Here is a 72089-nt window from a genome sequence, read left to right as displayed (position 1 = left end):
TTCTTTACTGCAGATGATTCAGTGAAGCCTCAACATAGAATGCAGATCAAGGTGATTCACAGAACAAATGAAGCTTAATCAAGATTACTCAGAATTTAGAGTGAAACTCTTTAAAACCAAATTGATACTCTGGTTTCAAAATCCTCTAGTGGCTCAGTAGAAAAAAAGGACACATATTTCAGACAGTTTTCAAACTTAAACTGAATAGACGCCACTTGGTTATTCACAAAGTTTTTCTTTAAGATGGAACCTCATAATATTGCCAGAAGTTGTACTCATATGTGGAATATTGGAGAATAATTTTAGAAATGTTAGTGCAACCTCCAAATTAATTGCTAAAAATGGTTTGCTATGACATAGCCAACTGAACAGTGATTTTGATTATATTTGTGTGTGTATGTGACACTGAAAATATAGTTTTCATGAGTTAAATTCATAGTCAGGGGCCGAGGAATGAAGGTGCAGGCACCTATTGTAATTGACCTTTCGCTAAGCCCCTCCCTCGAACAGCCACTGTCCAATCCAACGTTAACAACCGTACCTAGGCACGGGAGGCCTGTCAAGCTTTCAGAACAAGGGAAACTGCCAAAATGGTGTGCATATGGAACTTGCAAATCCATCAGAAGATATCCTCAAAGTTTACGGTGCTTTGTTTACGCACATGTTTGTAATGAAGAGGTAGTTGTACGTAATGTTACTATGCTGGTTGAATGCATGTGTAGAGCATGACATCAAACCGCTCGGACAATGAATATTGTAACATTACAACTCTGTGTAATCTCACCAAATTGCCAAATACGTCTCTATGCACAGGCTTGACAATGATAACTATTCATGATGTTTCAGGTTGACAACGACTGTCGGTTCACTCGTATCACGGGTGCCCTCCAACAGTTGAATAGCTAATTTGGCTAACTTGACATTAGCTACTCAGGTATTAATTGTGACCACAATGCTTGTAGGTTTTAGTGATGTAAAAAGTTGGCTCTGACAGACACTCTGACAGACACTACTAGTAAATATCCTTAACTCGCTGGGTTAGTTCTATATATTTTGTTTTATTTTGTATTTGTGCATGTGCTTTGATCAATAGCTCATCCGGGGCCAAACCAGCTTTTCCCTCAGTTTTAATGTCCTCTTCATTCACTATACTCCACTGACAAATTATATTATGAATGTAGCTCTCAAATGCATACTGTAGTCCTTTCTAGCTACTTCTCTCTAAAATTTCAGAGCTATGATTCCAGAAATTTGCTATTATTTTGTTTGGAATATCTCTCACTGATATTTTTGAAAACGCTATAGATTGACATGCCATGTGTGACTTAGTGAAGGGTCAATTGTTAGAGTTCTCCACTATTAAAATTTCTGCCATGGGGGTATATGGCAGCCCATAGAACCGTATGATAAAAAGTTGTGAAATTGGGACATTGATAGAGGACAGTCCAAAATACCCAGGTATCAAATTTGGAGTCAATCCATCTATCTCTGTGGCTCCACCAACAGGCCAAATATCAAGGTATATTTTTGCTTATAAAGAGCTGTGATCTTTTTCCCTTGAATTCTTGGGTCATCTTGATTCAAATGCACCCATTGCATTTAATTTCCGCCATATTGGATTTTCCACTGTTTAGAATTTTTCAAAAAACCTACTTTTACGAACTAGTTCTACAACGTTGATTCTATCAAGGCTAAATTTGGAACGTATCATCTACAGAATCTTCTGACCAATGGTTATTAAAAAAATTTTGCTAGGGCAAACGATATGGCTGCTGTCGTCCAATGAAATTCAATGGCAAAGACACCAAAACAGGAACTGAGCCATAGTCACCAGTGCATGGTTGCAGTCACTCCAAACTTGGTAGAATTTATTGCAAGGGGGAATAATGGGTTTCCACCAAATTTCCTTAATTTTGGCCTCATGGGGGTGCTATACCAAAAAACAGAGAAAAAAATTCAAATGCCCATCACTTTGGAACCAAAGCAGATGTGTCAACCAAATTTCTTTTGCATCATCACAGTAAAGCACTCTAGCTGGAAAATTATGAACCCTCTGTGTCAGCCATTTTGTTTTTTGGCCTTCATGGTACCATTGTTTGTTCAGTGGTTTTCTATGGCAGGCCATAGATGCCCTTGATGGATTTTGGTGGAATCTGGCACTCTCATAGAGCACAGTCAAAGGTATCCAGGCACCAAATTTGGGGTCAATCCATCATTCCTTGCAGTGCTGCCAACAGGCCAGATTTCAGGGTACCTTTCTGCTTATAGCTTTTGAACTTTTTGTCCTAGAGTTGTGATCCTTATTTCCCCGGAATCCCTGGGTCACAATGAATTGAATAGACTCATCCACTGTACTGTATGTGTGTGTGTGTGTGTGTGTGTGTGTTGAATTTTTCAAAAATGCTTTTACAAACTAGTCCTAGACCGTCGACCAAATAACCATCAAATTTAGCATGAATCATCAAGAGAGGGTTCTGACATTGCGTGTAAATTTCTCTTTTCACTCTGTGATGCACTGGTGTCTTATTCAGGGGTTGTTCCGATTAGTCGTCTACCTGGTGGCCCTGTGGTGCTTGGCCCCTTAAATGCTTGCAGCTATATTTTTAATCTTGAGTCTGAAAAATTGAAATTATTATTCATTTTTATTTGTATCAATAAACTGAATTTTGGAACATGCTCGTGTGCAGTTTTTACATAGCGTTTTTGACATTGTAAGCAATGAATTTTAGTGCATATTTGTGATGCTTCAACACTACAGGCCAACTTTAATACTGTAAAATATAAACCTAGTTTCATGAAGCAGACTTCAAATTTGTACAAGATGAAACTTCAGTATTTTACCAGATTTTACAAGAAAGCATCTATATTTGACACTGATTCCTCCTAAACCTACTGTGGGCTGGTATTTCTCCCTTCTCAACTCTCTCTCTTTTTCATGATCTTTTGGATGCCTTTTTGTTAAAATGCTACAAAAGAAGATGGCATGAAAAAAAAAATCTGTTGGGTTAGGGGTTGGACTTTGAATTGTTTCTTTAATACTTTCCACGTGTGCTCTCTGGTGACATTTCACACAGTCATAAAACAGTCATGTATTGTAGGTAGTAAATTTACCTACACAAGCATACAACAAAATTTTAACAGTAGCTAAAAGAAATGTTTTTAGACTAGCAAAAGTGTTATTTAAACACTACAGTGTTTAGACTGTGACGGTTTGACACTCTCATTGTTTCATGCACTGGGGCATGTATGATTTCTTTCATTTTGTCAACTTTACACTTACTAAATTGAAACATATTTTGAGGCAACACACACTCTTTTAGCCCTTAGGTGTTTGTGGTATTTTAACAGTAACTGTTGCTTTTGCATTGTATTTGATAGCAGGACAGTACGTAAAATTGTGGAGGACTGTTTTTTTTTTTTTTTTTCTAAAATGACTTTTTCAAATGATAATTCCATGGCCAAGAGGCTCTTATACCATCAAGGTCTTCAGCCAGAATGTGCAAAGCATTCAGCAGCCAAATCCATGCAGTACTGGATTAAAACATTTAATGCTGAGTTATGACCAGAATGTAGATTTTATAGAGAAACTAAAGTCTCTGGCAGATATTTGAATATATCTGTTAAGGTACCAAGGATAGGGGAAAGTAAGTATCCTTTGTAGTAGCCTCTATATTTGTTCAAAAGCACTAGACAAGTATCTTTCAAAGGACTTTTACCAAGTAGAAAAAAAGTACATTTTTTTAATGATCATGTCTGGCAAGAAAGTGAGGATTTGACCACATTGCTATGAATAGCCAATCAGCTTCTTTTACAAGCAATTATTCTTTCTGAAACTCTTGAGATTCCTTCTAACCTCTCCCTTTCTCATTTCTGTTAAGCAGTATAGAGCCAACTTCTAAATGTGACACTGAAATGAAGTAATGAATGTTTTCCTGTCTTTTGTATAATATCCTGAGCAATAAAATGAATGTCATCTTGCCAGTACCTACAAAACGCTACCCATAAGATATGGCTTGAGTCAGTTAATCTGTGTAGAGCTCTGGACCATGCTTAACTCTTCACTGTCTTACTATAGAGCATGTGGGAGACGACCCCAGAATGAACAAGCTGGTGGACACCTTTTACCTCCTAGAAAAGTAATGAGGATCTAGAATAGATAAAGCATAGAATGTACAGAGTTACAGGGATAAAAAGGCATTTAATGAGATCAGATTCATTATTTTAAAAAGTTTAACAGATTAGCTGAAGTTACATTGAATTGCTTCTTTTAGGATGCTGTATAACCCTGGAAGTCATTTTGAAAAGGAAATATCTCACAATATTTACATCAGTGTCAACAGCTACAGTCTCAGGGTCAGAGGACTTCTTAGAAAGAAATACTAACTAATACAATGTTTAAGTCTTCACTGTCAGGTTTCATTAATACTTCATCGCAATGAAAACCCACTGCACCTTCTCAATGGTTACAGAATCCCCCATCCAGCTGTCAGTCTTACTGAAATAATTCGGTATGGGGTTGCTTATATATGCCTGTGAGTTGCACCATGATAAAAAAAAAAGAAATGTATTTCATTCCATACTCCCTGGATCTTCAATAAGTCCGAATAAACCTCCCAAAAACAGCTACTCAACCTGTTCATTGATTTTTCAAGTGAAACATGTGATTTGGGAACTCATTATGGTCTAAAGCTACTTGAGCTTCATTCTCCTAGCATGTTCTATGTTCTACACCTTAGACTATAATCTGAATTTAGACAGACAATCGTATTGTGTCGGCTTTGAGGACATGATGTACTTTTTAATAGAAAAAATATATGTAATTCAACATGTTCATCTGAGGGTTTGTTTAAGACTGTGCATTGAGCCTCACCAATGGATGAGAAAGCTGACGTTATGGGACCTAAGAAAGTTCCCTTGGCCCTGAGTACTAAAGTGCAATGCAAACTTAATCCTTGGCTGCTTATCAGGGCTAATTAAATGAGTTTCTCAGGGCAGGCTTTTGATGAGCATTCAGCTCTGCTCTCTGCAAGTGTAAAACTGCAGCATTAATGTGCTTTGCACTGCTGATACCGTCCCAGTGAATACTTTCTTGCATACTGTATATGGTCCAGTTATCAGCGGCAAGCCTGTCCTGGGTTTGTGCTGAACCTCATTCCAGCAGTGACTGTTCTTGACATTTCATCATGGGAATTGTTTGAAAGCAGGTGTAAACAGACTTTAGATTGAAAGAAAGGGGAAAAAGGTTTCAAAATAAGTCCTACTATGAAGTCAAACAAACCAAATTGACTTAAATCAACAGTTCATCTGACACATGGTACATTCTGAAGAATTTTATACTCGATTCTGCTGCAGAAGGAACTTAAGTGGAAAACAAGCTAGCCCACCACTGTGGAGACCCAGGTTTGCGTCCCAGTAGTGGTGCTACCAGTGAACACAACAGGCAGTTGACAACCGGTACAAGTGGGGGAACAGCAGGGGATAGTCTCCCTGTCACTGCCATAGTAGTCATTCACACCCTTCCCCACCAGTGTGGAAGTTCTGCAAGCAAAGGGGAAGAGAAATACAAGTAAATTTTAAAAAGAAAAAGAAAAAAACAATCTGTTTTAAAACAAATTTCCAATTGAAAAAACTGTCATTTAGGTGCCTATCTAAAACCAGAATTAACCCAAACCATAAAAATTCATTGAGTTTCTCTCACAGCATTTTTTTGTATTGTCATTCTTAACATTATTATTTTTTTTTTTATCTCTCTGTCATCTCCTCTCCATACAAAGTCGTTCTATGCATCATTTTTTATGGCCTGACAAATCTCCTCATTTTTTGAGCAACTCCTCCTCAACTCTTTGGACTCAAAATAGAAATGGCAGTGTGTCAGTTCAAAGCTCTCTGACAGTCAGGCTTTGTGGTATGCTACAGTTGTACTGAGAAAAGACAGCTGTCAGAGATGAGTTTTTTTTTTCTCTCTCCTTTCTTTCTCTTCTTTTTTTTTTTTTTTTGAATGAAGGACTGGTCTTGCTGTCTTCTCTTTGAAGGCCAATTGCTGTGAAAGTGAACCCTCCGGGACATGTCAGTGATTGACATATGACTCGACAAATCATCCCTAAAGTGGTGACAAGATGGGAACAATGAGATTACTTGAAAACACAGGCTTAGCTCCTCTGCAAAAGAAAATTTCACTTGAAAATTAGTTTTGTTCTTTTGGTTGAAATGCAAGTATTCTGACCTAAGAAGTCACTGTGTATATATAACTCCCAATTTTGCCTAACCAGTTACGGAAAAAGCTTGAGCCACAGGTATGAATCAAACTACAGGACATTAACCTGTAGTTTGTTCATGACCCTGTAGTTTATTGTGTAAGGTGATGGCTCAGTGCTAATATGTTGAATATGAAACTTTCTCACTTTTAACAGTCATTATTCAATTAGCTGTCTACTATTTCCATGGTTAAACCACAAAATCAGTCAAGATAGGAGTGCATTTTGCTCATGTGAATGTTATTATTACAGTCAAAAATTGTGTACTATCTTATAATCTTTTTTGTTGTTGTTGTTGTTGTTGTTTTTTAAAGGTTTTTAGGTTGTACACTTGACTGAGACAGTTTTCTTTCAAAGATCATAATCATCATGAATACCTGCCAAAACAAATCTTAACCCATTTTTTAACACTTGTTTCAGCGCAGGTTACATAAACACTGCTTCCTGATTCAGTTCAGTCCTTCTACATTTTTATGCATCTTTTACAATAATTGCTTCTCCAGACAGCTCTCTGTACCAGTGAGTGAAAACTCAGATCACTGCTTCCACTGAGAATGCTGACTCAGCAGTGAAAGCTTCACTAATATTGCAACACTAACAGCTGGTGGAGGATTTTGCAAAGGGTCAGCTGCATCAACTAATGCAGTACAGCAGAAAACATACCACATGAAAGGGATGCTAAGCATGCATCTCATTTTAATGTTGAATTTTGGTCACATTGTCTGGACTACACCTAAAATCGCTTTTGGAGAACTGACTATGTATCCCAGGATTCTAACACCCTTTATTCCAGTGATGCTGTGAGATATGGTCTATCATCTATCATAACAGCCCATCACTGTGATTCAGATTTCCCCAGCTGAGCTAAAAGAGGCCAGATAAAATGGACTGAAATGTTCTCTGGCACCTGGAACGATATGCCGGAATTTGCCTAGCGATTCACTGTCTCACTGTAACTCCATGCTCCTTTGCCAATCCAATTAGCAACCGCACCAACTTGCCTTCACTTCCATTTAATATGCTTGCTCAACTTTCAGAGGGATTACGAGAATGTGTTTCTTCTGTACAAGCTTGTATTCAGCTGTATTAGCTTCCTTGGGTGTCCTTATGTGACCTGGATATACTCAACTTCGCAAGCCAATGTTATTCAGACTGTACTGTAGCCCCACATCTGAGTAAGGTTTTGTATGCCCTTCGCTGAATGACAGATTCTAGGTCTAGTATTGCAATAAACAGTGGTTAGAGCTTCTTCATTTCTTTGTCAAATCTACTTGAGACTACTGATCACCACTGAGTTCAAAATAGCCTGTGGTTGCAGGCCTCCCGTAGTAAGAGAAAGTTGGTGAATGCAGTTAATTAGGAATGCATTTTTGTAATAATATGATGTTAATATAGCATATAACACACAGATTCTCGCTTTAGGCAAGGTCTGTCTCAATATTGATTTTACTTCTGTGTGCAGACTTATGGTTACGAATAAAGCCTGAGAATAACTAATTAGCCATTGCTGAACTGTTGCATGCTGTTATATTAAATTAACTTGCCCCCTACTGTAACCCCAGGCATGAGCCTTGGCAGGTTAAAATAGAAATCCAATAGGTGTAGTGTAAAACTTTTTAATTACACTATCAACAGCCTTGTAATGAATTAAAAGAAGAGTACGGGCATGACTTGGGTGTATGTTACCAGTCACTCCGGTCTTGGGTTTAATGTCACCCTCCGTGCTGCTGTGCAAGCAGAGAGCTCCAACTCTCAGTTGTGAGCTGGTGATGTCACGAGTTGTTCTCTTCAAGACCGGCAGTTTCATCAGTGCCACAGGATCTATTTTGTATATCCACATGTGAGTAGTTGTGAGGTATGGACGGCTGAGCTGAACTTGCTTGTGTACTCAGGGGGTTGGGGGGTGGGGGTAACAGGGGGGGCCTTGATTCTTCATGACATTGTCTCCCAGGAGGACAGACCCACTGCATCATATCAAATCCATCACCTCTTTTCAAAAGGGTCACGGCGTCACAGAGAGGTCCTGGCAGGTATAGAGGCATCTGTCAAGCACCGGAGAGCCTGTGAAAGGCGTGGTGACTGGCCAGGCTTTCCCAGCCGAGTAACTGAAAGTTCAATCTGTCAGAGGTATGGGGTGTGAGACAGCCACGTCCATTTCGCTTGTTGGCATAAGGTGTGATTTTCTTTGTCAGGTGGCAGAAATGCATTTGAAGCATGTGGCAGTTTGAACTACATCCAGACAGCATCTTTCTCTGAGTGAAAGTCATAAAAGACACAATGAAATGAGCTATCTTCCACTTCATGTCCTAAGCATAGATATAGATAGATACACACAGATATATAGATTTAACGATAAACATGGAGATATAATATGAAATCATATAACCATATAACATCATATATGCTTAATAATGGATGCTTTTGACATCAGAAGGATGATGCTTGGAGTTTCTTGAGGGAAATCTTTCTTAAATGTAATTAGGGTCACAAAAACAAGACCATCTAGCTGTAACCCTGTCTTGGGGCAAATGGACTAAATGTAACTACCAAACTGGACAATTTAATATATTACTCATTAGATATACTTTTTTGCCCTACTTTTAGTTTTAGTTGGAACTCGTGATATCTTTGTAAATAGACAGCCAGTTATCGTGTCTCTGGAAACAAACATGAGAAGATGTTTCTATGGCAACAAACACATGAGCTTGTCTGACTGAAACAAATATTAATATCAGGAAGTTAGGAAATAATTAAACTATTGATACCATAATTCTTCACAAGTCAGGATATATAAGTAGAACCAACTGTTTTGGGTTTTTTTTGGGGGGGGTGTAACACAAAACAGTTGGGTCGCTCTGACTCTGATCAGTTTCCCAGAGACTCAAAGACGGCTTAGTGAAAAGAAGATTAAAGCCAGAGAGACTGTGCTGTTGACTTCTGACAGAGAGGCAGTTGCAAATGACAAAAGATTTCTCTGTCAGACTAAATAACAACAAAATATTTTGGGATTATGCAGTATTTTTTTTTTACTTTACACACCAATTTAAGTCAATCTTTAGATCAAATTAAAACTGAATTCAGAATAGTGACTTTATTTAATAATTACAGTAATAATGATTTAAAAAAAAAAAGACGTGGACACAGACTGAACAAATATTTTACTCTGGACTTTTTCTTTTTAGGATGTTTTCTTGTCTTTCACAGTGTCCAAAAGCAGAAGAAGCAGTCAAACTAAACCACAGAGATGACTGCTTTCACTCAGACAAAACTTGAGTCGCATATGAATTTATTTCAGTCCAGTTTCAGCACATCTCAACTTCTTAAAGAGAAATTTCTCTCAATCTTCTGGATCCTTCTGGAACACAACAGCACCCAGACTTAAATCACTTAGGTCCATTCAGCATTCCCTGGATCCAGTGTTACCATTCTTCACTTTACTGGTAGTCAAAAGAAATCGTACGAAGTGCGATTTTCAGGGCATGGGCAGAGGTCATGGTTATTTACTGTGGAACTTTCAGCAATGATGTAGTTCACATTGCTGAATGTTAAAGTTTTCATCCACTTCATACCAGAGGTGGATTTTGAAACCTTTATCTCATCTCTGCATAGATGACTATACAGTCAGCATCTCTCGCCTCACACAAAACGAACTTGTAATTGCCAATTTCAGAATTCTTTATGATGACTGTAGTTACAGCATTCATTTTATAAGTGACATGTTGCTCTGGCTACAGTGACATCTGAGAGGAGACAAATCTTATCAAAAATCTAGCAATCGAGAAGTAAAACAAGTGCAAAGTTCAGTCCTTTGTGACTAAATAACAAGTCGTCCATAGATTTTTTGCGGTTGTGTGCTGGGTCAAGGTCGCTGTCTCGTGCTTGTTATTTCTCTTGTTATTTGAAACTGTCAGGGTTGTGTTATGTTGTCTTAAACGCTCAGACTCTTTTCTCATGGTAGTGGGAGAGGGATCATCGAAAAGAGGGTACTAACACACCTCTCCCATCCACCCAAACCCTGCCTCAAATCCCATTTCTCCCCAGCTGGGAATGAATGAGGAGTCCTGCAGAAGTTACTCATCGCAACCTGTGTTTACAAACACATCAGTCTGTTTGTTGTGAGCTGCTTGCTGTACTTTGGTGAAACAAAAGCTTGCATCAAAATATACAACTACTGAGACAAATGGTATCATCAGGAAAGTGCGTTGGGGGTTGGGGGGAGGGGGGGGGGGGGTCTGTTGAAGACGTTTTCAGAGATGTGTTTCTGTTGTTTAATAGGTGCATGAGGAGACATGGAGACAAATGCTTCTTTGTGTCTGTGTGTCTATGTACATGCCTGTGTTTATCTGTGTGTGTTCTTGTTTGTCCTGCTCTTGTTTATTTTCATTCAAATTTGAAGCTGTATTTACATGGTAACTGTATGAGGATGACTGTGTCTGTGCGTCTGTGTGTGTAAGAGAGGAAGACAGACAGAGAGAGAGACAGCAAGAGAGAGACAGAGAGGGAGAGAGAGAGAGAGAGAGAGAGAGAGAGTAAAAATAATAATAAAAAAACAGTATCAAACAGAAGACCAGATCTTTGATGAAATCTGTGTAGTGTAGTGTTCTGCTGGCATTTCCCATGTCAGCTTGGTTTGGTGTACAGATGACATTTCCCTCCATAACAAACCTGTTTTATAACAACATCCCCAGTGATTACTCAGAAAGAGATGTGGGAGAAAGAGGGGGGGCTGGGATGAGACCTTGACAGGGATGGTATGCACTGTTCAAGGACATTCTACAACAATTAACTTTGCCCATATTAATCTTTAGAAATCAGAAACCACCAATTGATTCCAGGTGTAAACTATACATTTTTTACAGGGAGGTGCAATATACGACAGGACAACAAGAAGGAAATTGAAGTTAGTGTTCAGTTATTTGTAATGTTAAATTAGTTATAAGGGTATGTGCAGTGAAGCAAGAAACACAGCACATGGGGAAATGACAGAAGGAAAAGCTAGGTTATAAGAACAAATGCTTGTCTAAACATTTCTAAAAATTATTGGTGTGTATAGCATAATTGCTAAATTTTGATTTTTTTTTTTTTTTTGTGTGGGAAAAGGACAGTAAGTTGTAAAAATGTATCTAATCTATGTTGTGTCTTCTTGACTCATTTTTGAAGTATATTTCAATAACTGCAAACATAGTTTACTCATACAGCTACGATATGTCTGCCTCTTCTTTCTCTTAAAACCCCTTTTTAAATCGAAAGCATTGTTAAAAGGTCCATGCATTAAACTAACTTAATCCATTACACAGAACACATCTGTTGCTGTTGAGTTCACCACGTAAATTTACGGAAGCTGCACTGGAGTTCATTTCACGGTTACTTTACAACTTTACATACATTGTGCAAATACACTCCAAGAGTTAATTTAACACTATTGAATTTCCTGTGTGATCTAGCTGGTATCGAGAACTGGAACTGGAGTACGCAAACATAGCCACAGTCCATCTTCGGTGGTATTGACCGAACTCAAATATAAGTGTCTCATGAACTGTTTTCATGCTTGAACATTTTAGACAACTTCTCATAACTACACTGTCAACCCAAAACTCAATCTCAACAATTCCATTGTCTTGTTCTGGAGTGCTTCAGTTTTCCCAGGAATAGAACAATGCATGTTAGCCTAACAAAAAACAATGTAAACATGCAGTGTGCTGCAAGTTAGGTGGGACTCTCTTTTGCAGTTCAGTGCAGTTTTGCCTCTTGACTGTGGCTGCCTTTGTCTCCGTTTTTCCATGGATACGCTGCCACACACAAGCCTAAATTAGACATGGCAGCTTTGCCTGAAGGTTTGCAATCACTCTCGAACATCCTTGTCTCCTTTTCTTGTTGTGTGTGTGTGTGTGTGTGTGTGTGTGTGTGTGCGTGCACGTGTGTGTGTATGTGTGTGTGTGTGTGTGTGTGTGTATTTTGTGTGTGTTTCCTATTCAGTTCAAAAAGTCATACTCTAGGGCCTCAGCAGTCACTCTGTGTCCCAATTCTGTCTTCTGCTTCCTTCCCTCCTACTGTTCTGGATACTAGAATATGTATCAGAGAAAATTCCTCACATGTTTAGCTAAAATCACAAAGATGTGCACACACACACACACACACACACACACAGTGCTATAGAAACAAAAAGATGCTACTGCCCTACATTACACAACAGTAGCTGCACACGGTCACCACTAGCAAAGTGGTAATTAAAAGAAAGACTGTCAGATTTTAATAATTGTTTCTGTCCTACATTTCCCCTACATTATCCCAAATAACATCACAGCCCTATCAACGTGGACTGGCCAACACTTCCTCTGGGCATTCAGTGCGTGTCTGTGTTGAGCAAGACCTTATAGCTGACGTCTGAAACACACCTGAAAGTGTGTGTTATCTGCTCCAATCTACCAGCCTTAGAGCAACCCATTTGTCAGTGTTTCATCTAGCAGTGTCACAGAGAGGAGCCCTGCATTTTCTATCAGCTAGGAGAACTGCTTGGGACTTCCCGTTGCAGACAGCTTATATAGTTCATTTGGGATTTGGCTCCAGAGTCCCGGCGACATGAATGACAGGACCTCTTCACCAGCGCCCTCCTCTCCAGATGCTGCACATGGGTGTTGGCAGTGCATTATTTGATTTGGAAAAGTAAAAGCATTGGCCCTTTAAAACTTTGTCCTTTTTCAGTGTTGTCACAACTGAGTCAAACTCTACCCATAATCTTGTCATTCTATTTTTAGTTGTTCATGCTGATCCAGTTAAAATCCATTATCTGGTTATCTGGAAACTGTAAGCAGAATAAAAATACATAAAATCTTTGTTAGCTTTGGGGGCACAAAGAGGGTTGACAGTTTTCCTTTTTCCATAAAGAACTGCACTTTTAGTGTGAAAATCCACAAATACCATTAAACATTGAATTGTTGATTTATTAGTCACCTGCATATGGAAAGCTTGAATTATGTATTATGGCTTGTTGCTTTGAGCAGAAGCATGAAGCCCTGATGAGTGCGCTGGCGGTTTTTGACATATTGGTTTTATGTGCATTTTCATTTGAACAGCACCTCCCCTGCTTTTCTGCATTTCTGTAAATGTCACAATGGCACGACACAAACACACACACAGACACACACACACACACACACACACACACACGCACACACACATTCACACACATTCAAATAAAATCAGTTGGTAGAAAGACGGCACAATTGATGCTGAGTGATATTTTCATCCGAACATGTTTTAGATTCACCTGGAGCAAGTGAGCAACTTAGTGTGGAAAAAAGGATGGAAATTTGAAATTTAAAAAGATCACAAAAAAATGTGTACGTCAGTATGTATATCTACCCATAATGCAGCACGCTGTTAGAGCGCAGAGCTGTAAATGTGTGGAAAAAGGGTGTCATTTTTCTGTTAGCTGTGGAGGTTCACAGAGAGCAGTGAAATCTGTATTAAAACACAAACAGTGTTGAGTGTTGACTTCAGCGGTTTGCAGCTGCCTGTCCGCAGGAAAATGTACTTTAACATGTCACACAATATGATGAACTCAAAGTCTGAAAAAACAAAAATCCACAAACTCCTGTGAGATATGGCATGTTAAATCTACACAAATGACAAGCTAACTGAACTTAATAAACTTAATAAAACTTGTGGGGGAAAGCACAGCTGAAAAACATGAAATTAGATTCATTTATTTCAGATTAGATTTATGTGTAAATGTTTGGTGTCATTTAGAAGACGCGAGATTGTGACAGTGAAATGGGAGGAATCGATTGTGTCATCCAGCAGTCTGATAACACAGAGGAGCGAAGTAAAATGCTCTATTGGCACACGCTGCATACCACAACAGAAGTGTATTACCACAAAGCAATGTAACATTAAGTTCTATTTCAGCCTCCTACTCTCTAATTCATGTACTAAGTTGAATCCATTCCGTTTTTTTTTATTTTTTACTTAACAAAAGGAAATGAAAGACGCTGGCGAAAAACAGCCATTTCCACAAGAGACAAGAATGTAATAAAAGAAAGGTCAAAAATGAGGCATGGCCAAATAGAAGTGGACATTGACAGGAGTGGTATTTGCTTTTGCGAAACCCCCCTCAGAGAACAGGGCTGAGCAGCGAGACAGAACAGCCAGGCACCGATGGTGATATCTCAAAGCGTCTGTATGTGGCGTCGTGTCGAACAGAGCGGGAATTCCAGAGATGATTGGAGGTTAACTTGGATAATAACATTACTTTTGAAAAATGACAAAGGAGCAGAAAAGAGGACCGGAATTCATAACCAGTGTACACGGCTATATGCACCAACACACACCCACACACCCACACATGTACACGCACACACACACACACACACACACACACACACACACAGTTTTACAATTTAAATGCATTTTATATGCAGTAATGCAAATGATGTTTCGATAAGATAATTACTATAAGAAGCTAATAAGCTTTCTCATCTAATACTGCATTTCTTGTGTCGCTCCATATTGCTGGCGGGTCCAATTTGTCTCATTCTGTCTTCTCCAGTATTCCAGACATGTGCTTTGGGAGGCTTCTTATAACCACATTGGCCACAGTTCACCTTGGATTAGTGTTTGCAACATCCATGTCTCTGTTACCTCCACAAATGAAAGCTCCTTGTTAAGTAGTTAATATACCATGATGAAATGTGATTTGGTTAATATCCTATCTGTGTTATTGATGTTAGAGTTTAATATGAGTACAGCAACTTGGCACAGAGCTTTAAAAACTCATTCTTGCCTAACAGTAAGTAAAATAACCTCCACATTTTTTTGTTTTTAAGTATACAATCCGAGGACAGTTTTTTTAACATTGTACAGGGGCCAGCATCGCAATACATTGATTGGTTCAATATAACATTAAACAGCTTTCTGCCAATAAACAACTAGTTACAAGAGATACCATGCTACCATTGTATTGTAAGTTGTGTGATAGAAGGTTGAGTGTTTTGCACAATATCGCACTGTTTTGCTGAATGAAAGTGGAAAAAACCATTTGGGATACATTTTGTTAAATGTTATATGAAATGTCACAACCCAACTCTGTTTGCCTGAGGGGATGCCTTAGAGAAAATACTATGAGTGAAATTTATGTGTAGCATTTTGTGTTGCCACAGTTTTCGGAGCTGTACCACAGACTAACTGTGCACCCATACATTTTTATCTATACCCATACACATCCTCGTTCCATCCTCCACTCATTATGTTATTTTCAAGGGACATATTTCTCTCTTTTGGGATCGTGGACTTTTTTCCTTTTGTACTGTTTCTATAGCTGGAGAAGGAATGAGTCATAGCAATGGCTTATATCTATTCCACTGGGAGAGAGAGAGAGAGAGAGAGGGAGAGAGGGAGAGTGGGATAGAGAGAAAGAGAATGTGTGCAGACACAGTAAAGGAATGCCTGTCTCACACTCAATACAGAGATCTAAGATGGTAACTGCAGCTGAGATGTGCTGTCTGCGGTTTATGTAGATACTTAAAGTAACATGGTGGAACAGGCCTAAAGCATATTTCATACACAGAGGTATTTAGATAGAAAATATGCTGGAGGAGAAGAATCAGCGGGTCCTACTAATTGCCACACTGCACCACACTGTACCACACTACACCACACTGTACCACACTACACCACACTACACCACACTGCACTGTACCACACTGCACCACACTACACCACACTGTACCACACTGTACCACACTACACCACACTACACCACACTGTACCACACTACAGCACACTGTACCACACTGTACCACACTGTACCACACTACACCACACTGTACCACACTGAACCACACTGTACCACACTACACCACACTATACCACACTGCACCACACTACACCACACTGTACCACACTACACCCCACTGAACCACACTACACCACACTGTACCACACTGTACCACACTACACCCCACTGAACCACACTACACCACACTGCACCACACTACACCACACTGTACCACACTACACCACACTACACCACACTGCACCACACTGTACCACACTGAACCACACTGTACCACACTACACCACACTGTACCACACTGAACCACACTGTACCACACTGTACCACATTGCACCACATAATACTACAGTACACTGTGTGGTACAGTGTGGCTCAGTGCTGCACAGTGTGGTACAGTGTGGTGTAGTGTGGTACAGTGTGGTACAGTGTGGTAGAGTGTGGTGTAGTGTGGTACAGTGTGGCACAGTGTGGTTCAGTGTGGTACAGTGTCATACAGTGTGGTGTAGTGTGGTATAGTGTGGTTCAGTGTGGTACAGTGTGGTACAGTGTGGTATAGTGTGGTATAGTGTGGTTCAGTGTGGTACAGTGTGGTACAGTGTGGTGTAGTGTGGTTCAGTGTGGTACAGTGTGGTGCAGTGTGGTGTAGTGTGGTATAGTGTGGTTCAGTGTGGTACAGTGTGGTACAGTGTGGTACAGTGTGGTATAGTGTGGTGCAGTGTGGTGCAGTGTGGTGTAGTGTGGTACAGTGTGGTACAGTGTGGTGTAGTGTGGTACAGTGCGGTGTAGTGTGTTACAGTGTGGTGTAGTGTGGTACAGTGTGGTATAGTGTGGTACAGTGTGGTGTAGTGTGTTACAGCGTGGTGTAGTGTGGTACAGTGTGGTACAGTGTAGTGTAGTGTGGTGTAGTGTGGTACAGTGTGGTGTAGTGTGGTATAGTGTGGTGTAGTGTGGTACAGTGCAGTGTGGTACAGTGTGGTGTAGTGTGGTACAGTGTGGTGCAGTGTGGCAATTAGTAGGACCCGAACCGGGGTCATTTTGTACATTCAGCACCAGCATGGCAAGTGAACATGAGATTTTGAAATACATGAGATGTGTTTCAGTGAAAACCAACTCATTGCATGTGTTCGCTATTACTTAATACTATCACTATTAAGTAATACTTTACCATTGCTTCATAGTTTATTACGAGTTTACAAAGAACTGGATAAGTTTGTGGTAATTTAGCAATGTTAGTCTATGTGATCTTTTTTCAGTTACCCAGACATTGACATATAATTAATATCTCAATCCTAGCAAAATCCTTGAGCAACAGCAAAACTTTCTGAATTTTAACTAAAAATGACTTGTTCAGTGTTAATTGTTAACTGTTTATTATTCACTGTGTTCGTTTACTTGCTTGCTTACAAGCAAGTAAATTCTGTGTAAATAAAGCAATAATCAAATACTGTCTTAATGCATTCTAAAGATGCACAACATGTTTATAGGTATATGAATAAGATTATAAATTTATACAAAAAAAAAGTTCAGAATCAGTCCATCGTTGGCATTAGCGCTGTGCTCATCCCAGGATCAAATAAACTTTGGATTTAACCACAGTCCTGCCCCAGAGTCAAAACTTATCTCCAGAATGGACAGAAAAGACTGTCCTCTCCCCTCACCCCCCCCCCCCCCCTTTTTTTCTGCTCACAGAAAAATGCAAATGAACTGTATGAAGTAATGTACGGACCCTTTCTTGAAATTTCCATTTGACCGGTACAGGTTGAAGGGGAATACAAATCCGTTTTGCTCTCTTAGCTGTGATCTGTAAGACACACAGTTTGGCTTTCTTAACCGTGATCTGAAGGACATCTTAAGCATATCTGTTCACAAAGAGCCTTCAGCCTGTCACTCTGAATGTGAAACTTGACTCGTTATCCAGATGAATCACTTGCCCTCAGAAACTTAGTGTGGGTTAATTTGATCCCAGATCAAATATATGTGGTTACCACAGGGATTATTGAAAAAAAAAAATCATCCATGAAATCAGTACGGTTTATGGATGTTGCCATGCTAGGTTCATGAATACTGTATAGTATACGCAGTAGGTATTCGTTATATATATATATATATATATATATATATATATATATATATATATATATATATATATATATATATATATAAAACACTGATGCTTTCTGTTAGACACAAGTTTCACATTTTAAAAACAGTCCCGTTGTTTAGTGAGTGTACCTCTCAGACAATAAATCTGCCAAAAAAAGACATTCAGTGTGGTAAAATGACTAATTCATGCGAGCAATCATAACTCTTTGGGCCTGTGTGTGTTATTGCTCTACAAAATGATTTCCCTGTTAATGTCAGCTGAATGTTTCAAAAACACAGTACAGGTAGTTCCAGCTGCTGCCTAAAACTGCAGCAGCTTAAGTTATTAGCCTGTCTAAAAAATGTTATCAATTGCCGTTAAAGTCATTGTGCACTGTTAAAATGATCTGCATGTCTGATGTATATCACTTATCTCCTTATTTGTATATATGTGAAACGTTCCTCTGTGCCCAGGTGTTAGGGCTGTGGTGTTGGGGTGTGTTTTTTTTCTCCATGTCTCTCTCCAAGTTCTTAAGTTTTATGACTTAATTCTCTCTCTCCCTCTCTCTCTCTCTCTCTCTCTCATTCTTTCTCTATCAGGAAAATATTTCTTGTTCCAAAGGTACAGTTTGGTTGGTCTAGACCAGTGTTTGGTTGAACTGGTTCAGTCAGGGGGACTTAGGAATGAAGTGTAAGATTTTACCTAAACTCCACGTTGCTTTTTCACAATAGAGATTTATTATGGCCTGTGGCACGAACGCTGATGTTAGCCATTTTCAAGGTTGACAGTGTATCAATTTCATTGACACAAATGGCCAACCAGGTGTAAAAATAGAATGATGATGACACACACAAAAAAGTGTCTTTCAAAATTTCATCTCCTGGCCTGTTCAACAAGCAGTGAATATAATAATTTGGTGTAATATGACAATCAGATGGCAATAAATTGCTTTGCACTTTGTTATCTGTCTAACCTTGTTGTCACTCTGGGGTTATGGCCGTGAAACATTCTTATCCGGCCAATATGCATGTATATGTACATCTTACCTTTTTGTGAGCTAAATAGCCCAGTATCAGTGAATGTTTTTGTGGTTAATTCCTCTCAAAAGGGATTTTTAGGACCCTGTGGAAAAGAAGCACTTCAGCACATTAATTAAACCAACTGGACTAGGAAGTTTTCAAATTCTCTTGCACTCACATTATTTCACTTTGAGCAAAGTATGGAAGGGGTATCACAAATGTTGGGCATCTGCTTTTGTTGGTCAAAATAATAAAAAGGTGCAGAGATGGTTTTTGGTAGTAGTCTCCTTTATTGAGGCTCAATGAAGGTACAAACGAAGAAGAAGAGGGGAGGAGAAGAGCCGCTCCTTGCACAAGATGTTACTGTTTCAGAGTCATGATCTTACTGATCAAAGAAAACAATTTCTCGTGCAAAGATATACCCATGCTCCACAAGGGCTTTGACCTTGTCTGCCATAGATAGCAAGCCCCTCAGACTCACACCTGATTCTGGGGCAAATGTACTCCGCCTAACTCTCCAGTTTCAGTCAATTTGTGAGAGTTACTATTTGGTTCTGTGAATGGGAGGATGTGTAGATATATGGATATTTGCATATGGGGAGGCATACATGTTGTATGTGCATGTAGGCATGCGAACACATTTGTGTGAGGATAGGTGTGTGTCTCTTCAGATCTTAATATCACAGAGAATGATTTGCTAGGCCCCACACAAAGAAGCAGAAATTTAAGGCGTGTTATAATGGGGCCAACTTTTAGGGAAATCTTTAATGCTGTTATTAGTTGTCTGAACAAAATCAACTGCTTTCAATTTTTTTTCTTTTTTTTTTTTTTTTTTAACAAGAGTACAGTTTTCTGCTGGCAGCTGAACAGTGTTAAGAGAGTGTACTGGTTTAGTAGGGTAAGCAGATGTGTATCTCTATGACTTATGCATGTGTTATTACCAATGTGTGATGAGCAATGTTTTCTGTTTATTCCAGTAACAAAACTGTTACCAAGTAGTACTGACTCCTGTGCTGAGAGAAAAGTGCAAAATAGTTTAGTACAGAACACTCCTTTTTTTAGCTTGGTTTGTTTTCTTAACTCATGTTAAATGCCATTTGTTTCAGTGCAGAACACATCACCATTTGCTATCTACTTTTTTGGTTATTGTAGTCGTATGTTAGAATTTCTTTCCTTTTTTAACTTAGATATACATGCTGCCATTGCATGGTGACACAGTCATTTGCCCTGAACCCCCACATCAGTTGTTCTGTTGCCACTGTTGTTGTTTTGCTGCCCTGTTCCATTTTTTGATTGCGACCTTTTTGAAGACCTTCCTTCCAGTCAGTGTTTCTGCAAGGCCAGGTTGGGTGCACCTTGGGTGGATTTGGATTGCACTGGTGCTTCACAATCAGAGTAACAGTGAGTGAAATTGCGTGTGACAGTGGTTTGATAAGTTGTTTTCTCCCCCCTTTCTTCTCATTCTTCCTTCTCTCTATGTTCTGGTGTCCTGTGTGGTCTGTCTGCCTCCTCACTGTTCAATTCTTTTTTATCTTATTTCACTATTCAACTTCAAAGAATCAAGACCTTTTCATACTCTCTTCACCTGTACAGTAATATACATACATATATATATATATATATATATATATATATATATATATATACACACACACACACACACACACACACACATACATACATACATACATACATACATATATATATATATATGTGTGTGTGTGTGTGTGTGTGTGTGTGTGTGTGTGTGTGTGTGTATTTTTTATGCCATTATTATTATTGATGACTATTAACTTGTTAACTAACATTACTTTGTAAAAGCGTTCCCATCCTGACTGCTGAGCCTTATTTAAACATGAAAACTGCACTGATTGGACTTTTTTGACTCCGCTCTTTTCTAAGATCATACCCATTTTGTCTCTAGCTGCATATTTTGCCGGATTGATTAAGACTTATGTAACAATAATTTGAAAGTATGAGAAACACTTAAAATTTAATGTCTGTATGCTAACATATAGCATTTGAGACACAAATCCAACCACTTCCCTGTGCAAAAGAGTTTACTATAGGGCAGAGGTGCCCAGACATTTTAGCATGCCCGGGCCAAAAATGTAATTGAGTGGATAGCTGGTGGCCAAGATAAATAAATAAAATTGATTGAAAATGATTTTTAAGATCACAGTGTTCATGATGATGTCAAGAGCAAGGATGACACCCTAAATATATTTAATAAAACAATCAACTATTTCTTGGCCAAGAACACCCTGTAAAGTAGAACTTTGACCTCATTTAAGTGATCTGAAAATGCACCTTGAGCTCCTAGAGTGGACATATATCATAATAATTATGATGCCCTGTACCTTATTTGCCATCTCATGTAAGACACCTTGGTACCACAGCCACCCTTAAAAGCAGAGGTTATCCATTTCTGTAAGCTAAAGACAATGGTGGACTTCAAGCCTTTTAACCTTGTCTTTCTACATATATTGAAAGAGAGAATATTGAAAATGTGTTAGCATGCAGTGCTTTTTCACCACAGTAACAGTTTTTTTCCTGAAAAAAAGGAAAGAAAAAAAAACATTTTACTCTTCCAGTTTTCTGTACCTTGTCTGTCTGACACAGTCTTTATACCATGTCTTAAGACATTGTATACTGTTAGCTACCTAGCGATATTTCTGTGGTGACCCGATTCCAGCACTTTCGGCTGGAACAGAATGCTAAAGCTACTGACCCCTGTTAGACTGGGTGTGAGAAATAGTCATCTAGGCTCCACTCCTGCATCTTTTTTACAGTTTTGGCAGCCCCGCTACCAAAGTCCTTGTAGCAAAAATTTGGCTTTTGAAAGACAACCGCTATTATTTTGCAAGGGTTTTTTTTTTTTTTTTTCAGTGTAGCTTTCACTGTATTCTGCCATGATTCAGTCAAAAAAAAAAAACATTCCTTTATTCAGCCGACAAATTGATTCTTATACATGTATACCTTTGAGGCACATAGTTATGTTTTTAGTTCAAGGATACGCTTCCAGAGGTGTCAAAATGAAGGTGTGTCTGTGTGGGTCTTTTTTTTGAAAGAAGTAAATACTCCTGCGACCATCATTAGGATAAGTGGCTTAAAAAAGGATTGAACAAATGAATGAATGAATGAATTAAATTCTTTTTGAAAGAAAAAAAAATCAGAAGTCATTACAAAAGTGCTTCTAATAAAAGACTATTCTCTCAAACATTTTCCAAGGTTGGTGTGTATGACTTCAAATTCCTTAATTAACAAAGAGCGACTATAGTCACCTGCTTACTTGACAAAATCATCTAAATATGTGATGCCGCTAATTCATGTTTGCTAATGAGCACTGTGACTGCCAGGAGGTACAGAGAAGTACCTGCAACGGAACAGAACCGCAGACATTCAATGTCCCTAGAGACAGGAATTTATTTAAAAGACACAGGAAAAGTGAAAATAATGAAAAATGGATTGAAAGTCTTCTTCTGAAGCTAATTTCCCCTTGACTTGTCTTCCTTCAGTAGGATAATCAAGCTCCCATGTCCATCTGAGATCAAAAGATAAAGGAGCAAGCAGAGTGAGAAACAGAGCTGGGGTAGTGGTCTTCCACTGGCTGAGGGTGTTTCTAGTGAATGACCCTCAGTTAGGCTGGTTGAGCATTTGTTTGGTTCTTCTGCTTCCATGCACGGGATCATGAGCTTGTTCCTTCCACAGGGCTCAGTATCCTGGTCGATGCTACTCTCCCTTGCTGGGAAAGGGACTGAACTTAAGCAGAGAGGTAAGAAGAATAAATAAAATGTACCATCTGTAACCAGGTCCAGGTTTGCAGTGCTTGATTAGGTAAATAAAGGTGTTCATCTACCTGGCCCCGCCCCCTCACAGCTCCACTGTTACGCCGCATGCTCCTTTCTCCAGCTGGGCTGCCACAGTATATTCATGAAGTATTAAACATAAATCATAACATTAAAGACATGGTGAGCGGAGAGACATGGTTTTAAACCACTCTGAAATCTCTGGCACTGATAAAGTGAAATATGATCATAACTGTATGAAGTAACTGTGTGGAATATTTAGGTGAATATGTCAGTGCAGATACCATGCTTAACTGCTTCTCTGTGGATTATTCTGTGAATCTGCTTATATGACCATGGGCACAAGCACTGATTCTTGTGCTTTACAATGAGAAATTTTATATTTTTTTCTCATATCTCATCTACATCTCCTAATTCATGTGAATCATTTTTATTAATAAACTGGTTGTAAATTAATCAGTAAACTTAAAAAAATGAGAAAGTTATACTTTCTTCATGTTTTGGAGTAAATGCCTATGTTACACTGGTCCTTGAGTGCTTTGTTTTCTTGTGTCCTAGTATCCTTGACTGCTACACATGAATGGACAACACGCATAAATGTATTTTCTCAAAATCTCTTTATGAGGAGGGTGTGTAATGCACATTCTCTCTTGTTGGCAGTCCAATGAAAGCTCATGAAAAAGAGAAAGAAAATGAAAAAGAAAGAAGACAAAGGAAGTGTGCCATGCAAAAATATTAGAGAAAAATCAGCTCTTTCAGACTTTTACATTCATATCTGACCCAGATCTGCCCCTTAACAAAAAAGAGAAACACAAAATGTACTTTTCTTTTCCTTAAAGAGAACACCACATTTTGAAAAGCTGTGATCCAAAAGCACCTTTCTTGCTATTTTGCCAACAAAGTACTGTATTTTAATCTTTCTCTTGAATGACACAGTTTTACTCCTTAATGAAGAAAAAAGGTGGTCTAAGATGTCTTTGTAAGGAATTACTCTTTTTTTAAATCTACATACTGCCAGTGAGGCAAATCACAACATCTTCCTTTGGAGTGCCGACATTACAACATTTATGCAGGGAATATGTATAACATTCAGTTTTGATCTTGAAAGACAAAATGATATGTGATGTAATCATGTATTTGATTAGAGTGTTTAATGCATTACAACAAAGAAAGAGCAGAACTGTAGGCGATCACAAATTCTGCCACAGTAGAAAAAAAAAAGAAGAAGAAGAAGAAGAAGAAGAAGAAGAAGAAGAAGAAGAAGAAGAAGAGGAAGTCATCATTGTATATGGATGTGGTCCTCTGGGCCTTGTGGGACATTCGTGTGAAGCACAGCATCCCTTGTGAGGCCAAGTCTCTTGATAATAAAGATGAGGTTCTTGGCTCCGAATGTAGCAAAGCAGAGAATATCTTTAAATGTGTTTTTGAGTATGTCTGCTATGATGTCTAGGGTGAAAATTCTTGTTGTTGAACTGCATTTGTGTTTGAAGTGTAAGGATGATAAATCAAATGTCATGCAACAATGGGAAGCACTGATTTTCAATTACATACCTGTAAGTCAGCTTTTTTGATTGTGAGATTTTGGTTGTGCTTTTTTTGTGTGTGTGTGTGTGTGTGTGTGAAAGAGAGAGAGAGAGAGAGAGAGAGAGAGAGAGGAATGGTGAACATTCACATAACACATTTCCCTGGTTTATGTTCACATATATCCAGTCCCTTGATTCTACGCATTTTTTATCGTTAAGCCTGACTCATTAAGCATTTGGACTGGAGATTTTGGAAATGTTTAGTACTGCTTCATAAACACGTGATAAGTGTTGATATTATGATTAAATATTAAATTAGTAATATTCCAGTAAACTTTACTTATAGCTTTGTTTAGAGGGCTGGACAATTAGGGTTTGTGAATAAGGCAAACCTTAGAGAATGACTGTGTGATGTGCTGGTAGTCTTATTGCATTTGCCATGATGTTGAGAACTGGGAGATGCTTGAGTTTGCTGAGTTTTTGTTGTGTGGGATTTAGATACCAAGGTATCATAATGATGAATGTATTTGAAGGTAAATTCTTGAGCTACTGAATCTCATCTGAAAGAATTCAAGGATAATAGCGCTGACTGAGTGCTGTTTGTGAGCTGCAGGTCTTACACAGACAAGTGTGGATTCTATATTCAGAGAGGAGCTTGATGGATAGATATTGATAGACACTGATCCTATGAGTGTCTGTGATGGTTTGTACACTGTCGATTTAATTGTTCTGTCTGACAGCACTCTATAAAGACAGCACAAAGTAGTAGCAATGGTGGACAACCTTGCTTAACAACACAATTGAGTGCAAATGGTTTAGCTGCATTTCTAATAGATAAAGACCCTTTTAAAGATGAGCATGAGATTCAGATCAATTCACTCTCCAAAAACCACAAATATCTTACAGCATTAAAAATAACGGACCAGTTTACATCCTCAGGCTGTCTGTATTCCAAGGATGAGACTGCAGGAAAAATTGTTCTGTATTTGGAAATGTGAATTAGATTAAACAGTCTTTATGTGTAATCATACACTTTTCTCTTTCTGAAAAATCACATGTATCTGACTGGCCTGGCTTTGTGCTTCTGGACTCAAGTCTGAGGGCTAGTGTTTTACAAATGATTTTAATATCACAATCAAGGAGCTAAATGGCCTCAGGGCTAAAACTTAATGGATTTTTCTTTTGTATTTTTTAAGAATGTCTAATACAGACTTCATATAGCGAGGGAAGGTTGCAAAAGATTAGAATTAATTCATCATGTTGAAAAATAAAAGCAATATGAGGTGATAAAAAGTTTTGTAAAATTCTGCATCAGGAGCACAGATCTACCTTTGGATATGCGTGATAGCACACAACTGAGTTCACCGAGAGAGAATGGAAGATGAAGTGCCTGAGAATTCTCTGTAGACAGCTTGGGGAGATTGATGTTTTCTGAGGAAATGTTCAACCACTTTTTGACTAAAGACATATTCTGGAGTATAAAGTTTTTGGGAAAAATGTTTCAATATCTGATTAATTTCATTTCTGTCTGAGATCAGCTGAATTGTAAGCTGGTTTTAAGTTCAGATAAGTTACATAAACACCCAAAATATTTTTATTACCAATAGATTCTAAAAGATGAGTCGATATAACATTGATGATTAAGTCCTTGGTGTCACAATGTGAGTCACTTTTCTAATTTTTTTGTCAAGTGTCTGGCCAGCAGGCTTGTGCATGATGCCAGACAGAGACATCATCTCAAATGTCTCGTTGTAACAAATAACAGTCTGGAACAACAGTGTACGGTTATTCAAGCTGCAGTTCTGTTGTGTGTGTAAATCTACAGTGACTGATGCTGGTGCTTAATCAGTATCTCATTCTTTTTTTTGGTAATTTTTTTGACAAACTTTTTGTCAGAACATAAGTGTAGCTAAACTTCACTTGCAGCAGTGTTCCACAATGTTGAAATATGACTCTACTGCTCCTACTAATGTCTGCACACACTCCACACACTGCATACAATACTCATAGTTTGCTTATTTGGAGACTTGTCACCTACTATGTGGTAAGGAGGTGTAAATCATTATGCTATGAAAGGGAATATGAAACAATGGACAGATGGAGATTGCTGGCACATTGAAAGAACACACGCATAGCTGTTGTAACTGATGAAAGTGTCTCTTACCTTTTCCTGTCAAAATCAAACTGCCCAGAAATTATGAAACAGCTTTTTGAGTTTATGAGTTTTGTCAGCATAATCTGAGTTGCCAAAGAGCCAACCTTTATGTGACAGCTACTGGAGTTTGCAAAAGTTTGGTCTCACACTACACTGTAAAATCCAGTGGGTAATGGTTACATAGAAGCATTTAATCATACCTTGAAAAATACCTCATACCTTGCAACTTATCCCTGTCCTCCACAGTTGAAATAGATGACCACTGATGTCTTCACTCAGAGACGCTGTGTGGTCCAGTCCTGTACATTCAAAGCCCTTACTTTTGTAAAAACTCAGAGACAAGAGAGTAAAAAGGACTGGATGAGAGAATAAAAACACAGCAAAGGAGGGAATTCACATCCAAACAAGTTTAAAATAGACTGTTTTGATGGCATGGACAACAGTGACGAGTCCTATTTTGAAGAGGAGATTCTGCAGACTTTGAGGGATGAATTGGAAGGGCTTAACCAGTGCAGTAGTATTCCAGGTGAGTAGACTGAGTAAAACCAGCCATTCTGTGCTAAGACAGAGGGTCCTCATCAATCAGCTCCAGAGCTATAGATACCCAATTATTTACCAAAAAAGGGTCGGGATGACTTCTTCAAATAGCAAAAAAAAAGGGAAAAAAAAGCCCCAAAAAACTTACTCTAGGAATTGTAGTTTGGCTGTAACATGATATGGTACTGCTATCAGACTGGTGAAGAGTCTTTGTAAGATCTTGACAACTTTTTTGTTTGTTTGTTTGCCTTGTTTGCTTTGTTTTCAGTTTTAATAAACATGTTACAACTTTGTGTCTCTCAGGATTGTTTTTAACATGGTTAAACAGTGCTGTCTTGTGATGTGTATGGCTTGCCTAAGTATTAATGGACATATTGGAGCTTCAGGGAGGATTCTGGAATGGAATGCCTCACCCTTAAAACAAGGGCTAATATCAATATGCTTCCACACAATGTTTATACAGTAACAGGCAATGTTGGAAGTTACTGTAACTGTTACTGTAATTCCACTACGTTTGGCGGTAACGAGTAATGTAACTAATTACCTTTTCAAATTAAATTACGCCGTTACAATTACTGAGATTTAAATGGGCTTATTATTCGTTACTTTTGTCTTGCATGAAAATATTAATGGACGACTGCAGACTATAGCAGACAAATGCAGCCTATTTCCCCAGTTCCTGTTTCTGATCTAACATCACCCAACCTTTGGTGGCACAATAAATGAGTGAATCAATCAGCATTAGCCCACACAATAGCTAACAGGTCAGACAATGTGAGCTTGCTGTCCTGGAAATATGGACATTATTTTTTCCCTCCTCGAGATCAAAGACAAAAATATACTGGTGAGTTGTAGTCCATCCACAGGTGTCAGAACTTTATCCACACCAAAGACTAGTAATTCTAGTCTACTGAAGCACCTGGTAAAACAACACGCTTCCAAGGAGGAGCCACTCCATCCAAACAGCCCTGTTTTGCTTGGTATGCATTAATAAGAGAATTGAAGCAAACATTTAGAAGTAACTCAAAAGTTACTTTCCCTAGTAACTAGTTACTTTTATATGCAGTAATTGGTGAAGTAATTCAATCACTTTTGAAAGAAGTAACCAGTAACCGTAACTAACTACTAATTTTCAGTAACTTGCACAACACTGGTAATGGGATAGAAGCTCTTTTTGTTGATGAGGTTCTGTTTTAAAAGATGGAATCGACTTTGGATTTAGAGCGTCCCCCCTTTATGTGCAAAGTTAGTCCATATGATCTTCAGGCATCAAGATGCAACAGTACCAGTGGGGTTGTTTTTATTCCTGCACTTAAATGTGTTCAAAAGCATATCTTGTTACACCATGTAATTCTTGGCATGTTATTTGGGGATATGCAACTGTATTTTTAAAAGCAGAGTTGATGTGTAGAGATTTCGCCATGTTTATTTGATGTTCCCACATGCAGTCCTTCACAGTAGGCCTGCACCATTTCTTGTAGCTCAGTAACATGCTGAGAATGTTTCAGTGCTGGTAAAATGTGCAAATAATTTATCACAATCACAGGTTTATAGAGTTCATTAACATAATGTACTTGTGCTGTGGTTATGTAGCTTTCGAATTGCTTTGAAGACCATTTAAAGAAGCAAAAAAGATATCAGAGGACAAAAAGACATTTTATGTTGTATTAAGTCAGTGATGTATGTGCAACTTGTGACCATCTTGTCAGCTTACCTGTGTCATTCCTATTTGGTACAGTCACACATTTATGCTACATTTGCTATATTTATTTTAAAACAATTATGTATCTCTCTCTCTTCTTTAAAGAGAAGAGTAGCTTATACTGTTTATGGACAAATTTTATGAGAGCACAGTAATAAATGCTGCAAAGTACATCTGTGAGAGCAGTGATTTATCTCCACCTCATGACTGTCTCGTCAGCCAGCCTGTGTCACCACTGTTTTGACTTTTGGTACAGTATACATGGGACACTCTGAAGTTTTGGTGTATCTGCTGCTCCGATGGCTCCTATTTGGGGGCAATGTATCTGTCATTCTTGTATTTTTGTTATGCATTAAGCTGAAGAAAATGTTTGAAAATCCAGTGCGCCATTCACTATCATTGTTTTCGTTTCTTGACGCAGCTTTGTAAACAGATGTCTTGGAATAGCATTAAAAAGAACTGTTGAAATGCAGAGAGAGACTCTGTCTTTTGAATTAAAATACAAGCTTTGACAGCATGTGGGTAAAATGATAAATGGTTCAGTAGAGGACAGCCAGAGCAACATCATTCAGCATTTAACAAATATTGCAGGGTGCCAAACATCAGCCTCCCATTTACTCCCGGTGTAAGTGCAACCTTTTTACTTTCTTATATTAACTCACATTAATGTATTTGCACAAAAACAAAGCAGAGGAAGACACCAATGAGAAAGACCACCGTAAACCTCTTTTAGTGAACCATGATTGCATACGCATTGTAAATGTTCTGACCCAGGTTAAATTATTGTTAGGTAGAGTTCCCCTCATAATTTTTTTTGGAATATTATTTATTGTGATGCATATTCCACTGAAAAACATTGAATTCACATGGTTCACATTGTTCAGTTCCCAGCTTTGCAACATTAATCAACTGTGGCTGTGGATCCAACAGAAGCCTGCTGGTGAGTGAGTCTGGGTCATCTTTACTCAGCGCTGATTTCTGATGGTCAGACACCCATGTGAATGGAGTGGGAGACTCCTGTAATAAATGGCATTCCAAACCAGGAAGAGAAATGGGGGGAAATGCTCTAATTTGCCTCTGAAATTGATAAGGGCAGCACTAAAAGTGTTTTGAGTTTATATGGATTCTCTAGGCAAAGAATTTGAGGTCACATCTAATAATCTTGAACATAACATGCTGATAAAGCATGCTGTGATAATTTGGTACGATTCATTTTCAAAAAAGAAAAAAAAAATCTGACTGTTACATTTCCCCAATAATGACAGAAATTGACCCCTTCGGTGCAAGAACCATTCAATTTGCTACTGGTTTTTTGTTCTCTTTCTTTTTGGAGTAGCTGTCATTTTTGGAAATACATGACACACTGTTCATAATTGATGCAGTATATTCAGGAAGGTTTATTATAGTTTAAAATCTATGAATTCCATGATTTTAGCTCCAAAAGAGAACAGCTCTATAATTGGTCATAGCAAAATGAAAAACTTTTTTTTTCATTCAGCTAATTAGACTGAAAGAACTAGTGGCTTATGAACATATGACTGTAATTAATGATGCGCTGTCAAGTTATCAAAAGATTCCAAACACTAAGAACTATTGTGACTTAGTGTTGACTCTCGGCCAAGACTCTGAAATCCATGCTGCTTTGCTGCAGTGGTCCACTGCCAAAATATTTTGCTTTGACTTTAGCCATGGTTTGAATGCAAAGCAAAAAAAGCAAAACTCTTGTCTGCCATTTGGAACATCTGACAAATGGCGCTGCTTTATGCCTGTTATGATGATTCTCTCTCTATCCCTCCCTCCCTCCCTCCCTCTTCATCTCTATACTCTGTGAGTTTGGCTCCTTTTTACCCATCCCAGTTTATGAAGAACATGAATAAAAGAGAGAAGGCAGTGGAATGCCAGTGAATTAAAAAAACGTGTGGACAAGGACGAGTTGGATAATGTTCGAGTTTGTGAGATTTTCAACTTTAGAGAGTAGACACAATACACTCTAGCAAATCTCATTTATGCTTGAAATGCCATTATTTTTTCACAAGCTGTCAGCACTCTATTCTGTGCCAATCAAGGCCAGGTACACAGAGCGATGCTTCACTGTAACAGATTTACAGAGGAAAAGCACAAACTAAGAAAACAATAATAAAAAAAAGTTTAGTAATTATTTTATGAATAACCTCATAGTTCAAAATGTTGAGAGACAATAATATGTAAGTTTCTCTCCAATTTTGTTTGTTTAAAACCCTGACTGTTGTCAGTAATGGAGAGCAGAAAATACAAGAGTTCAGTGATTGATAGATTTATATGTTTAACAATAAAGGAGAATAAAATTAGAGGGATGAAGAAAAATCCATCCTGACCTAGCTGTCTAGGCTACATTTAACACAAATTAATCCATGACAAACATTAATAGTGTAATTTTAGCCACTCCATTTGCCACACAAGGAAATTATTTGGTCACTGATTCCTTATATTCAACCGTAAGCTTTTGTTATGCTGAAATTTAATAAAGCAACACAGACAACTGTTAATTTGTCTGCATATCATGTATTAAATAAGTCCCTTTAGGCTAGTTCCTGAACTTGTGTAATGCATACATTATTAGTAAATCATACCTACCAAGACGATCAGTATTGTCTCAAATGCACTGCTGTTGCTAAAGAATGACATTTTAGTGGTTTTATGCTAATGTGTTGGACAGTTGTTAGAGATAATAGGTTTTCTTGTCTGAGGTCCAGTGCAAACAGTGATTATTTAAAAATAAAATAAAAATAAAAATAAATAAATAAATCTCCTAGATTTCACATCAAAACAGAAGTGTTATGGTTGAGATGAGTTCATAATTATGAATTCATAATGATTTGTATTTTTATCATTTCTGTTGAATTATATAATATGTTGTCTATACAGCAATTCAAAAAACAGTATGTCCATGCAGTGTGATACCCTCGTGAACCCAACTTCTATATTTGTTTGGAGGTTGAAAACCCCTGCAACACTGACAATATGACAGTTAACTGTTAGGCTCAAAACTGCATATGAATGCTTATTCTACTATCTGTGTGTTTTATCTGATCATGGGATTCCAGAGAAATTCTGCACCATTGTGACTGGCTGGCACATGCCTGAGACTCTTTACATGTAAGTATACACACACACATACACACACACACTTTATATATATATATATATATATATATATATATATATATATATATATATATAAGTGAGAGAGAGGAGGAAGGGATGGGGGAGCCTGTATTCAGACAACCAAATGTGTGGAGAGATTTTCAGACTAAATGCAAATTCCCAATCTCTTAGATGATTTAAATGATTGTGTTATTATCGATCTTTCCCCACTTTATGGCTCCAGCTGTAACCCATCAATCAGTTCCAAGATCAGTTCTTGGTGATCCAAATTTGCAATTACTAACAAAGTTAGTCATTTTAATTCTGATCTAAGTATGAAGCATCTCCATTAGTAAAGCTCTGCATTACAGGAGCAATGATGGTGCTTTTTCATAATGTACTACTGCTACATCTGCAGAATCAATCTGATGACAAGACTTAAGAATGGCTTTGCTTTTCAGTCAGGAAAGATACGTATGGACATGTGGTTTTTAATTTTCTAAAAGGGAGTCATGTATTTGCAACGAGAGTGAACTCAGTGTCCACAAGAGAGTCAACCTGGTGTTGTGTTGAATCCTAAATATATATATATATATATATATATATATATATATATACATAGCTCATTTTTAATGAAACTAAAAGGGTTCTTTGTGAGAGGCATGGTTGAAGAACATCATGAAATGATGGAGGCCAGCTAAATTAGATCTTAAGAAGTCCAGTCCAATCAGCATGACCCTTCACACTCACACTAGCAGTACATATGGAACTGTTGTGTACAGAGGATGGTATGCACCGGGGAATATTGTTGAGGGGACACTGAGAGGAAAAGTTATATGCGTAACACATTGCATATGCATGACACTGTTCAGTCTGTATTCATTAGTCCATTTTTGCTTCTTTCTTTCTTTCTTTCTTCTTTTTTATTTTTTTTTATCTTGAAACAGTCACCGTCACACTTAATGAATTTGTAAGCTCCCTTTCACCTGTTTGGACTTTCTCTTGTTTTAAAAAGGCATTCATCTGGCAATGACAGGTTCAGCAATGCTTCAGCTGAGGCATAATCAGTCCTTTTAGTCAAGCTCCTGGTTCTCTTTCACCAAACGAATTAAGATTGTATCTAAGAGGGAAAAAAGGAGAGAAATGCAATTCTCAAATTCTGTGTGGGCAATTTTGAATGAATGATCTCAGATGAAATAAAGCTTTATTTTTTAAAACTGCAAATTTCAAGGTTTTCTCCTGATTTCAGTCACACTGGTATAAGCAGCCGCCACTATAAATCTTATTAGCCAGACATATGAACCTGACAGATGCTGCTATGACAAGCCAATGAAATAAATGTGGATCTGGGTATGGTTTGCCGATGAGCACTGATTCTCTATTCAAAAAGAAATTTGGTCTGAGATTATAACTTCTTCGAGATGGCAACTGTTTTGGTGTTATCACTTTCATGAACAAATTGATAGATATCTGGAGAGAGAGAGAGACACAGAGAGAGAGGAGAGAGAGAGAGAGAGAGAGAGAGATTTTTCAGGTAAAACACTAGGCAATATATCACACTTTCATGCAAAGAAAGCAGACCTGTTGAGATTTATCACAAGCTTGTTCACTAAATTTAGGGCATGTCCATCCACTCGTAGCTAATTTCTGAGCACTATTTTGATTTCTCTACTAAGCAGATCCTAGCTGATTTTCTTAAAAGACTTCCGTAAACTTTGAGAGGATGTAGTAAATTAGTACATTTTTGAAGCAGGAACTACTTAACATGAAACAAATGGGAACATGCGAGCTAAATATGAGGTCTACAAGTTCATTTTATAAAGTAAAAGCACTCCATGTTACCTCTCTGGTTCTGTGAGGAAGGGAAATGGAACAGACACCTGTTCAGTGTGGACTTAAAACACTGATGCATTTCAATGGAATAGATATGCCTTGTGGCAACATGTGTCTTCATCCACACAAATTTCACCATAGCTTACAACCCACTGGTTTGCCTTTCACACAGCTTGAGAGTTTTCATTCGCTTGACCTCCATTTTATTTCTTTATTGTCACAGTCCATCAATTTGGCCGTCTCTATAAGGTTTTATTCTATAACTATTCTTCTTTTTTTTCTGTCTGCTCCTTTCTGTCGATAGCAACCAGCTAAACTGAGCACCCATATATCATTAAATAGAAACATTTAGTTGTTCATGTTAACTTTGCTCATTTTCTTGTTCATTTCATTATTTTCCTCTGTCATTGCCTCATTCTGTAAACAAGTGCGTCTAAAAAAGCAAAAGCCTTTGTAATAATCATAAATCCTCATCTAGATTCCATGTTCTTTAACTTTCCATTTCCAGAAAAGTTTTAGTTACAAGTTCCCATTGATGTACCTTATACTGATTCTAACTAATTACTGTATGTATACAATAGCTGCATTCAGCATCAGTTAAATGCTATATCTCAGACTAATACTGCAACAGGAGAATCCTTAAGATGCAAGACAATTGAAATTTTGGCATGGGCTGAAACCCACACTGAAGTTAGCAGAGTCATGTCTTTTTTGAATTCCCCTCTGTGCAGAGTGATGTTGTGGAACATCCTATAATTTTAGTGCTGCGACAAGAGTGAATGCCTGTTTTCATTAACCAAACCTCAGCGGGAATATAACCGTCACGTAGGTCAGAACTGTGCATGTGAGCACTAAGAAAACTCTCTGTCAAAGATGAAAATAGTATGAGGATTATTGTTTGATATGGCGTTCTCTTATAGTCATAGGATGGAGGAAGATTAGTTTTAAATACCAGTAACAGCTTTGGTAACAGTATAGACCTACATATTTTATTTACACTACTTTTATATGTAAAAACTTGACTTAAAAGTAACAATAACAATAGTAACAAAAGTAACAATAAAGCACAGGCCCAGAGTTCAGACTATTGTGATAACATCCCTCAATAAAATCAGGGCAATATTTTTCCATAATGCATTGTGCTTTTTAACAGACAGCTCATGTTGTAGTTTTGTGTGAGGGAGCCTTTGGGTTACAAGACACAGCAGAGCCGTAAGTGCAATCCTGACTTTACTGGATTACGGAACTCAGAATCTAGACTTTATGTGGACATCAACAGTCTGTTTGGGTCACACGTTATCGGGATATATCGTGCATGAGCACACATCCTCATAAATTGGCCCTGATAACCACGCTAGTGTAAAATATTAATACCGAGAAAGGCGTAATAAATATCATGGATGCTGAGCACAATTTACATTTCTGCCACCATCATCAGTCCGGAAAAAAGAAAAAAAAATGTGTGTAATTATTTTTTCATGCCCCTGCTCCTACTCAAAGGAATTTCTGGAGTGAGCGAGTTTCGAGTACCTGCGAAGTACCCTGCAAGTCGTCAATTGCTTCTGATCGCTAATATTCTGTGATTTTGTTGTTGTTGTTGTTTGTTTGTTTGTTTCCCCTGGAGACCTGCATTACTTTTGCCTATTTTTTTCTAATCATATGTTAGCAGTACGTGTTTAGCCGGTTAATACAGTTACACCTGAGTGAGAAAGTCAAGATTTTTTTTCCTCTTTTATGTCATACACACATGTGAAAGCGATGTTTTGTTTGAAAGCATAATCTTTATTTACAACCGTCGAACAGAATTAAGATAAACGTTAATTTCGTACTCGGAAATGATGGGTCGGCCAAACTCTTTGACCTAGTTATTTATTTATTTTCTTATGTATATTTTTATTTGCAGGGCACATTCAGCGATGCTCACACCAAGTCGCCCTCAAGTGTCAGTTCAGAGATGTCTGCAGCGACCTCAATGCCAACAGCGATGGACATAAATATATCGACACACCCACATTAGTCACTGAGGCTCATTTTTACGGCGGTCAGTTGCCCGCTCTCTTTATACTCTATTGGCTATTCGCTGCCTTTGCGGCATACATGGACAAGGAAATTAGTACTTAACAGGAAAGAAAAAGAAACATGCATATTTAACACTTGAAATAAGATTATCGCCGGTCCTTCGACCCCATTGACCGTTTGAAAGTATTTCCATACAGCACGTAACCCGCATGTGAGGAGATTAAGCGTGAGACAAATATTTGAGCAAGAGGAGCGGTTTCCTTGCGCAGAAGCGCGGGCTTCCGAGTGACGGCGGAGAATCTAGTCCGGCTCTTTGCTGGAGCTCTAAGCACGCAATAGGGAGCTTCACACTGACGTTTCACCAACAGCCACGCGCCGAAAGAGAGGAATCGAGCCTATTATTACATACTTCACAACACCTTGCAGAGACAGCCAGAGTCGCAAGTGTAGCTCTCACAAGCCTGTAGCCGCGCGCAACTTCAGGACACTCAAGCCAGAGTTGCAGCATGCTCCACATTCGGCACTCAGTGTTAAAACATATTCAACGGGCAACAGTGTAACGTCGTAGAACAATTTTGGAAAGTATATTGATTTTTTACCAGCTAATGTGATATTTTACCCCAATTGGAATGATGTGGACCTTACACGACAACACTGGATTTGTTTTCTTTTTCTGTTTATGTCTCCAGGTTGGATTTTCCCTTGAAGGTAAGTGTAATATCCAATACGCAACATCAGAAGTAGGCATTGTTGTTGTCTATCCCATATAAATACAAAAAAGTCGTCTACTCAATGAAACTCTAGTCCTATCGTGAAATCGAAAAAGAAGCAGATCGTAAAAGATGTGTCATTTTTCTGAGCTTGTGAGAATAACTCCAAACAAACCTGGAAGAATCGTGGGCTATATGTGGATCTATATTATAGATATCACTCATACACTAGATGAAATCAACTGTTGATTGTACGACTAGCAGCAAATCAACCCCTAAACATGTTTTTTGTAATGTTAATGAACGTATGATACCGGTTCTTTGTAAAAGCTCAACCATAAACGTTGTAAGGGAATAACTTTGAAGAGACGCCATGCGCGACTTGCATTTTAAGTGGCGGATCTGCAGAAATTGGGTTCGATTGTGGTGAAACGGACTGCGGCGATTTTCAGCACCACGGACAGCTCTCTGAGAGAAGGCACCATAGAAAGCTTAGTCAACGTATTTTAGACTGCTTTAGCTATTCAAGAGATATTGCAGGTTGACAAGATTAAGGTCTGTATCATTACACCACCTTGTCAATATTTTTAAATGAAATAACAAAGTCGAGAGCGCTAAAACATTGGATGTTGATAAGACATAAAACTGAATTGATTTCGGAACATCTGTCTTCACCAGCTTCGCACTTTTTGGTGCTTTGTCTGCTACAGTTTCATTGCTGTTAGGGTGGATCATTCTTCATTCTATTTTCAACATGTGTTGTCAATCACCTTAAAATAATCTCAGAATTTACAAACAGTGACAGTAAAAGGGGGGGGGGGGGGGGCTAAATAAAATACATTTACAGTCGATTTTGTTCATAAATTGTTAACAGTTTTATTTGTTATACTACAGAATTCCACTGTCTCCGTTATTACACAAAAGCCTAAAAATACGTTGACCTGAAATTTCGAATCAAGACTGTTAAATTAATGTTGCTACTGCAATGAAAAAGTACCATGGAGCGCTTTAAGAAAACTTTATTTGCCGTAAATGACAGCTAATTTAACCTTTCTTTGTGGATTGCAGGGAAGTTTACCGATTTCCCCTCCAACATAACTGCCAGGGAGGGACAGAACATTGAAATGGCGTGCGCCTTTCAAAGTGGAACGTCTTCAGTGTACTTGGAGATTCAGTGGTGGTTTATAAGAGCGCCGGAGGAACCCACTCCTAGCGAAGAAGAGGACACTGACACAGAGGTACCAAAGAACATTTTAGGAATACGCTACACACACACACACCCGGCCCTAAAAAAAAAAAAGATAGAGAAAATGCATCGATGCTGCTGCTTGCTGGCGTAGTTTTGTATTGCTGTGACCTAAAGAGTGTATCGGTTCAGTAGTCGGACTGGTGCGTTCTCGTTAGAACGCACCCAGTACATCCAGTGTACACTTAGCCCGTCTCACATTCGTGTTTCACACTTGTCTGTTGTATTACAACAGACGCCATATACTAAGGTAACAAGTTTTCCAGCTTTTGCCAAAGTCTTTTCTAATATATAAAAATTAGATTACATTACAATGCAATATGAGCCCAACCAAGATTTGATTACTCTGACTGTCCACATTAAGCTGCATTGGGAAGCTGGTTTTTATCCATACTGTGCATAAGTATATCACCACATCTCATCTGCAGAGATGCTATTCACTACACACTCAGTGGCGCATCAGCTGTATTCCCACTACGGCAAAGCTCCCATCTTCATCAGTTCACTTCAGTGTCTTTTATTCTTGTGCAACTGGCATGATCTGATGCATTTCACTGTGTCAATTAACTCCATTCAATAGCCAATTAACTCTATTCAAAATGCTCAGTGCATCTAAATGGAGGTTCTTGTATTTCGGTGTTGTGGAGTCATTTATCCATCATGCAGTGTGTTTGAATATCCCCTCGAACGGATAGCAGACGAGTTTGTACAGATTGATTTGTGCCAGATGTACTGTAAGATCCTCAGTTCTCATGCTTGTTAGGGATATGATCCATTCCGTTGGCCATGACTTGCAAGACCTTGTTTTGAAGGACAAGACATTGGGCATGTCTAAAGATTACATCAGTTTGCATTTATGATGACTCTGACTGACAAACAACATGTTTCTCTCTCTGACCAACTGTATACTCGATTTAGAGACAAAAAGGACCTATATGAATAAAGCCTAGAGATTATCTTTTTTTTTTTTTTACTCTTATAAAATTATTAACACGGTCAAATGGCAGTAAGTGCAAATCCAGTTTACTTTTGACAGAATAAGCCGAAATGTTAGAAACCTTTAATGATATTCTGTGATATATTTATCAATAAACTTGCTTAAGTGTACTTTGGATGTATTGCTTAGATATGTGTATGATACAACAGTGTTCCACATACACTAAGCAGATGTTCTACTGGGTCATGACGTCAGTGTTTTATCAAAGGACTCGTCTTCGTCCTGAAAATCAACCGCACTTCGGTTGCTGTTACTTAATTCTGTTCAGCATTCACGGTTGCTTTGCACATTTTAGGGAGGGGTGTGTGGGGAGGGTGCATTTGGCAGCCTGTCATCTCTGACATCAAACAAAGTCCTGCTTCCTTTGACAAACGTCTTTCACTGACTGAGACTACACAATGGAGAGAGGAAGAAGGGGAATTTTACCCCCTTTCTTTCTCAGAAAATCCACACAGCATTAATACTGCTATTACTGGGCTATTGTTGTCCCTTACCAAGCACACATTGCCAGGAGCTTTGATCCATATGATCCATCCATTTTCGGTGTGTTCATGTATACCCAGCATTGTTCAGTGAAACTCATTCTTCTCCCAGGCCATGCTGGAGATGACAGACAGCTGTGTCCTTTATGAATCTAAGTCTGATAATAATAATAATAATAATAATAATAATAATAATAACAATAACAATAATAGTCATAATAACAACAATAATCATAATCATAATCATAACAACAACAATAATAATAATAATATTAATAAAAAGAAAAATGAATGGAATGGAATGGAATGGGGAGAGGATTGAAGTTGCATTCCAACTAAAAAAAGACTTTCCGGACAGTGGGAATAATAAGATGTTTGTGTATTGGCAAATGGATTATACTACAATATCAAAGCACACGCTTCTCAGAAAGCTCCACAGGGAATGATCTGTGAATTATGGTCCAGCACAATGACAAAGAGATAGGTTGACTCCACAGCTTACAGTCTCTATCAGAACGCATTCATTACGGACTGGTCTCTCAGATAAGGATTAAACCTAGTCCTGGACTAAACTAAAATGCATTCTAAATAGAGCTTCTCCATTAAATGTGATGTTTTCTGGGACTAGTCTTAATCCCTGTCTAGGATGTGAACCCAGAAGATTTTACTCTTACTCTAAATATGAGGGCATAAAATTATTATGACTACTACTCTTTCATTGTCTGTAGTAATGAGAAAGGCATTAATGCATTATTTTCTGACTCCTTTAATACATTTGCAATGGGAAGTTATCTTGTCATACTACAGTATTCCCTTCTATTCAGGGAAAAGAGACTTGTGCTATCACTCTAATCCACATATTGTTGTTTTCCCAATATATCATTTTCAGTCCAACTCTTCACAATCCATAAAACTGGAAAAACTATATACTGTGGGATTAGGGGTAGATAAAGAGAGTTATTTTTCTTTATGAGGGAGAAATCTCTCTGGCTAAAGGAAATATCATGATTTTGTGACAACAAACAATGCACTTAAATTGTATGATTCTACAAACTATTAAAATATGGGAGTAGTATCCATTTACCTTTCAACTTTGATTGATGTGTGGAGTGCAGAGGTGGAAGTGTTCTACCTTGACTTAGATAATGGGGCCATTTGATTTTGTAATTTTATGATTTCTGCTTCAATGGCAAAACACATTTGTATGAGTGCTTAGTTCTCTGCCGGTGTTGTGAATAATTCTGTGGGTGAGTAATTCTTAGTAATTCTATTCATCAATCTCTTTAAAACTTGAATGCCCAAGACCTTCACTTCTTTATACTGACTGGTCAATAACTGCATCAGCTCAAGCTGCAGTTTTCAGATGGCTTGTACAGAGTTGGGTTCAATGTTGATTTGATTCAGTTTGATTTATCCTCGCGGTGGACTTTGAATATGGCTGATGAAAGACAAAATCTGAATACTTCTTTCATGTGTCCAATCGGAGGAGAGGAACAAATAGAAACAGCATATGCAGAACTGAAATTCAGCAGACCCAAATATATTCACTTTATGAGATATGCTAGTGTTGAAATACTGGGCCCGGCTGATATGTGCCAGATTTTAGCAATTAGATACTCTTTACAAAAATAAACAAATAAAACAAAACAAACAAACAAACAAAGAAGATTATACAAGAGATGTCAGAAATGGAAGATTCTGTGGTAGTCCCATTATTGGAATGTGCTTGAACTGCAGTATAGGCTCAGCAACTACACATGACAGTTATTACGTATAGGCGTTTTGACTGGTTATAGCACTAACTCAAAAGGCCTGTTCCTCCCATTTATGAACCAGCATGTCTGACAAATCTTGGGTCCTAAGAACCACAATGATTATTTATGTGTAATATGGTCAATAAATACCAGAATAGCTCAGTTAACTAAAGTAAAAGTTTTGACTGGCAGTGCTAGGGCAGCCATTTCAGGCAATTCAACAACTGTTGCATTGTGGGACTTTAAAAATTAAGCACCATAAGATATCTCGCCTGAGTGAAAACAGCACTCAACCAATGTGCAAGAGACTGTCTCTATCCATCTTCCATCTCCCTCTATCAATCAGGGGTGGAATATTTGAGTGGTCAAGGCGAAAACTCATTGTCAAGAGAAACTCACAGGTCCCCAATTTTAAATATGTAGTTGGTCACACACATACGGAAGAATCAAATTATAAAACAGGCTATTATTGTGCACTGGTGAAAAAAAGTCTTGTGAGACTGTGTGAAATACTGAGAATGATTGTTGGGATTACGTGATGGTGTTGTCATGATGAAACTGCACCCTGTCATGTATGCTATGATTTTAACATGACAGTAACAGAACTTGACTTGTGCTTTAAATAAACCTGTCATAAATCTCAAACACGAAACACTGACACTTAAAATTATGGCATTCTTATGCTTGAGTTTCTTAATAGTTATGTAAGGTACCAGAAATGTCATTCTTAGCTTTCATGACTTATTCTGACAATCTGTCAGGCTCACAGCTGAATAACATAGTCATGAGCTTAGCTTTAAAATGACAGAAAGACAGGAGAGAAAAAATAAAATAGCTGCCAACGGCAATTGTGGGGTCCAAGAAGAAGGGCATTCAGAAATTTTCCAGTTCAGTTCCAGTTTTTTTTTGTTTTTTTTCCCAGTAGCACCATATTTATAGTCCACTCTGTTGCATCTACTAAATTTCAAAAGATTTTTTTTTTTTTTAGCTTTTCAAACTGGATCATTGAAATGGCTCTGCAGAAATGGGAATTTTCGTCTTTGCAAGATTCCAGTGCCACTTATATATATATATATATATATATATATATATATATATATATATATATATATATATATATATGAATGGGTCAGAGAATTACCATGGCACTCCTGCACAAACAAGTACCCATGGTGTTACCTGCAGAATGACTGTGCTTAGCCCATAGAAAACGCCTGAAACACAAGGTCACACACAGGCACAATGCATTCAAAAGACTGAGATGTGTCCGTAGGCTGGATAGAGAAACTTCCACAGAAAATGACTGGCTTTGTTGGCTGTTTGGTTTTAACTGCAACAGTTCTATTGATAACTAGACTGCTCTCTGGATGGAGCACGAGAGAAACAATTGGACAAAAGGCTGAAGAGGAGATGCCGTGCTGAAAAGGAAAACATACCTTAGAAATTTATCAGCTGGTGAAGCATCTCCTGGTGAAAGTTCTATGTTTAAATTAAGAGTTACATTCATTTTTACCTTGGAGTGACTTTGCAGTGCCCCCTTAAGGCCAGCTCACTTAAAATTGCTCAGGCTCGTAGAGAGTTGAGAGGTCAAAACCGCCACCTTTCATGGTGACTGGCCATGAGTGTTATGCCAGTCCAGTGAGTGCTGAAATGTTATGTGCAATTAACATATCAGGGGCTAATCTGGGATATGTTTAGTCCCACAGGGATATTTCAGTATGCACAGCTACGGTAACAAGCAGCCTAGGATTCATAAACGTCTTTGTGTCTTTGTCTGTTGTAGCATACCTACATAGAAAACATTAATGCAGTAAAAATATTTGGACCAAATTTGAAATTTGCATACAAAATTTGGTCCAGAGAGGACTTATATTTCACACTTCAAAACAAAGGAAAAAGAAAAAAAAGGAAAAAAAAAAATCTTTTGGTGAGACACTTCCTTGGATTGTCAATGTTAAATTTCATGAACAGATAAAAGGCCCAGGAGGAGATGTCTTCTGTGCTTTGACCAAATGAAAGTCAAAATCATTGTATATAATGCATAGAAGAAATGAATGTATCGCTGTACCATTCCTTTTGTCTGAAAAAGAATGAAAAGATTTTCTTTGGGTCACATAGTTCAAAAAGTATAAAAATGCTTTTTGATCAGGCAGACTGACAGTTTGACCAGTAGGAGGAACAGTGGGAAGCAAGATGCATAGTCCTGTGTGTTATGGCTTTTTGCTTCCCAGACTTTTTGAGGGGAAAAATGCAAAAGATAATAATGTCACAAAAACACAGTGGGGAAAAAACAAACAAACAAAAAAAAAAAACTATGAATCCAGTTGCTTCATTTATGAAAATATCAGTTAGTGTATAAATTTATATTAAAATGAATTTCCATTAAATGAGTAGTTATAAATTAAGGTACAATTAGTATTTTTTAAATCTCAGTCATTTGAGTGTCATGCCCCAGTCTAAAATGTTGTCACTTGGCTTGAGGGGGCAGAACAATATGGGTAGAGATTAAATCCCCGCCCTTTAACATCTCTCTCTCTGTCTCTGTCTCTGTCTCTGTCTGTCTGTCAGTCTCTCTCTCTCTCTCTCTCTCTCTCTCTCTCTCTCTCTCTCTCTCTCTCTCTCTCTCTCTCTCTCCTAAACCTAATCATAGCCTCATTTCTCCAGGCAGTCCCCTGCCAAAGACAATAACACTCAAGAGTCAATCAAATTGGCCGGTCCAGATAACTGGTCCAATCGACCGCTGTCCCATTAAAGAAGATACATTTACAATCAATGTAACTTTACGTAGATCGTGGTCTTCACCTGTGGGGGTGGAACCCAATTTTAGCCGGTTGGAACCGGTCACAACATGTCTGTTTCCTGGGAAGCTGTCCATTTTAACATTTATTGTCTGAGTTTCACCGATGTGTGTCGATAAGCACTTAGACATTCGGCTCCTCCAATTTAATTTGGCGTCTGTGGTGACAGTCATCAGAATCCAGTAATTAGCACTGATAGCATAAGAAAATATAAATAATTAAATAAACATCAAACACTTTACAGCTTTACAGCTCACATGAAGAGAATAAACCCTTTGATTAGCCAAATAACTTCCCAACAGCACACACTTTGATTTCAGAAATTACATACATATCAAACCTCAAGAATCTAACAATGACAGAAAGAATTTATTTTGTCGCCCTTAACCCTGTCATTTAAATAGATGTTGACATTTTTAAAAGTCCAAGATGGGATTCAAAGCCTCCTGCTGCGTTAGTGATACACAAAATGGCTTATAATCTTCTCGGTAGAGATCAGAAGAGAGAAGAATTGAGGTGAGCTGGATAGTGGCCTCCACAATATTTTTTCCTGTTGGTAAACATGAGATCTGTTTTCTGAGTGGAAATTTGAAACGCAGCAGCTGTTTTGGTTTCTCAGAAACTTAGTTGCAACCTATGATAAAACAATGTAGCCTCTAAGGCTGAAAAGACACACAGTGGTTCACTGGCCATAACAATGCATAGACACCACAGTCAAATGCTTGAACCACTGAGCTTAAATATTTATTTACTTATTTATTCAAGGGGCTAGTGAGTTAGTTAGTGGTTCTTTAAGGAGAGAGAGAGAGAGAGAGAGAGAGAGAGTGTATGTGAGAGAGAGAGAGAGAGGGAGAGAGGGAGAGAGAGAGAGTGGTCTGTGTGTGTGTCTGTGTGTGTGTGAGAGAGAGAGAGAAAGAGAGAGAGAGTTAGAGAGAGAGAGAGAGACAGAGTGCGAGAGAGTTAGAGAGAGGTGAATCACTAAGTGTGCAATGAGTTTTAGAAATGCCAGCAGCATAGTCCAATTCAATTTACTGGATCAAAACAAAAGTAGTTCTCTTTGAAGACAGTGGGCAAGGGGCCTGGCAATTAGTGAATGAGTAGCATTTGATCCACGCTGTGTCCCACAAGGACACCAATAGAGCTTGTTGTTTTGCCACAGGTACTGCTGTGAATTGTGTGTATGTGTGTAGCATATGGGAGAGAGAGGGAGGGAAAGAGAGAAAGAGAGACACTGAAGATGTGTGTGTGTGTGTGTGTGTATGTGACCGAGAGAGAGGGAGAGAGAGAGAGAGAGAGAGGGAGGGAGAGGGAAAGAGAGAGAGAAAGTAAGAAAGTAAATGTAGTGGTAACCTGGAGTCCATAGAGGGATTAGAAGTTGAAAAATGTTGTATGCACAGAAATTATTTGGAAGCTGTTACTGCTGCAGTTTTAAATGTTTGGATGTTGATGTAAATGATGTTTACTGCATCCTTATTTTGATATTTCACTGAGTGGGTAATCTGTTGCAAAGCAGATCATCTAAAGCCACCATGGATCTCTGCAGTTGTGCTTCTTTTCATTTGTATAACTTTTTGTGTTGTGTCGTCTTTTTGTGCTCTGTGTGTGTGTGTGTTGTGTTAGGGAGTCTGCTGGTGTAAGTTAAAGCAGAAAACAGAGAAAGCACAACCACCCAAATTATGAATGAATGAATGAATGAATGAATGAATGAATGAATGAATGAATGAACGAACGAACGAACGAATGAATGAACGAACGAACGAATGAAGCCCGGTGGTTACAGAAAGTTTAGAGAGTTTCTCCAGACACATACTGTCACTGAGAGCAGACACATGTTAAGCCATGGAATGATACAGACAGACTGCCTTAATGTCTTAGACAGATCCTTAGTATTTTTGTATATAAAACTGTAGGAAATCATTTTTTACCACATCCATTTTATTGACTGCTTGTCAACAGCATTCGGTATTTCATACAGGGCGTACAATTCTAATGCATCGTTGCTCGTTATATGAATGTGTTGGATTTTTATGACAGTTTATGATGAGCTAACACCATGAAGTAAGCCCTCAAAGGCAAGATTTTCAGATTTTCTTTAATGATGCAGTCAGCTTCCACCAAAAGATGATGAGGACCTCATAAATTGTACAATGTTTTATGGACAGGTCATAAGGCAGAATGCGGCTGCTTTCAAATGACGCGTGATCCGTCAATGTTTTATCCTAATGATGAGAATACGAGCATATAAGCTATTTATGGTTGTCTCATAAGTTATTATGGTCCACATTAAGCATTGCAGTATTGGAAATAACTTCTTCCTTACATGATTACATATAAATGCAATGTTACAGTCAAGCAAACCCAATGTGACGCACATTTGTTTGCTACATCTACAGATGACAAGTCAAACTGAATTAGTCTAAATTAAAAGAAGAAGGGAAAAAAATAGTCTATATAGTCTGTCATTCAGTGACACCCCACAGGGGAGACCAGTTTCTTAAGAGCTTAAGTTATTTATTTATTTTTTATTCATATATTTATTTATTGACAGTTATAAACCTGTAAGTTTAGTTGGGACATTCTCTCCATTTCTGTTCTACTGGTGCCTATCGTGAAATTTGTCTTGTTTTGAGCATCTAAGGGTTTGGCTAAACATCCAGTGATGCTTGTCATATTGCTCATGTCAGGAAATAATTGGACAGTACTGATCTAGCTCTAGGAAGCAGTTGTCTTGTAAAGTACACAGTTACAAAATAATAGCATGTGCTGTTAAGCTACTTCCCATCAGGCTTTAAATACTGCCTTTGTAAAAATGTCAGCAGCGTTTTTCAGAAGTACTAATATTTGTGTCACACTGTTCTGTTATGATAATTTAATTAACTTCAGCACCAGAAACACAGTATTTGAATATCAATACATACGTCTGATAAATTTTCAACAAGTTATCACATTTATGTATTAAAATCTTTGTATTTAAGGTACATAAGATGCTGTCATTTTGCATATAAAATATCAAGACTGAGTCATGGCAAGCTTGAGTCACATGACCTGGGTTTTACTGTGACCAGAATCAGGAGATTAAAACGATTCTTTTCAAATGATTTGCTGCTTGTATTACACTTCTTTTCATGGGTGAATCTGTCACGGATGATTCGGCAAGTTTGCTTTGACTTTGTCCAAAGTATAATCATTACTTTATTGATCTTCAATTCTTGTTTATGTACAGGAAAAATTATGAATTACAATTAAAACGAGTACAATTTGTCAATACAGCAATTTCTTTGCTTTCGTGCTTGCGATTCCCCTCCAGTAAAACTGGGGGGTATTCCAGATAGCAGGTTTAGTGAAAACTCAGAGTTAGTTAGTAGTAAACTTCCTAATAGAATAGCCCTATGACTTCATTCTCATAGCAAAACAAAGCCGTAGGGCTCTTCTATTAGGAAGTTTACTACTTGGTGTGAGTTAACTAACTTTACTACTTGGTGTGAGTTTTCACGAAACCCCTTTTCTGGAATATCCCCCTGGAGACTGGAGATCAAGCCTAGTTGTGGATTAGATTTCCCTGTTTTTGGTTATTGTTGACTGAAAATCATTTTTAGTCCTGTACTCGAGTTAATATGTGTCTGTAAAACCATTTCTTAATGACTTTGCCCCATGTATGAACCATTATGAGACATTATAGTCAGTTAAAGCCAGTGACTTTCTGCCTCCTCTCAGAGTCTCTTCTGCCATGTATGAGAGTGCAGTGGTCTGCAGCTTCCACAGTCTAACACACAGATAGATCTGTCTGCTCAGAGGGAGACCCAGAGCTTGGATGAGATAAATTAGCAGCCCATTGTGAAATTTGGAGATGAGATGGGAAGCCATAAAAAGAGATGAGTGTCCACACATAAAAGTGGCAGATTAGATTAAACAGAGGCAATCCCGCTTGATGTGTGGAATGACTTTGACCCCCTCACGTTAGTTGACGCTCTCCTCCCATCTCTCTGACTCTCTCTCTCTCTCTCTCTCTCTCTCTCTCTCTCTTTCTCTCTCTCTCTCTCTCTCTCTCTCTCTCTAGTACTCTCTTCTCTCACTCTCCTCGAAATGAACCACAGTGGTTTAATAGGGGACCCATACATCTGCAGAAAATGGAAGTGCCATGCTATTTTGATTAAGAATATCAATTCGGCCTTTAATTGCCAATGCGCCTCCTGTCGGAAAGTGTTTTGGGTGCATTACTGTTATGTATTGTACCATTGGCCAGTCATTGCGATGGTTACACATTGCAATGTGTATTTGTGTGACTAGAAGCTATGTTTCATTTACAGAAATGCGTAATGAGTATTTTGAAGTAGAATATATCTTCCTGAGTGCTTATGGGACAGTTCAGGCACCATTTATATATGATACATAAAAATACTGAAGAGCCCACTTCATAGTTCTAAAAATAATTTCAGCAATATATTGATCCAGTATACTAGCTCTCAGTGATAAACAGTTTGGACAATGTTGCATTCGGTATGAAATATATATGTTTTTGTAGCATCGTTTGTGTGTGTGTGTGTGTGTGTGTGTGTGCGCGCGCGTGTCAGTTCAAAGTCTATATTAGATTCCAAATTACTATTCCAGAGGCACAAACAATAAAACAAGGTGAGATAACAAGTCATATTTATCACAGTGAAGTCCAACAAGCAACTATGAATCGGTTCACTGCAAATATCAAACTAGGGCATGAGCAGGGAGTTTCATCAACAGCAGTTCGGTTATGGACTTCACAGACACAGATAAATATTCTTTGGTTGTTTTTCTTTATTGCACTTATAAGTGCACATTCACAAACAAAGCAGTGCAAAGAACACAGACATGATTCTAATCAGAATGATCACAGTCATTGTTCACCGTATTCACGGAAAGTGAGCAAAGATTTGAGGCACTCATCAGAGGAACCTTAGAGACCCAAGCGAAGGGTCCTGGCAGTTTTGCCGTGGCTTCTGGTGCATGTACTTGGAATGGTGTCGGTACGTTCAATTCATGGTATATGGTCAATACCTAGTAATTCATTTAGTAATAAACTGCATGTAAACAGAGCTATTCTGATTGATTCCTGATACCTGCGGTACTGCATTTGTATCCTAACGGGGGTGGTCTCTTCCAGGATGACAGTACCCCCCACATCCACAGGGCATGAGTGAACAATGAATGGCTCTTTGAGAGAGAAAACAATGCAAACCATATGGCATGTTGATCTGACTCACCACATGACAACCCAGAAGAATGCTTAGTACACAGCCTTTTTCCACCACCGACAACAAAGCACCAAACAACAGAATTCATGTTCAAAAAACAAACAAAAAAAAATGAATAAAACTATTGTGTTAGATTGTGCTTGACATATTAAAGCATGTTACAGTCATGTTTCTTTTTTTTCAGATACCTGTATGATAGATAGATAGATAGATAGATAGATAGATAGATAGATAGATAGATAGATAGATAGATAGATAGATAGATAGGCACTCAGATCAGTATTAGAAGTCTATACACATTTTGTTTTATTGGATATAAACCTTACATGTAACAATACTATAGACCAGTGGGGTATATCTCTGGAGCTCATCTGCCATTGCTTGGCATTACCCAGACTGTGCACTTGGTCAGTTTAATTTATGGTCTCATTTTCCATTTCTTCGCTCTTCACACAATTTTTGAATTGAAAAGAGAAATGATAAAAATGAAAAAAAAAAGACAGTGCTTTAGAGCCTCTGAGAGTGTTTTTCAGAGGAAGTTTCAGTCAGAAACCACTTTATGGGAGTGAAGGAATTAATTTTGACTTGTCAATCATCAGGCGAACAAGATGAGTGGTTGGAGACCGCAGCCATCAATCACTTAACTTTCCCTGCTGGTAAAATCAGTCTTTTTGCAGCTCCTAAACCACCTCATACAGAGCTGACAATCTCCTGCAACAAAAATGCTGAGTCATGAGAGCTCTGGAGCTTTATAAACTCTTATAAAGTGTTTATAAATGCATCTTTTTAGATCTCAGACTTTCTTTCTCTGGTTTTTCAGTCCGACCAGACATAATTAATTCTTCTGATAATAGCATTAATGCCTGCTCCATAGCATGCAGTGGTTTGTGCCCATATTTTTTTCCCTATATTGTGTGACGGAGGGGCGGTATGGTGGCACAGTGGGTAGCACTGTCACCTCACAGCAAGAAGGTCCTGGGTTCGATTGCTGGGCGGCCAGAGTCCTTTATGTGTGGAGTTTTCATGTCCATGTCTGAGTGGGTTTTCTACAACAGTCCATGTAAGTCAGGCGAATTGGAGATACTAAATTGCCCATAGCTGTGAATGTGTTTGTCTGTGTGTCTGCCCTGCGATGGACTGGCGACCTGTCCAGGGTGTTTCCCCGCGTTTTGCCCAGTGAGTGCTGGGATAGTCTCCAGGACCCCCGCGACCCTAATTAGGATAAACAGCTTAGGTATCTCAAACCACAGTCATTAACCGCTCAGCTTGTAGAAGACTGAAAGCCCCAAATTACTTTGAAGTTTAAATTTTTTTTTTGTTTGTTTGTTTGTTTTTTTTTGGGGGGGGGGGTATAGAGGGACTTATGCAGCCATTCTTAAAAGAGAATATGGCAGATTCAGCGTATGACTACATTCCAAATTGATCTGATAGCCATCACCTCCTTAAAGTATGAGTGCCATTGTAACAAAAGCTTATCAATTTAACGGCAAATTTCAAGTCTGGTTTGGCCTTCCAGTGAATTCCAGACCGGTTTCATTTTTGTCTGGACATCCAGGAACATTCCTTAGAGAATATTCATGTCATTCTCTCTTGCTTTCTCTAAGGACCTTCTGTGGCACCGTCACAAGTCCGCTGTACTTAGAATCAAACTGTAGAGTGAGGCAGAGTCTTGTAAATAATGCAGCACATATGCATGTACCGAATATGTCAAGTGAAGAGGACAGGGCCTCCGCTTTCCAACCAAGAGAATAGCAGTATGGAAGAAAGCGTAGCAGGGTTCTTGCACACTGGGAATACTCTGAAAAATGGAGCACGTTTATTGTGATTTTTAAGTTCAAAGCCTTTTTGAACAACTCTTTCTATGGCCTCCCTGCCTTTTCCCTTTTATTAAAAGGTTGGTACAGTGAGAGTGGGTATTGTGAGAAAAGTGTGCAAAGTCTTTAGATGGAGTTGAATGAAGAAGGAATGAAAGTGGAAAAGAAACCATGAAAAGAACATGGACATCCTTATGGGTGAAACTGCAGAGAGATATCCTCTTTGCTTGCTTTAGGCAGAATGGAACCAAGGTCGAGGATTCCAGTGAATGATTTATTTTAGTATTATTATTATTATTATTATTATTATTATTATTATTATTATTTGCATTTTAATTTTTCTTTTTTTTCTTTTTTTTTCTTTAGCTTTTAAGGGAGTTGTTGCAGTGTGTCAGTCTCTTAGTTTGTTCAGCACTGACAAGAACATGTTGCAACTACTACAAATTTTAAGCATATTCTTGTTATTATTATTTTTAAAGTGATAAGCCAAATTTATAAAACTATTAAAACTTTTAAATGAATCGTTAACACGTTGGGGATTTTGTCACGAACGGTGTGAGTAATCTTTTATGACTCACCTTCATATGACCAGTGCATCAGTCACTCTCTGCTCGGCTGGCTGGCTGGCGCTTTGGTCTGGACTTACTGCCTTTGGATATCTGCTTAGTCTAACAATAAGTGGCAGCATCCCTTCAGCGTTCATGAACTAATTCAATGTAACATGTTCGTGCAGTCTGTGTTTGTCACGCAATGACATAATGTCAACACACACACACACACACGCACACAGAAACAGCAGTTAAACAGATGTTGTGTAAGCCCATAATTTCTCAAGAGTGTTTACCTGTGATCTCTTTCATAGACAGTTTACAACCAACAGGTAGATGGGTTATTACTGGTGGCTTTGGGATGAGGAGAACGCAGGGCATAGGGATAAAAAGGCAATAATTGTTTTGAATGTTGATCAAACAGCACAAATCATTGTCATTACACCGTGATTTAGAGATATGATTTACGCCTAGAATGCATTTGAGAGCATGGGGGGAGGTTTAATTACAGATTATTTGCATAGCCCCAAAGGTGCAATTTCATGGTCTGAATTTAGACTTTTGTGCTACAAAAACCTCGGCGTTTCAGATCACGAACCACTGTCATGCCAGGTAATGGGCTGCATTAAGCACATGTCTGTGCAGTCAGATGGCTGGTTGTGTGTGGGTGCTGATGGGTAGTTTGCCTGAGGCAAATCCATTTAACATCTTTTCATGTTCTGTAGGCATTTACGGGGAAAACAGACACAATGTAGTTACTTAGTGAACTTTCTCCAGCTTGAGAATGATGACATTGTGTACCTAACATGTCAGGCAGTTTCTGTGTGTGGATTTATGTGTGTGTGTGTGAGAGAGAGAGGGGGGGGGGAGGGGGGTGGGGGGGCAAGAGTGACAGAAAGTTCCAAACTGAACGGAGGCTCCTTTAACACTAGAAGCGCCGAGCGCCGGTCATTTGACCGCTGTGACGTCTTACTAGAAGCGCCGTGCTGGTTTGACCTACTTATACCTAGAAGCGCCGAGCGCTGGTCATTTGACCGCAGTGACCCAAAAAAAAATAAAATCTTTGCACTCGGTCAAATTTCAGGACCGTCCTTTCATGACTTTTCCTAGATTTGTGCGTTTTATCACCCGGTATCCTTAAATTTTCAAAATCGCCCCGGCACAAGCTAATTTAAAGCTATTTTGCTTCTAATTCTGTGAAACTGCTGTCAGCCTCGCGTTCCGCCATGTTGTTTCCTGCCTTTCAAGTCTGCGATTCTCTTTTCTCTCAGCAGATGGCGCAAGGGTTCGCTCGTCTTTATATATATATAAAGACTCTCGATAACTCGATAACTATAACTCTCGATATATATATATATATATATATATATCAGGGTTTTATATATATTAATATATATCGAGAGTTATAAGAGTCATACATTAATATTACATAATGTGCAAAAATGACGACAATTTAATAACTATGAAGCGCATTTTTGTTTCATGTAGGCCTAAATAGGCGTATCAATTGTCATCGATTTTTGCAGTAGCCTACTTGAACCGTGCGTAATTAGTCATCACATGACTGATAGTTCGTGTGTAAACTAGGGTTGCAAAGAGCTGCAAAAATAATTTACAGTATTAAAATGCAAATGTTTTGTAAAGCGGACAAACGTATAATAAACGCATTTTTGTTTCACGTAGAGGGGCGTAACTAATTATTATATGACCTAGATAGTGAGCAGGAATTTTGCGAATGCTAATTCATTCAATATAATAACACCCTACGCAAGAGACGGCACAGTATGGGTTGAACAAACTGCTGGCGCGAGAGTCCTATATCATGAGAGAAACCCCAGGGCCCACATGTTATGCCAAGGACAATATTACAAGTCCATTGGGCAGTTTAGTGTGTTTGACTGACACAGAAATGTGGTGAAAGATTCAGAAATAGAAGCAGAAACTGATCGAAATGATGATCGAAAATAAGTGCAAACTGCAGGTCTCCTTTATTTGGGAGGTATTACGGGCGGTAAAATCATAAACCCGGACGACTACTGGTCTGCTAACGTGGGAAATCCCATTTTCAGAGATGGATGTCTCGACAGAGATTCCACGATATCATGCGCTATCTGCGCTTTGATGACAAGAATGCAAGGGCTGCCCACCTTGTGACAGATAAATTAGATTTTCGATAAAGTATTGCTTCTTACACACCTAGTGAGAACATAACTGTAGATGAACAACTGTTCTCTATCAAGTTGTTACTGCGTCGTTTCACACAGAACATGGCCATTAAACTAATTTGCTATTAAATTCTGGGTGGCCGCTGACGTTGAAACAAAATACATGTTGAGCGCAATTCTCTATCTAGGGAAAGATGACATTTCAGCAGTAGGCCGAAAATTTCTTCACCTCGTTGGCACTGGCAAACAATCTTTTGGTCTACGTTGAAGGGAACTTCTGGGTTGGTTGACCAAGTGATTCATGACGCGGTCGTTGGGAGGGGGTTGGGATCACACCTAGGCTATTGTTCTAGGCTGTTGGTCGAATATCTCTCCACTTGAATTGGGAACACAAAACATCGAGGTACAACATTCCTTACTTGGACAGGCTGTGTAATAGTGGTTACAGCATCCCGACACACATGATAATAAATAACTCGAAAATTACTTAATCTGTTTATTTACTTAGTGCATTTCACTGCATACACTATCTCGTGTATCTATCGTGTGTAATGTATATTTTATTCTTTCTTAAGTATTTATTTACTGTAAATAAACTACACAGCTGTCGATTTACCAAAAGAAGGGCTTTTTCGTGCTGTAATTTAGTTTCAATAAATGGTAAAAATTCGGCCATCTTATGCTACGTTATTTATTCTAAAAGCCTACACACCTGACACAGCTTTGTTTACGAAAATCCATTGCGACGCACATATTTTGTAAAAACAACATCCATGCATATTTATTCATTTCCAAGCGGTGCCTACATTTTCTATTACATGTGTGGAATTAGATTTAGCTGCGACTCATGATAGACGGTGGTAGGCTACTCGTGGTATGAACTAGTTTTGGCCAAATCATTCTAGTGCGGGAAACTAACAATAGACTATGGCACTCTATTGGGAGGGGGTTGGGAGGTGTTACTCGCAGGTTGCTTGGCAGGCTAGGTGTTAGGCTTCTCATAGCCCACTGAATGCCTTGAAAAGTTGTAGTGTTTGCTTCTATCATGGCATAGAATGATCTGTTAGTTGTGGTAGATAATTAATTTATTAAAATGCAAGTGTAAAGCTTGATATGCTCGGCTGGGTTTATTACGGGGTATAAACGATAATTTCACGGAGACAGACGAGTTCGGAACTGAAACGCTTTAGTCTACTCCTCCAGCGCCACCCAAAGCAGTCTCACACTCTAAACTTCCACAAGTTTTGATTTACACGCATTGTAATTCTCACCCAATTACTGCTTGTCTTGTCATTCCGATAGGTTGTTCTATTGAGTAAGTATAGAGTCCAGTTTATAGCTTACTCCGTCACCCGACATGTCGCCCAACAATTAGAATGTTCAAATCTGTAATCGCTCCCTACAACAGTTAACTTACAATCACAATTGTCTCTGATTTTTGCACTACCTGGACCGTGCCCTTACAATAAATTAATCACTAGGGACAACGACGTGATCATTGTCAGTCGACAACTGAATGTTGATACAGTCGGGCTACGCATTTACAGACCAACCGCAGTCTAACTCGCAACGTGTGTGACATCCCGTATAATAAACTAATTCTCCAAGGTAGAAGATTAAATGTTAAAAAACAAATACTATGAAAAAGTTGCCTGAACTAGTCTTGTTCAGATGGTTTTCTCAGTCGAATTTGATCAAGACTTCCTCGGAATTTATACCTTTGAAAACACGGTTGCCATCAAATAAATAATCAAAACATTATGTTGAATGATGGAAGGGCTGGACAACAAACGTTGTAATGAAATAATAACCGACTGCTAACACTGAAATGAATGATACATTGGCCGAACGCGAGTTGATCTTGTAAGCAAACTATTTGCTTCGTGCAAGAAGCGCCATCTAGCGATCATTATGTGTCAGTAACAGTGTCCTTGTCTAATGACTCGGCGGTCATTTGACCGCCTAGCCGCGCTTTAAGTAGGTAAAACTAGCACGGCGCTCCTAGTAGGTAGTCACAGCGGTCAAATGACCGGCACTCGGCGCTTCTAGGTATAAGTAGGTCAAACCGGCGCGGCGCTTCTAGTGTTAACCCAGACGAGATTAAAAGGCACTGAACAGGTTTCATCATTCTGGTCTTGTAATGTTTTAAGTTTCATTAGTAACCCCATATTGGTCTCTGTTTGGCTTGATGCGTGATGTTAGACAAATCCAGTCCTACTGAATCTGCTAGAAGCACCAAGCAGAAGGGGATTGGGGAGATAATTTGGGATTGGTTCCCAGTCTGGATGTAAGCAGGCGGAATGCATCTGTGCCTGTGCTAAACTAGTGTCTGAAGCACATTTTGTTTTGACTATAAAAACGCAATATCCTTCAAAAAACAGGGATACTGATTCATTTATACATTTCAGAGTCAGCGGAAGGTATGCAGAGGCCATAGCTTTATCATAATGAAATATGTCGCATAACCCTGGCCATTCAACTGAGGTATGTCTATATTTCAATATAAGTGATGCCATTCTTTTCCCCTGACATTAATTTAATATCAGGGACCTCAAAAGGCCCATGAATTATGCAAAATAATTGCAGGATACATTTTACAAGAAATCGATTTCCGTCCGCTTGAGAAATGACAGTGTGTCAGTGCGAAGGATTTTTTTTTTTATTATAAAGGAGCTAAAGATTAAAATTAGGATCATTGAAATTACCCAGTGCCGCAGCTCAGTAGTACAGACAGGAGTTCTAAATGAACTCTAAATGGAGAGAATAGTGAAAAAAGGTTGTGCTTCTACATATTTCTGGATATTCTCTTGTCTCTTTTCTTCTGGCAGTTTTGTCTGAATTTTTATATAACAGTCTCAGGACCTTTCGCATTGTAAATATTGTCAGTACAGCACCTACATATATATATATATATATATATATATATATATATATATATATATATATATAATTAGAGAGAGAGAGAGAGAAAGAGAGAGAGAGAATTCTACCACTGAACCACCAATGCAACTGAGACTTTAACAGAGGCCCAGTGGACTCATAAATCAAAGTCTGACCTAAAACCAGGAGGGGGATTTTGAAAAGGCTAGAATGGGCATGCTGCACAGTGGTTAGCACTGTGGCCCCCAAGATTTCGATAATTGTAGAATCTCCCAGGGCTGTGGAGCCGGAGTTGGAAGCAAAGTTGGGTTACTGGAGTCAGTGGTACCACAAATTTTAGAGTTGAAGGTTTTGTGTACTGACTCCACAGCACTGCTTTATAATATGCTTTATGATATTTACTTATAATATTTGACATTTATTTATAAAAAAGCAGTGCTGTAGCGTTGGAAGCAAATTTGGGTTAGTGGAGTCGAAGTGAGAGTCGGAGTCAGTGCTACCATAAACTGAGGAGTCGGAGTCAAAGGTTTTGTGTAGTGACTCCACAGCCTTGGTATCTCTGCCATGGAAATACTAAAATTGCGCCATTGATATCTGTTGAACAGCCCTGCACGTGCAAAACTGGCACGAGAGGGGTACCTAAAGCGTCACAGTTTGAAGCATAAGCCCACTGACAAAGCTGCTGTATTTGAGGTGTTAGGAATGAGAACATGTTAAGTATGCACAGCCCATACACAACCACATCACCTACAAACCCACACACCCAAGATACATACACACTCACAGTACCCATAGACACTCACTACATACACATACACTCACAGCACATACACACTCACAGCACATATACTCACAGAACAAACACACTCACAGCACAAACACACTCACAGCTTATGCACACTCAGAGGATTATCCACAGCCAATTGTAGATTCACAGTGGGCCACTGTCATATCCCACTGGTCAGAGTTGTGACCGTTGACATGTTGACATCTCCTGTGAGCATGATGTAAGTGTGGCAGAACAATCTTATTAATATATCAATAACAAACCCTTTAAAAACTATATGTACCAAATATGATAGTTGTATCTGTACTGTAACATGTTTAATTTTACATGCCCTTATAGGACTCTGATGCAGACACCTTCTATCAGGGATGCAAGCAGGAAATGGCCCTGATCATGTGACCAGTTGTAAAAGCCCCAAAAAATGTTCAACCTATGGTTTCATTTATAGTTTGCCTTTCAGTGACAAGCACATCAACAACAATTTTACAGACCCAAAACAAAATTTCACTCACATTGTAACTGGCAGGATTCAAGGGCTCTTACTTTATTGTGGTTATAGCTGGTTATACATCCCATGACTTCGCTCTGGTGCTTGTTTTTCTGTGGTACGACTGCAACACAAGTGAACAAGTTCAAACTCCCATCAACAGAAATAAATAAATGAATAAATAAATAAATTAAAAATACTGAATTCAGTATTTGAGGGGTTTTGAGGTGCTGCCTTTCTCCCTGAGAAAAAATACAATAAACAAGCCCTCACACCTTTGTCTCTGCTGCATAATTTGTATTAAAACGGAAATGTAAAAGTTTTTATGCCTGTAGGTTATGTGGTGTCGTCATAAATATTATACACTCTTCAGAATCTACAATATTTCTCAGGTGTGTACAACACATCTAACTTGATTTTAATATAACAGTCAAACTGACCGAGCACCAAAGTGGGGGGATACAACAATGACCAGAGGCAGGTCAGAGTCAGCCAAAATCATTAATGCATGTCAAGACTAAGGACTGAAATTGGAAATTCATTACATCACAATTATGTTAATTGTTTTTGGAAGCTATTTTAGTGAAACAGTGACCATTTTGTAGAACGCAGCATGGTGATAAATTCTGCCTCCTGTATAGACATAAGCTACCCCAGACATCTGAAAAGAGGCTTTTAGTGAGACCAAGATGAAATGAGACGTTCCTCTATGCTCCAGTTTGATGGGGTGGGGGAAATTTACCTCAGTGTTGTTGTAATGTGCTCTTTGTTAACGACTTATCTCTGATAGGTTTGAAGCAAGGAACATAGACAGCATTCTTGAATGTGTTTATAAAAACAATGTGCAAACTGCAAAGCTGCTAAATAGGTAAAATCAGTATTTGATTCTAAAAAGATCAAATAAAGAGTGTATACCAGCGTGGTTTAACACTGGTCAAAGTCGGTTGTATCTCGAAATGAAAGTTGTGCTGTGTGTAACTTCGTAGTGAGGCCTGGCATGAAAATGTTTCCTCATAGGTTTTCTGACAGCACAAGTCATGATGGCTTGCTTTTTTTCCCTCAGTCCATCAGATGTGCGCATGGTTGGTCTTGACTTTTACAGAAGAAGTCAGTTTAGGTGATTTCTCTAACTTTGACAGTTCATTTTCTAAAATAAAAAGGAAGAAACCAATGTAACTGCTTTAGTCACTGATGGATAGTCAGGTCACTTACGAGAATAAAAAAGGTCACACAACTACATCTTGGGGGGGGGGGGGGGGGGGGGGGGGCATTTTGCCCCTGTCGGCAACTCTCTCTATTCTCTGATTTTTAGACTTTCTGACTACTGAAATGATTTTAAAACACCATTACCAACTATATGTAAGATCACCTTTTTGATTTGAGTTCCAAATATTAACCATGACTATCTGGCTATCATCCAATATGTCATATAAACTTGTAAGGACAACATTTCATTGAAACTCTCTTTGTGGATGGGTTGGTTAGATGAGTCAGTGCAATTCTTTGTTTGCTTCTTTCTTTTTTTCCATTGTTGGTGTCTGTGTTGTGCCATTTTAGTAAACAGCAAGATTATCTTAGGGGAGGTAACTATAATGATGCATTTAGAAAGTTCCAGAACGAAGCAGACTTTAATTATTCTAGGGTTGATTGTGTTTACCAAGAGCTTAACGTGTTTTTAGTCATCCAATTAAAAACCAATTTAGCCTCCTATTTCCACAAAGGAAGACCATTACTGGGCCTGGGTTTAGAACAAACATTACCTCTCTTCAGCATGACAGTTTTGTTGTTGTTGTTGTTGTCATTGTTTTTTTTTTTTTTCTTTTTTCATTTATATGGGCGTGGTCTTCCAGAGAGATATTTTCTGAGTACTCAGAATTATTTACTTCTCAGAGATTTGAAAATGGTGGACAGACATACCATCTGTTCCTGTAACTATTCCAATACATAAAATTGTTCTCTCAAAATGTTCCCAAGATGAAATTAAATGGCATTTCTCAACGCTTTTCACTAAACAAACAACCTGCAGAGCATCTGAAATGTCTCCAAATAGTGATGGCATATAGCCTCACATTTGGTGTTTGAAGACAAGGCTACCAAGGAATATACAACAGTTACAAATCTTTCCTCTGCATTGGGTAGTACTTCTGCTAGCTAAAGATGCCCCTTCCCCTGAACTCTGCCCCTGCCGCAGTCTCTCATGTTTATAATTATTTCTTTTCTCTTTTAGTCAGACACCATCCCAGAGATTGACCCGGATGATGAAGGAATGAAAATTAGTGTAAGTATTTGATGTTAATATATTTTGAGTGGCTTGGCTCTGGCTACGTCTAACTTCAAGTTATGTGCGCTACAAGAAGTATTTATAGCATTGCCCCTGAAAATGTTGACAAAAATTTAGAAACATTTTTACAACCTATATTTTTGTGAAACGTTTGAAGCTAAAAAATCTTCAAAGGCCGTCAGTCACTAACTGCATTTCTTCCTATCCCTCCACAGACAGTTAAAGTCCAAGGGAACGACATCTCTCACAAACTTCAGATATCCAGGGTGTCCAAGAGTGACGAGGGCCTTTACGAGTGCAGGGTGACCGACGCCAATTATGGCGAGCTTCGCGAGTACAAGGTCCAGGCTTACCTGAAAGTGAACGCAAGCGTCCGACCCCGAAACCGAGCCATCAAAAAATCATCCCCATTGCACCTCACGGACAAGAAACCCCGCAAGATGAGTTCAGCCGCAGCTCCGGAAAATGGCATGAGTTCAGACCAGCAAATCCAGTCCTCCTCTACCTCCAAGACGTCACAATCCAAAACAGTAAAACACAATGCAGGGTCAGGTAAGAGACTATCACTTAGATCAAATCCACAAGTCACAGACATTACACATGAGTACAGAGTAACAATGCTTCGGGAGGTTGTGTAGAGGTATGTGTAGAGGTGTGTGTGTGTGTGTGTGTGTGTGCGCATGTTTGTCAGTCTCATGCACTGGGTCTGAAAACCTTTAAAGAACTTGTCAGGCTTGGTTTCTGTCTCTCGACCTGCCTTTGGATGTATTGTGTCACCCATTTTGTGCTGACAGCTGTGCAGCCTAACCAATGTAAAACACTGATAAATTCAAAGCTCTCAGTGCTGGCAGAATGTGCAACTGCAGCTCAACATGGGGCAAAGCATTCCAGTTAATGCTGACTGGCCTTAAGTAGGCTCTGTAATAACCCGTGCAAATGATTAAAAGAAGGAGGTTGGTGTAGAATTGCATATCTTTAACCACAGAGGGAGAGAGAGTACACAAAAATGAATGTGAAAGACTGGAGTTTGCATAACAAATGCCAGATGCCAACACTTATGCTTTTAAACAACGCACAATTAAAAAAAAATCCACCATGTCTAAATGCTATTCGTGGTCACTCAGATCTGAAGAGAACATGTTATGTCCAACAGCACTTTCAGCATGGATGATCTTCATCTACACCAGATGACATGCTCGTCCCTGAACTGAAATGACTATGCTGGATTGAATTAGGTACAAAATGTACATTTACAGGAAGTCCCCATAAATTCCATAATCATTTTCTGAGGAAATTAAGCAGACTGTGGACATGTAATGGAAGCATAAGCCCTTCATGGCTGGTAGTAGCCAGTGGCAGCTGGTGGCCAATTTATTTGGTGAGTGCAGGACAAGACAGAAGACAATGTTATGAAAAGAAGGAAAAAAAACATAATCCTTCTTTTTTAAAAGTTGTTAGACATACTGTTGTTAGACAAATCACTGACAAAGACATACAAACTTCACAAGGATCCATCTTGCAAAAATGCACTGAAGCAAGCTAGCTCGCAATTAGCTAGCAAAAGGTAGCTTAACTGACTAGCTGGCTAGGCTTGCTGGTGGTGGAACTGCTAGCAAGCTAACGATAAGCTTCTTAGCTTGCACTAGCTTTTCCAGACCAAATTAAGTTTAAAAAAAATGTGCAGATAGATAAAAAATAATCCTAAACAAGATTTCTTCAACTAAACCGGAAGAAAACTATATAGCCTACAAAATGTAGGTTAAACACATTGTGTATGTTGTGTTGTGTTTCTTGCTCTTTATGAAGTTACCACAGCTCTCTTCAGTCACCACTCTCAAGGTCAATTCAATGAGTGATTGAACAAGTGAAAATGATGACTGGTTAACGAAGGCAATGATTGGTTGGAGAGTTTTGTGACAATATTGAAATCCAGAGCGTGCAGTAGCCTATTACATTAGGTAACCTCTGCTTCAGGGGAAGGACTTATTGTCACAAGAGTCCGTTTACAGGGGGGAGATGGGTAATGGGCAAAAATATCTATGGAAGCGCATTGCATTCACAAAAGAAAAAAAAATAAAATAAGGCACCTTATCTCATAATCTCATGAGAAAAGAGCTCATAATTACGAGAAAAGATCTCACAATTACGAGATCAGGAGCTCCTAATTACGAGAAAAGATATCGGAATTACGAGAAAATATCTCCTAATTATGAATGTAGCTGCCCGATTTGCTACAACCTCCCAATCTGCGGCACCCTATCTAGTAAACTAGAAAATTCTGGAAATATGGTGGCTCAGGAAAAATGCTGAACCTATTCATTCTAATTATATTTTTAAAAATTAAACCGTAAAAGTGTTGAAAGAAGAGCGCTACATGGACGAACCTAAAACGATTTTGGTGGTTTTCAATCCTGAAGTGAACTGTACATGCTTGCTGATAAACAGCAAAGTGCATAAACAGTAGTGAATGTCGTGCTTAGGCTACATTGGATCTTTGCAGAACAACACAGTACAGTACTTTAATAACATTATTAGAATTACAGGCTAACACTCCTTCTCTGAGTGAATACACTGTGCATTTTTTGCGCTGTAAAATGTTACAGCACAGATCTGGCATTACCGGCAGCGAATTTTCAAAAGGTAGTTTGGCAGGGGAAGACTCATTAATGTTCATAAAAAAAAAAAACCGTTACCTGAACGTTGTATCGCCCAAACAGGTTAGCGCTTCTTTTATGAATATTAATAAGTCTTCCCCTGCCACAGTACACATAACTAAATTTTTTTCTTTTTTTTTTTTTTTTTGTGCACTGTTTCACCTGTAGTCTTAGAGAAGCCTCCACTCCTAGTAACATAAAGATTTAAACTCAGTATTAGTGAAATTAAAAAAAAAGAGAGAGAAAAGAATAGAATAGAATAGAATAATTGTGGAAATAATTCTGTACCATTCTAATCGTTTACCTCTTTTGTTGTGTAAAGACTATGTTACATCATTCAAGTTTCCAAACTATTGTTTAAGTACAGAGCTCTGTCCCATGTCAACCAAAGCAGTAACAACTGTTTACCCTTTCATATCGAACCATGCTGGTGTGAGGAGCCTAACATATTTTAAATAATGTATGTTTACTTTAGGGCTATCCATCAGGACTGGGTACTGTTACATAAGATGCAGATAAATGAAAATAAATGATAATATGATAAATGATAAATGAAAAAAAAGACATCATTGCTGTGAGTAACTCAGCTCAGGAGACAAATTGCTTCATTTCATAATTAACATTTTAAATGCTGTGAACACTCTGGGTCTCATTGTGTCTCACGCAGCCATTAAAATCTTTACATTTCCATAATCTCTGCACATATGCATTTTAACCTCTGTCTAGTTACAAATTTTTACACTTCTACAAATTTGCAAGACTGCACACTGCATAGTAACTACTAGGTTACGCTGAATAACTACCAAACATGATTTTTAGAAAATATTATGATCCATATCCACTTTGCTCAAGGAGTTTGGGATTACTTTAGGGCATTGATCTTCACGTGTACCTGAAGTGCAAGCTGAATTGCATAGTGAGTTGGGATGGACAATGACTGCTTTAGAGTGTCTTTCTGGGAAAGCATTCAGGCATGCCAGAACGGTAAACAGTGAGGCAAGAACATTACTCCAACAGGCCTGAATGACCTAGAATCAACAGGGCATCTGATATCCACTCCATTCCCACTGGGAGAAAGAACCAGATGCTTCCCGCTGCTGCACGGCACTCTCTGCCACTGTCCATCCGACAGGGAGAGAAGAGAAAGAGAGAGAGAGGGAGGGGGTGACCAGTGTCGAATCCAACATATGTTGCCAAATGCATCCTCTTGTGATTTGTCTATTTTTTGTTACATTTTTAAACAAGTCAAACAGTAAGTTGTATTTTTACAGACTGACAGATGTCTATCCAGCTCATTAAAAGTGAGCTTAAGTTAAATGTGACTTATCATAGAGGAATTGATTGACAGCTCTCAGATAGTGTTCTTATTGCTTGTCTCAAAATAAGACTGAGTTATCAGTCTAATGTAAAACTTTAATTTCAGAGATTCACTTTGTCACTTTGTAAATTAAGTGGTCATTAATTGTGGAGAAAAAAAAAGAATTCGCAGTTCTTAATTATGACCACAGCAAAAGTTGCAGTGTGAAGTTATCATCAGGTTGAATAAGTTTAAATTATTTCTGTAAAAGGCAGTGATGGTTTAATTTTAAGAGTTGAAAAGAGTTGAGTTTCATTTTATAAAAATGTGTCCTCTCAGCCTAGGCGTGGAACAGGTATTGTATACCTGTACTGTAACCTAGTTTTGAAGAAAATGATCAGAGGCCGCTACAACAGAAAACAAAAAGAGGCCTGAGCTTCTTCCATTCCAACAGGGAGAAGAGAGAAAAAAATTAAAAAGTTGGAATATCCTTATTTATACAGAGGCTAGACATTGTATAATGTTGGAATGTCTCAGGAGAGTTTCCCAAATGTGCCACTTCCCAGCTTTACTTTTTGGCTACGGTGATACCAAGAAAGGCAGCTGTCTTCCACGGACACAGACACCAGGCAGAACAGAAGGGATGTGACTGTGACAGAGAAGCTGAGGAGAAATGACAATGAGTTTGCTTTGTCCCTGAAGTGAAGAAGTAAAACTTGGCTTTCACTTCCTACCCATTTTGTCTTACTCATCTTAGCCAGCAATAAGCATATATTAATGGCACCACACAAACAAGCTAATGTCGTAACACCAGGCTGCAAGCCAGGTATGCCAAAGTGACAGATTTTAAAAAAAATATGGAATTCAGTGACTAAGAAGAATAAATTTCCTATCAACTGAATGAATATATCAAACTGTTTTTCAAGGATGATGATGCTGTAGTTTCACATGTGGCTTGTACTTCTTACATATGCCCTTACCATAGTTGGTACATTGTCACCTTTCATTAAGATTCATATACTTACACCTAAATGCATTGATATTCATTTACAAGATACATTTTAGTCTTATAAGTGAAATTCTAATATCATCTGTCTATCAGCTATCTAGGTTTACTAACAAAGAGTTACCATCAGTGGATTACATGGTAACTGTGAGGGTGTAAATATGTTTCCCAAAATACTTTCCCCTCATTATTTTAGCCAGAGCACCTATGGAGAAAATTCTGAGGCAAAACTTTTCTCAACTCAACCTTGTTACTAATTAACGACTTCATTACCTAATTATACATTCTAACATCATGATGTGGCTTATGTCTGCCTGATTGCTAATTGGTTTTGGTATGGGTATAAATTTATAGCGGCGAAGCTTCATCAGCAAGTCCAAAGTGCATTTCCACTCCGAGAGAGTCGAATGAAAAGGGGGAACCTGTAGGAGTGATTAATTATTCTCGGCAGGAGGAGGATGAGGAGGAGGAGGAGGAAGATTATGCCCTGGCCTGCCATGATTACTTCTCCTCTGTGGTGGCTCCTGTTCACTTGATCACCGCAGGCCAAATGAAATCTGGCAGCGGGGAACAGAGGGTCAGAAGCCTCCATCTCTCTCTCTCTCTCTCTCTCTCTCTCTCTCTCTCTCTCTCTCTCTCGTTCTCTCTCTCCCAATACAATTCACCTCTTAGAAGACTGGTATGCTTAGTCTGGTGCAAAATAAAGAAAAAAAAATTAAGAAAAAAAGAAGGAAAAAAAACCCACAGTAAATGTCACTGTGATTGAGTGAATATTTCATATTCGATTTCCTGTGAATGTTGCCTTGGTTTGAAGAGTATACAACCCAGTTTAAACCCTTTCCCCGTTCTTCCTCTCCTCTCTTCTGCACTGGGTGTAGACATCCAACATGTTGCTGGCTCTGATGTTCTTTGATGTTTCTCTTGACCTTGTGTCTCATCTAACTCCAGTCTTCCAGTAGTTTTGGTCAGCAAACAAACAAACAAATAATTAAATGAACAAATAAATAAGAAACAACAAACAAAACAATCAGCAGGGTCAATGTGTGTTGAGCCCCTTAAATGATGTTTGCTGAATCATGCATAAGCCATTAAGTTATGTATAGATTTCAGGGCATAAATTTGTAATCATTTAGTCAAGAGATCCCTCCTTCCAAAGACTTTTTTTGGAACAACAAAATGTGATACAGATCAAATTCCCAAATTCAGTAACATGTCTAAATGTTTATGCAAAATAACACACATATGCGCACACACACACACACACACCCTATAGCTAAGAATTGCTACTCCTACACCTACTGGACAGCATTGCTTCATCAGGAATGTAAAAAGGTTGTCTGTGCACCATACGTAGAGAGGGTCTTTCAGTATCACGACTGTTAGATGGTATGGGCTGTTTTCTGTGCTTGGAAAATGCATTGAGAGGAGGCTGCTGCTAGGTGTGTTTAGGGTGCTGAGAGCTGTCCCTGTAAAGCCCTTTTTCACGAGAAGTGAAAGGAACAGTTTGCATCTGCTCAAATGTATGGGGCTGCTTACATTATCAAATTCTGTGGGTGTTTTTGGAGTGAGGCCCGCAGAGTTTTACATTTGGAAGAATGAGAGTTTCATTTATTTCTCTTTTTTTCTGCATGCTTGTTTGTTTGTTTGTGTGTGTGTGTGTGTGTGTGTGTGTGTGTGTGTGGGAGAGAGGGGGAGTTTTGTATTATTCAACACCACAAGGGGAATGCATTAATAATGCATGTTTATCATAGTTTTTATCATAGTTTCTCACATTTCTCACATACAGAAAAAAGGCTAAAATATGAACGTTTATATAATCACCTCACATTCTCCACAACAACAAATCTTCAGTTCTTACTTGACTAAGATACAAAATCTTTTGGATATTTTATGCTGGATATTTTCAGTTTGATTAGTTAGTTAATCATTTGCTTTATAAATGCCATGAAGGACTTTATATTTTAAGTCTTGTTTCCCAGGCCAGGATTGTAAGTTGTCCTGTTTTATCTTGCATTTCAATTAGAAATTCTTCATCCATAACAAACTTGAAAAATCACTTATCTCAGAAATAAACACGGTGCATAATATAATTCTGTGTTGTTGCTGCAAAATAAGAGAAAAATGTTCTACAACTTCTTCCACAGGTACAAGGATAGCCACACCCCAGGGACTTGCTATCTTTCTTCTCACTTGTGGCTTTGTGAGGGGTGCATTGCTATAGTATATGACTTTTTCTCCGACATCACCATTCCCTTCTTAAAGCCAAGAGAAAATTGCCTGCTATTTCCATATTTCCATGGAGCGGACTGCACAACTGTCCCTTTTTATCGATCACTATCCTACACCCAATGTATTCAAATTGCCAACAACACAACAAGTACCTTGTCTTTTCCCTGTTCCGCAAAATCTTTTGAGGATACAAACTGTTCTAAAAGACATTCATTCCAACAGTACAAAACACCAATGGACAAGGATAAAGACTTCTGGGATAAATTTCACTGATGCATATGTATTTTTTTTTTCTTTTGTTTCTGAAGAGCATTTAATGTGCCATTTCTCTGGAGAGTCTATATTTGTGTAATATAAAAAATATATATATACATATATACATATATATCTACTCATTTGAGCTGAAACCCAGTGAACGCTGTACAGCTTACATTTACTCTGTTTACATGGGGAAAATGAGTGCACAGAACAGCCTCTGAGAGTGGAAAATAGAGAAAAAAAGACAAAAATAGAGAAAATTACATACGTAAGGCTCAGTTACATATTGTGACAAAGTTTGCTAATTGAATTCTGCTTAATTATTTGATTATTCTATGGTGTTTTAATTAGCATTGATGGTTGTTGATGCTAATAGGCTAGCTTTTTTGGGGGGGTGGATGTGGGGGTTGTACATTTTTGGCATAATAAATGTGAGCTCCTTTTCTGTTTACCCCTCCCTTTATTTTCTTCTTTATGACAAATACTGAAGGGCAATAAAAACTATTTCACACATCACGTGCCATAAACATTGTGTAATTAGCACATCTGAGCAGCCATGCCAGCATGTAATTAGCCGATTACTGGGCACAAAATTTCACACTGTGTTATCACTTGGGAACATTGAAATTTGATTTTGGTTCTCAGTGCAATGCTTCATTCATTAAAAGAGACAGTTTATTTAGAAAGATGAGAAATAGAGCGATGAGAAAAATAAGTCATCCCGTAAGTAGAGTTAAGGTCTCAATAAGAGGGTGCACACACGTGAAACAGCATTATTTGCTAACGGTTTGTATAGTCTTCTTTTTTTTTTTTTTTTTACCATTCAGTGGCATGCCCTTTTGTACAGTTTAATGGCAGTCCATAAGACTGAAGGTTTCATATTTGCACTTGGGTTTTTTTTGTTTGTTTGTTTTTAATTTTTAAGTATTGAATAAATTTGCCCCAATGATGCTTGTAGCCATTGAATGTTCTTGCATTAACACAATGCCTTGACAATCTGAGCTTTGAAAATCCAATTTTTCATCTTAGAGTTGTGATATCTATGTCAGACTCATATAACTTACCGTATTATTGTTTTCTCCCTCCACTTTATGGCAGAAGTGGCGTCTTCTATCATAGAAAGAAAAATCAGCACTTTTGAAGATATGACATTATTCAGAGCAAGCAATTTGCTATCAAAGCCACCACAAGTGAGATGTGACAAGAGCCCCACGGTTTCCACTGAAGTTGACACAGCTGACAGTTAGCACAGCAGACTGTGTTTGACAATTCCATTCTCTTTGAGGTCTCATGCTACCAAAGATATTTGAGATGGGCACGCTTCAGATGTTTACAAGTGTTACAAAGCTCCCATGTGTTATGCCAAATCAATATCCTCTTTTTTTTTTTTTAATTTGGTACGACCAATTGTACCGGACCCGCTCATGTGATTGAACGAGGAGGGGTTTAACCCAGAACCAAGTTTGTAAATGAGAAACCAAGTTCCAATTTCATTTTAGTTTTTTCGTTCTTTTTTGTCATACTGAACATGTAGTTTTAACTACAGTACGCAAAATTAAATTAAAAAAAAAAAAAAGAAGAAGAGAAAAGAAAAGACAATGAATGAATGTTAGTGCTGAAAATATAATTTACCTGAACAGCTTTTAAATCTAATGAAAATGTGATTGTTAAAATGTCAATATTTTAATAATGGTTGTCATTATTTAACAACAGGTACCATATACAAAACTGACACTCAGAGGCTTGAATTGAACCCAGAGAACAACATTCATATAAGAGTACAGAGGACTATTTGACTTTTGTGATCTTACTATGTAAAAACCTCTTTAAATACAACATTGATATTAATGGTGTGTGGAAACATCTGAAAGGGCAGGGAGGTCATCTGAGGGCTATTTGGGGTCATCTCTGGTATTGACAGAGTAGGGACAAAGTAGGTGCAAGTACTTGTAATGCATGTGTACTAAGCAACTGGTTATTCATATATCAGTTCCATGTAAACCATGTCACAGTGTACAGAATTTTCATTCCACTCACCTAAGCATGTATGCCATAGTCACACAGATATTTTGAGGCACTAAAGGTATTGCATACATGTGTAAAATTCACTGTAAGCTCTTTGTCACTGGAACTGCCATGTCTACACTCAGTGGTGTTGTTGGTTTTCTTGTAAAGTATGAAATACCCTGTAAAAACTACATTCTCGTGCCTCCATGACAAACTACACATTTGTAATTTAGATGCTGTGGACGATATTTTTCAATTCGGGAATCACTAATGGGGGAAAAAAAAGTTACCAATTGTTTTTTTTGTTTTGTTTTTTTTTTACGTCAGATATCCTGATATCCTCTATTATCCCCAAATAGGTGTATCCAAGTTTGAGCTATACTCTTTTCCTCCTCCAGACCCATTGAAGGCTTGCTATTCATGGGGAACTTGCTATCTCTGTCCTCTGATTTCGTAAATATTTTGAGTTCAATCATAATGTGGCAGTATTATGAATGTGTATGAAAAATGATGAGTTGTCCATCAACAGGATGGAGGATGGAACTGGGGAAAATGTATTTCATAATCACTCTACAAAGTGACAACACCACACCAAGGCACTTGGAGATACCGGAAAATTGGGCTTGGTTGTAGTCTGACAGAGTTGGATTGGCGTCATTTGTTCCAAATTGAAGATTATGATGTCACTGTTGAATGGTCATCAGATTCTGACTTTGAACTGATACTTCACTCAAAAAGTCAGGACTTAGTGTATAGAGCTACATGGCATGGCCAGACAGGAGGTAGCAAGGGACTGAACGGTTAAAAGCAAAACAGCAACACTGCAGCAGGTCCAGACAGGAATGGCTGTCCCTGAACAACATGCTAAAAATCGTGTTGTCTGTTGATGCAGCAGGGATACAACTGTGCATGGAGATCCAGGAATGAGATGGAGAACAGGAGACAGACTGATGCATACAGCTGCACCAGAATACTACTTCTTTTAATTAGTCTTTATTATACAATTCTGAATAGCTAAATTGATCAAGATTAGCTAATACATTATATGACCTTTCATCCAGGATTAAACACACAAATCTACATGTAAAATAATTGGGGTGTTGTTATGGTATGAAAGAGGAAAATCCCCCCCCCCCCCTTTTTTTTTTTTTTGTTTTTGCTGTAGCACAAAGGGTAATGAAAGCATTTATTTCAGTTGCGAAAAACACTGAATACGTGAACTACAGGCAAAGGTGTTGGATGTTGTTTGCATTACTTGGTATGGAGCTCTGGTAGTTTTGGTGTTAAAGGATTATTAAGGGAAAGATGTACACCACTGACAGCCAGTGGACTCCACTGGCAGCCAACAGAACCCACTAGCAACCAAAAGGAATCTACTGATAGCTAATAGAATCCACTGGCAGCCAGTGGATTTCACGCCAGCTCTTTTTAAATGTGACATTGAGGAGGTGTCACTACATAAGCCCTCAGTGTATAGAATGTCATTTCTCATTTTCTAAAGAAACTCAGGCTAGCTTTATGTCAGTGATATAATAGTAACTCAGCAGTAGCAACATTAGGTTATGCCAACTATACCCCAGTCAGACCTATGTTCAGTCTCTGATGGCATTTTCTGTTTCACAGTTTAGCTCAGTGTGATGAAATGTACCAACTGCATGTTCCAGGGCTTTCTAATTTGAAACGATTAGCATTTTCAGTTCAACTTGATTCGTTCAACTCCTTTATTTCACATAATGACCAGCACGTACCGGATCGGCTATAAGTGCTGTACTGATGGAGAGGATAAAGGACAGAAGTGAAGGGTTAGATAAAAGTCATGTTTTGTCTTTTGACTCTAGCCAAATTGGTCAGATTAACAGATATATATTCATATCAAAAATCACTAATTTGCTTTCAGCCTCAAAGCATTATTGCGTATGAAGAGAAAGGCACTCTTTCATTTGAAGTGCTCTTTGAGCCAGGCAGTTTGAATGAAACATCACAACACTTTTCATCTGTTTACTAAGCAGATGCTCTTGTTGAGAGAAAGTTCAATCGGTAAAACAAATCAAGCCATGGATGACGCCAAGTTGAATAGATACATTGTACAGCCAATGCAGTCTGTAAAAAACCCCATCATGTTATTGTAAATTGAATAAGCAGCATGAAATCTTTCATTTCTCTAGTTAAAATTTTTGAAAGACAGGTGAAATGATGCATATATATGTTACAATGTTGTCATCAGTTTACACAAAATCAAGAGTGATGCAAGACTGATTTTTGCCGCTGAAACTCAGTAACTTTTCTCCAGAATCTATGTTTTCTTTCTTTTTTTTTATAATGCTACTTCTTCTTCATGCTTTTAGACTATTTGTCTATTCAAGAGGGCATAGTGGAATGTCTTTGTTAAGAGTTTTCTTCATCCAGAAGAACATCACCTGAAGTGTTTTCTACATTCTGTCACTTTGTCAGCCAGACTTGCATCATCTGAAATGGAGTTATCTTTTCTTTTCTTGTTGTCGTTGCTGATGTTGTTATATTCAACAAATGAAAGTTGGAACAGAAATTAAGACTCAGTTTCACATGTAAACAACACTGTATAATTTCTTGGCAACACGTGTACAAAAAAGATTTT

General features: G+C 38.4%; 1 protein-coding gene across 1 annotated transcript; it reads left to right on the top strand.

Annotated features, from left to right (window-relative positions):
- Positions 1-36479: 36479 nt before the first annotated feature.
- Positions 36480-67202, top strand: vstm2a (V-set and transmembrane domain containing 2A). The gene is made up of 5 exons (XM_030770184.1): positions 36480-36558; positions 37629-37798; positions 59971-60021; positions 60240-60576; positions 67126-67202. The coding sequence occupies exons 1-5, from the start codon at positions 36480-36482 to the stop codon at positions 67200-67202; spliced, it is 714 nt and encodes a 237-aa protein (XP_030626044.1).
- The last annotated feature ends 4887 nt before the right edge of the window (positions 67203-72089 follow it).

This window comes from Chanos chanos, chromosome 3, assembly GCF_902362185.1.
Source record: "Chanos chanos chromosome 3, fChaCha1.1, whole genome shotgun sequence".
NCBI classification, from domain to species: Eukaryota; Metazoa; Chordata; class Actinopteri; order Gonorynchiformes; family Chanidae; genus Chanos; species Chanos chanos.
Note: the sequence above shows the minus strand (reverse complement) of the source record. Positions and strands in the feature narration are given on the sequence as shown.

Coding starts and splice junctions, on each gene's coding strand:
- vstm2a (XM_030770184.1), top strand. CDS start 36,480: ATGATGTGGACCTTACACGACAACACTGGATTTGTTTTCTTTTTCTGT. Junction 60,022..60,239: donor ATGAAGGAATGAAAATTAGT/GTAAGTATTTGA, acceptor ATCCCTCCACAG/ACAGTTAAAGTCCAAGGGAA. Junction 60,577..67,125: donor AAAACACAATGCAGGGTCAG/GTAAGAGACTAT, acceptor CTTCTTCCACAG/GTACAAGGATAGCCACACCC.